At 45.6% G+C, this 63,675-nt stretch overlaps 1 protein-coding gene across 4 annotated transcripts; it reads left to right on the top strand.

The window, feature by feature from the left end:
• The first annotated feature begins 9,439 nt into the window (after nucleotides 1-9,439).
• On the top strand, nucleotides 9,440-41,513 carry BUB1B (BUB1 mitotic checkpoint serine/threonine kinase B). Of its 4 annotated transcripts, none has more exons than XM_040411585.1 (23): nucleotides 9,440-9,697; nucleotides 11,169-11,314; nucleotides 11,609-11,668; nucleotides 12,959-13,103; nucleotides 13,301-13,497; nucleotides 14,935-15,104; nucleotides 15,215-15,414; nucleotides 15,519-15,616; nucleotides 16,696-16,913; nucleotides 22,910-23,022; nucleotides 31,283-31,434; nucleotides 32,384-32,427; nucleotides 34,149-34,221; nucleotides 34,718-34,808; nucleotides 36,045-36,301; nucleotides 36,408-36,544; nucleotides 37,126-37,266; nucleotides 38,280-38,398; nucleotides 38,670-38,831; nucleotides 39,430-39,572; nucleotides 39,878-40,046; nucleotides 40,861-40,967; nucleotides 41,166-41,513. In XM_040411585.1, the coding sequence occupies exons 2-23, from the start codon at nucleotides 11,178-11,180 to the stop codon at nucleotides 41,341-41,343; spliced, it is 3,111 nt and encodes a 1,036-aa protein (XP_040267519.1). In that variant the 5' UTR covers nucleotides 9,440-9,697; nucleotides 11,169-11,177; the 3' UTR covers nucleotides 41,344-41,513. The 4 variants fall into 4 exon arrangements, with proteins under 4 accessions (XP_040267519.1, XP_040267520.1, XP_040267521.1 ...); XM_040411586.1 differs by having other exon boundaries at nucleotides 9,441-9,697; nucleotides 11,166-11,314; nucleotides 22,913-23,022; XM_040411587.1 differs by having other exon boundaries at nucleotides 9,442-9,697; nucleotides 11,166-11,314; nucleotides 40,861-40,959; nucleotides 41,166-41,305.
• The last annotated feature ends 22,162 nt before the right edge of the window (nucleotides 41,514-63,675 follow it).

Below are 63,675 nucleotides of genomic sequence, written 5' to 3'. Positions count from 1 at the left end.
CTGTTCAAAAGGACATCCCTGCATGAAATATTCCCAAAAAATGCATTAGCCAATAGAAGCCTGGTCACATGACCCTTATCAGCCAATAGAAGCTCGCAGGCCCTTACTCTACACATACACACATTTTAATACCAGGTTTTCATAACAACCCAGCCATTTTTCTTCACTGCTGCAGGTCAGCTTTAAAAGGGCAGGGCGCTGTGGTTGACACTGTTAGGCCTATTTCACACGGGCGAGATTTCCGCGCGGATGCGATGCGTGAGGTCAAAATAATAGTGATCGGGTCTCCATCCCGATCGTCTCCTGGCAACCGTGCGTGAAAATCGCACCGCAGCCGCACTTGCTTGCGGATGCTTGCGATTTTCACGCAGCCCCATTCGCTTCTATGGGGCCTTCTATGGCACCCGCACTGAATCCGGACCCATTAATTTCTATAGGGCTGTGCACATGAGCAGAGATTTTCACGCATTACTTTTGCGTTACGTGAAAATCGCAGCATGTTCTATATTGTGCGTTTTTCACGCAACGCAGGCCCCATAGAAGCGAATGGGGCTGCGTGAAAATCGCAAGCATCCGCAAGCAAGTGCGGCTGCGGTGCGATTTTCACGCACGGTTGCCAGGAGACGATCGGGATGGAGACCCGATCACTATTATTTTCCCTTATAACATGGTTATAAGGGAAAATAATAGCTTTCTGAATACAGAATGCATAGTACAATAGGGCTGGAGGGGTTAAAAAAAAACAAAAAACATTTAACTCACCTTAATCCACTTGTTCGTGCAGCCGGCATCTCTTCTGTCTCCTTCTTTGAGGAATAGGACCTTTGATGACGTTACTACGCTCATCACATGGTCCGTCACATGATCCATCACCATGGTAAAAGATCATGTGATGGACCATGTGATGAGTGCAGTGACGTCATCAAAGGTCCTATTCCTCAAAGAAGAAGACAGAAGAGATGCCGGCTACGCGATCAAGTGGATTAAGGTGAGTTAATTTTTTTTATTTTTTTTTAAACTCCTCCAGCCCTATTGTACTATGCATTCTGTATTCAGAAAGCTATTATTTTCCCTTATAACCATGTTATAGGGGAAAATAATACAATCTACACAACCTTGAACTCAAACCTGAACTTCTGTGAAGAAGTTCGGGTCTGGGTACCACATTCAGTTTTTTATCACACGCGTGCAAAACACATTGCACCCGCGCGATAAAAACTGAACAACGGAACGCAATCGCAGTCAAAACTGACTGCTATTGGGTACCTACTCGCACGGGGTTTGCCCCAACGCATCCGGACCTTATCCGGACACGCTCGTGTGAAAAAGGCCTTAAGGGAGCGGAGTCCTGTGGAGGTCTCAGTTCAGGGGCAGGTAAAGGCCATCCTCAAAAGACGGACTTAAAACCCCCACCCCCAGGTCCCTCTAAGCCACGCCCCCTTCCACTCCGCAGCGGACAGGGATTGAACAAATGAAGGTAAAAATCAACTTCTGTCAGCTGCAGGGGTGGGAGGGAGGATGACTTTCTCCCTGCAGCTCACGCTCTGTCTGATGGTGAGCTGTTCAAAAGGACATTCTCGTGTCCGTCCAGGTCTTGCGCCGGAGGGAGGACAGGGAGTCTGAAAGCTGGACTGTCCTGCCTAAAACCGGACCTCTGGCCACCCTAGGGGCAGGCTGCTGTGGAGGTCACAGTTAAGGGGACGGTCCACTATAGAGGTCAGTGTTAAGTAGCAGATTGCTGTAGAGGCCACTGTTAAGGGGGTGTTGTGGAAATCACTGCTAAGGAAATGGGGTACTGTGGAGGTCACTAATAAATGGGCAGCCGCTGTGCAGGTCAATGTTAAAGGGGCGGGTGCTGTGGAGGGCACTGTTAAGGGGTCGGGATGCTGTCCAGGTCACTGTTAAAGGGGCGGTCTGCTGTGGGAGTCACTGATAAGGGGGCGGGATGCTGTGAAGGCTACTATTAAAGGGGTGGGCGCAGTAGAGGTCTCTGTTAAGGGGACATGGAAATGTGGAGGTCACAGTTAAGGGGGCGGTCCGCTATGGAGGTCAGTGTTAAGGGGCGGGGTGGTGTAGAGGTCACTATTAAGGGGGCGGGGTGTTGTGGAGGTCACATTTTAAGGGAACAGAGCTCTGTAGAGATCACTGTTAAGGGGGCGGGTTATTGTGGAAATCACTGTTAACAAGACAGGGTACTGTGGAGGTCACTAATAAATGGGTGGCCGCTGTGGAGGTCACTGTTAAAGGGGAAGGCACTAGGGATGTTACTGTTAAGGGGGCAGGCCGCTGTGGAGGTCACTGTTGAAGGTGCGAGGTACTGTAGATGACACTGTTATTGTGGATACTGTCGATATCTTTTAACGACAAACATTGAATAAAATACAGTGCTGCCTATAATTATTCATACCCCTGTCAAATTTTGACTTAAAGTTACTTTTATTCAACCAGCAAGAAATTTTTTGATGGGAAATGACATAGGTGTCTCCCAAAAGATAATAAGACGATGTACAAGAGGCATTATTGTGAAAAAAAAAAAAACATTTCTCAGCTTTTATTTACGTTTGAGCAAAAAGTGTCCAGTCCAAAATTATTCCTACCCTTCTCAATAATCAATAGAAAAGCCTTTATTGGCTATTACAGCAACGCTTCCTATAATTGCAGACCAGCTTTTTGCATGTCTCCACAGGTAGTTTTGCCCATAAATCTTTAGCAATGAGCTCCAAATCTTTCAGGTTGGAGGGTCTTCTTGCCATCACCCTGATCTTTAGCTCCCTCCACAGATTCTCAATTGGATTCAAGTCTGGACTCTGGCTGGGCCACTCCAAAACATTAATGTTGTTGTCTGCTAACCATTTCTTTACCACTTTTGCTGTGTGTTTTGGGTCATTGTCATGCTGAAATGTCCACTCGTGCCCAAGGCCAAGTTTCTCTGCAGACTGCCTGATGTTCTCGTTGAGAATCCTCATGTTTTGCTCTTTTTTCATGGTGCCGTTTACTGGGATTAGGTTCCCTGGTCCATTGGCTGAAAAACACCCCCAAAGCATTAGGTTCCCACCACCATGTTTGACAGTGCGGATGGTGTTCTTTGGGTTGAAGGCTTCTCCTTTTTTACGCCAACTGGACACTTTTTGCTCAAATGTAAATAAAAGCTGAGATTTATTTTTTTCCCCCCACAATAATGCCTCTTGTACATCGTCTTATTATCTTTTGGGAGACACCGATGTCATTTCCCGTCAAAAAATTACTTGCTGGTTGAATAAAAGTAACTTTAAGTCAAAATTTGCCTGGGGTATGAATGATTATGGGCAGCACTGTAGATAAAATATACCACTGCTAGTCTATAAAACAAAAGTTATGTTCTCTCCTTGGGAATGGAGTCAAGTTATAAATGTTATCTAAAAAATTTCTAATGCCCCATGCAGTGGTTTACTGAACCCCCGTCCCACAATCTGGCTTCAAGGTGCTTGTTGCATAATTTAATAAGCATGAGATGGTGCAAGTCCTACAGACTGGCCAAAATTTACATGGTCACTTTGTATACATAGATTCATCATATTAATAGCATTGAAGTATTGGAAACAATTTTTCCTACATCAATTATGTTTGTCAAGCTTTAGATTTTGTTTCATCTGATAATGCCTTTCGGTTTGGTGACTAATGGTATGACCAATGCATCGCCACCTCTTTGCTGATTTATTCCTTCCATGGTGTTCCGTCTGGCAGGAACGATTGTATGCCCTGTATCTTAGCCACTTATTGGACGTTCAGATTTTTTGTCTATTACTGTTTGACCCTGTGACTTTTATTATATTGGAATAGACTATTGGCCCCTGTGACAGGGAAATAAGTCCTAGCTTGAGAGATCATGTGAAGGAGGTACATGGTGGACATAAAAAATGCTTAATGGTAAATATAGAAATACAAACTTCTTCAGTGTGAAGCTATTTAGATGATAAAAACGAAGCATTGGGGCCACTGGAGTGTCCTCTCCTCAATTTTTCTGATAATGATTTCTCATTTCTAAGTGCTTGTGTTGTACATGCAGGTGGTTTATGTCCATCAACATCTCTCCTATCCCAGTGGTCACAGCTGCCGGAGGACTCACCCTCCCCGCTGCGCTCAGTGCCCCTCATGACCTCCTCCTTCCTCCTGGTCTTGCTTGTTTTATAGGGCCAACACACACTCATATTGATCTGTCCCCACTCAAAGACAGTGTTTTCCGGGGTATCTATGGCACCTTCCTCTGTGGTTAGATGGCTAACCAACAAGGTTCCAAGCTTGCCTAGTTCCTGCGAAAGTATTCAGTCACTGTGCATTTTGACCTCATGTGACCTGACCTCTCCCTGAAAACCGTATTGACCCTTGCCATGACCATTGCTTGATTACTGTACTAATTCTGTTTTGTCCACACTATTGCCTACTTTACCAAGCTCTTGACCTCGGCGAGCCGCTGTCACGGATGGTGTTGCAGAAAACAAGAAGTAACAAATAAAGATCCGACTGACTTGATCCCAAACTAAGGAACAAAAGGGTGAGCCCTATTAAAGCCCTAAAGCTCTCCCTGACTGCTCAGCCCATGCAAAAATCTCAATGATAGAAAGTTGCATGTCCACGTACCTCGACTGAGTGACACCTGAAAACCCTATAATAGTGAGGGGACACGACCACCGGCTCCCTGCACTTAATACGGAGGGAGTCAGGGTCACCTAGAATCAAGCCAACAGGAAAACACAAATAAAGGGATAGACTTATCTGAGAAACCAGCAGTAGCAACTTCTAGCAGTGAGCACAATCCAGGAAGTAGTATAAACCGCAAAGTGAGGCAATATGGGAGGGGATATAAAGGGAGGCAATCACTACTAATAGATGACAGCTGGGAGAGGGAGAAGAGATGTCAAAACAAAAACAAAACAAAAGAACATCATGCAGGAGGTACTGAAGAACGTCTGTCAGAACTTCTCAGAGATCTGGCGGTGACAGCCGCCTGACCACACTTCTGCCTGTCCCCTCGTGTCATTTACTAACATCTCTTGACTCGCATGGGTCATCAGCCTCCAAAAGGTAGTGCTTCAGAGTGCTCTCTTTTTTATGTATTGTATATACGGTATATATTCACTTTGGTACACTAAGTACCAACCATGAACTGAACAGGTAATATGCCAGAGGCTTAATAGATGCTTTGTGGGCCACATGAATTGAGGGTTGGACTGGAAACTCACCTGGAAGCAATCACTTAAAAGAAGAAAATAATATCCAAGTTACCTGATCAATAAGACACTAGAAAGAGTAGCCATGCCAAGAAAAGTCAGAATATTTTTTTGAATTTTATGGCTGCAGGATGGAAGATGCTATGTTGACACCATTTGTGAGGTGGTAGGGCCCGAAAGCAGTGAACTGTCAGGTTGGCTATCCCCAGCGCTCAATGTCAGTGGAACGTCACACACCTCATACATGGAGCACCCACCTGAAAATTCAGTGCTATCAGAAAACTAAACTAACGGTACCCATAGCAGCCAAACTGTAGAGGCAACTAGAGGAAGAAAGACACCACCAGAGTCATAAAAGATGCGTCAGTCTGCTGGACACCTTGGCACAAAAACCAGAGGAACATGACCTGATAAGGTGGATCTTGTTTATTCAGTGCAGTAAAAACAATGCGTTTCAGGGAAAGACAACCCCCTTCATCAGGTTGACAGTTGCTCAATCTTCAGGATAGGCCCTCAATATTTGTAGCTTGGAGAACCCCTTTAAACTACAGTCTATCTACAAGATTATTTGTACTGTTCTGTTTGCAATCAGCAGTGGAAAATACAGCATCAAACATGGCAATCCACCTGGAGAGACAATGAAAAGGCCCCAAAGCCATAGGAGTAAAGATGAGCGACTTAATCCTTCCAGAGCAGTGACTGTTCATGCGGCACCACCCAGAAGTTTAAGTGTAGCGGCACATGCACAGTCACTGCTCTGGTATCGGAAGAAGAACTTCTGCGCTTGCGCTGCTACTTGGAGTAGTGGCGCAGGTGCAAGACTATCAAGGCAGGGCGAGATGTCCGGCCCTGTCAATCAATCGACAGGGGTCGCATCTTCAGTAGCAGGGACAGACCCTCGCAGATGAAGAACTCTTGTTGATGAGACAAATCAATTAACCCATCTCTAAGGGTTTAGAAGGGTTCTGATTGACTCTGCAACCAGCATTTGCTAATTTCGGCGGAGGATGGAGCCAGGAGTTTGTGGCAGTGTCACTTTAAGACTCGACTATAGATATAAAAAACCTTTTTGGCACTTGGCAGTCAACCATGTCAACAGCTTCTCCATGGCAGGATTAGCTGACAGTGCCTGTAATTAGCACTGTCTCCTATGACCAGTTGGCATTAATAAATGAAAGGGACAGAGACATCACTCTCTAGAGTTTCGCCACCTGATGGGCATCCATGCATAGCGAAGAGAAATACACCAGACCGATGATGCAGGGACACAATGCACAATTAAGTAGACAAATGTCCAATTAGGAAAGGTATTAGTGTCACTGTCTGTGGCCCGACAACCAGGTCAGAATCCAAGAATCGGTAAAGATAAAGCTACATACAGGATAAGGGACCTCCGCCACTCCAGCTCTTGTAAAACTACAACTCCCAGCATGCACACTGTCTCAGCTGTTCTCAGAACGTGAATGGAGCACGCTGGGAGTTGTAGCTTCACAAGTAGGTGTCTCTATACTAATGACACCCAATTATACACTTGATCCCACAACATCACCCCTGCTCTACTACCAACCACTAGTGACAGGCGGTTCGTTTTTTTTTAATCACTGCACCAGGCCTGCCGATACAAAAAGGGGTTCCCAGTCTTGGACAGTATCTCATGGACAAAGTCGCTGTGTAGTCCTACCCTAAAAGTTAAAGGGGTTGTCCAATCTAGCTGTTTCCATGGTGAGATGGATTTAAGCACCGGCCATAGGTGGTTGGGCGTATTGAAACTGCCGAGCGGGCCGGTGACCTGCTGTTTCCATGCTTGTGGTGCTACATTACTTGTGCAATGGAAGTAGGAGAGCCCTGGCCAGCTCGGCAGTTTCCATAAGCCTGGCCACCTGAGGTTAGCCCTTAGTCCCGTCTCAACCAGGTGGGACAAGCCCTCCGATAGCAAGAACACCCTTTGCTCCAGAGCCATTCCCTGTGGTGCTGGCCCGGTCCTCCTACCGCTGCTTGTTTATAAACTGTGCCTATCCCGCTGCAGCCAATCACTGTCCTCAGGAGTCTAATGCCGAAGACAGTGATTGGATGTAGCGGTCATGTAAACAAGCCAGCGGTAGGAGGACCAGACCAGCGGCACAGAGAGCACATCTGGAGATAGGATCATTTCTTACAAGGGTGAATCAAAAATTATCCGCACTCTGGCTGTCGAATTTATTTTAATCAACTTCCAGGAAAGGCAAAAAAATTCGCGCAACTAAATCCTTCCTGACCTCCACCGTACATATATGCCAGAAGTCAGGTCTTTAAACATGAAGCTGAGTGGGCGCCATAGCCACTGGGTTTCTGCTGTTTCAAACAGCAGACACCCGAGGCTAAAGTCTGTGATCGGCGATGACTCTGATTAGACATTTAACCACTCAGAGGCTGTAGTCAACTATGAGGAATTTTTCTCTTGGAGCGCTGTGTTCCCGGGGGCCCTGAATGGCTCCCTCGCACTAAGATCAGGGAAGCCGTTCGTTCCCTTGTTCTGAAGGATCCAAGGCTACATAGGATCTTTTTAAATATCCCATAGACTGCAATGTTAATTTATTGTAGTCTATGGGAGAAGCGATTTAACAATCACATGTTCAAGTTCCCTAACGGGACTTAATATGATTGTGGAAGAAAAAAAAGTTTTTAAAAAATCATTTCTGGAGGACTTCTTAATGGCGATGGGATTAGTGATCAATGCGACTAAGTCCGAAACAATGTATTGTAATGCCCACCCACGTACTGTTCGCTTATTGGAGCAGAATGTTGGCTATGTGACGTGCCCGACCTTGATGTCCTACCTGGGCCTGTCCCTGAACCCCCTTCTACAAACTCTTTGGGGCTCTATTAGAGGAGATCTTAAGAACTGGGAAACCCCACTGTTATCCTTCATCGGTAGGATTCATGCAGTCAGAATGATGGCACTGCCACGTATCCTTTACCCGTGTCGTTCCCTGTGGTTGAACTACACAATCTCCACGGGGACATCTCTCGCTTTATCTGGGCGGGGTAAGCACCCCAAAATGAAGCTTCAGGTAATGTTCTTGCACAGGGGTCTTTCAGTCCCTAATCTTATTAAGTATCATAGGGCAGCCAGGATTGCCCATTTTTCTTTTATTTAATGTGTAGTCTGGGGTTCCAAGCTGGGACCATCTGGTGGCCCCTCGGTGCTGGGCATCCCTTTTATGGAATGTGGATCGTATTCCTGCAGATCCCTCTTGACCTTCTACTCCATTCAGCGATGGTGCTCTGTGCGCTTTGCAGTCTCCTTCCTGGGATATCTCAGTTGTTAAGACTAGAATGGATAAAATGGCAACCCATGAGAAGATTGCTACCATTCATGATGATAGGATGGACCACTATATGTGAGCTTAGACCCGCTGGGTCCCACATCTCCTCTCATTTGGCTCTTTGAGGGCAGATTACCTGCCTGTACAACATAAGACTCGGACCACTTGTGCCCCCTGCGCGGGCGGGGGGGGGGGGGGGGGGGGGCTATTTTGCTTATCTAATTAGGTTAATATCTTTAATAAACTTCCTTGAACCTAAAAATATATTTTTAAAAATCATACATTCTAATCCCCCTCTCCCCAGAATAAAAATAAAAAAAGATCATTTGCAACGCCCAAAATGCCCAAACTATTAAAAATACATAACCGAAAAAAAAAAAAAAAATGGCTGAATTGCCATTTTTGTTGCTTAATTTTTTTTTAAAGAATGGCAAAAAAAGAAAATTTTTTGCAAAGTTGTAATTTTTTTTTAAAGTAATAAAACACAACAAAAACTATATAAAAATGGTATCGCCGTAACGATACTGATACCGGGGGTCAGTGCTACATAGGGAACACCGTTTTATGCAATATTAAATGGCGCCATTAGAAATCTCTCACACGTCTATGTGAAGGGAAAAAAATAAACGGCTTCGGGAGTTAAAAATTTTAAAGGCAAAAACAGAAAATCCCTGGGGTCTTGAAGGGGTTAAAATAAAATAAAATTTAAAAAAAACATCAAATTCCTCCACCAGCTCGGCTGACACTTCTGTTTGAGCTTATTCCTACAGGAAGACTGACAGGATAAAGCCTAACGAGGAAAAAAAAATATATATCAAAGTAAGCCACACCCCTGACTAAGAACGGAAAACTACATCTCCCAGACTCCTTTTCTGCTTCCGTTAGGATCACGTGGTGTGCTTCAGCGAATCAACCCAAAGCAGGCGTGAAGAAGAAGAAGACGACGACGACGACGACGACGTCGGCGCGTCACGTGACAGCTCCTCGGAGGGAGCCAATCAGAGGGCAGCTGTCCGAGTTTGAATGTGCCGTGTGCGGCGGAGACTCCCTGAGCTGCGGGAATAAACGGAGCGGCCAGCGAGTGGCTTATTATACAAGGGGCCGGTGCCGCGTTTCAGGCCGGGGTCCTTCCTGAGGCTTCCCTCCTGCAGGGGGCGCTGGAACTTGTAGTTCTACAGAGCTGCGGTATGTATATAAACCTGTTTCCCACTCTGCCTCTGGGATAGGCATGGGCCACAGTCCTGAACGCCTACAGATCCTTACTTCTACAATATAGAGACCAGATATTTAAAATATTATTTTATAACAAAAAAAAAAGTGTATATTTGTACAATAATAGAATTTAACCCCACAATGACCTGCATCACATATAATAATGTCCTATGCCGTGATAACATGATTAGATTCTATGCTGGGATTTAACGATAAATCTAGAAAAATAGTAAGTGTGCGTATGTTGCATCCGTTTTTTTTTTGGCGGGCCCGTTATAACAATGCCTATTCTTTTCCCCCAAAAAAACCCCCACATTTTTGGCGGATCCATTGAAATGAATGGGTCTGCATCCGATCTGCAAAAAAAATGCGAATCGGATGCGGAGCAAAAATACGGTTGTGTCAATAGGGCCTAAGGGTCCATTCACACGACCGCAATTCTGGATCCGCATGATTTCAAGACAACCATGTGCAGTCCGCATCCGATGTTCCGTTCTGCGGCCCTGCAAAAATATAGAGCGTGTCTTAGTCTTGTCCGCAGACAAGAATAGGCATTTTCTATATAGCGCCGGCCATGTGCGGTCCGTAAAACGCTTAGGCTGGGTTCACACCTGAGCGTATTCGATAAGCGCTGTTTTTGAGGCGTATTTTGGGGTGTTTTTGTATTTTGGAAACGCGCGTAGTACGCGCGTCTGTGTGATTAATCCAATGAAAAACGGCCACAATACGCCCCAAAGAAGCTCCTGTACTTCTTGGGGCGTAGGGCGTTTTACAGCGCGTTCGTACGCGCTGTAAAACGCTCAGGTGTGAACCCAGCCTTACAGTCGAGTGTATGAGGCCTGAGGCTGAAAAGTAATTTTTTTTACAGTAGAAATCAATTTATGAAGTTATTACGTGAAGACTCGCGAGGCTTTGTGAAGCAATAACTTCGGCTCATCGGAGCCAATACATTCTAATACGGCGCGCTCGCTCCGTACAGTATTCTAACAAAGTTTTATGCAAATCGACTTCGGATGTTTCATCCGAAGTCGATTCGCTCATCCCTATATATAACCTATTGATAATTAAAATGAAAGAATACCGACCGGGCCGGGACTTACTAAATAATGGTAATGTGGATCCAACGGGGTTTGCTCCTCGCTTCATCAGGGGGTATGAATCATTACAGCCAGTAGACTGAATACATATCGGCAAATGGTGCTTGGACGCCGCAGTGCAGAGGGCTGAACGCGTGACTTTTAACACCCTGTTCGTCGCGGTCAGTAGCGACTGCGGCAGTTAGAGGGATTGGACTGAATTATCGAGTCTTGTGCCTCATAGTAGAGACAAAAGGGGGGTTTGATTGGTGATGACGGGGCCCATTTATAGCTGCCGGGATAGCGGTGTTGTTCTCCTCCTTTCACCACAGTGCATGATCTTTCCCCCTTTGTCTGTTGTGCAGCAGCCGGTCAGGATGGCACAGGCAGGGGACGAGTGGGAGCTCAGTAAGGAAAACGTTCAACCTCTTCGCCAAGGCCGGGCCATGTCCACTCTGCAGGAGGTCCTCTCCCAGCAAGACAGCGCCAACCATCACACCATCCAGCAGAAGCAGTGAGTGATTCAGCAGCCTCCGTATATCCTGGTCATGGACCTGACCCATTACTGTATAGAGTGGGATTCCAACTTCCATGCAGATGGTTTTCCGCAGCGTGTGGATGAGATTTTGGGAAAACCTCACTCGCTTTGCTGCTGCTGTAAATGCTATATATATCAGTGGTGAATAGACTTCCATGTTCTGTATCTATATCGATACCAGAATCGTGATTATTTTAGACAATTGAAGCTCCGATATTTAACCAGTATCGGATTCCTCCTTCCTTCATTTATCGTTCTGTCTTTTTTAAGGGCCTTTGAATTGGAGCTTCGATTCTACACTGGAGATGATCCTCTGGATGTATGGGACCGGTATGTACCCTTCACCTCCCCACCAGTCATGTCCTTACAGGTTTATTCCTGGATTTTATTGCTGACGGCCTATCTTCAGGGATAGACCATCAATATCTGGTCAGTGGGGGTCCGACACCCATAACTGCGCCGGTCAACAGTTCTTGATTAGCTCCTGTGTCATAACTCCGCCATTTGTATAGTGACGGAGCTCGTAAGTGCCGAGCTCCTTCCATTCCATTCCAATTGTCTTCCCTGACCCATCATAAGATGAAACCAGACTCCACATACAATGTCTCAGACTCAGATCCAACCAATCAAGGTCACTTCTCTGGTATAATCGCTGGATTAGTTACTAGTTAGCAGCTCTTCCTGACTGTTCTATGTAAGGACTTGTTTGATCTGTCTTAGTTATCTGCTTATTTTTCTTTAAATCTTCAGTTTATCTTATCTTGGATGACATTTTAGGGCTTTGGAACCGATTACTCAACATACAATGGTTGTCCTGGAACCAATTAATATTGTAACTTGAGTGACCACTTTGTAATCAGGACAAGGAGCAGATTGGGGATCAGGGAGAAAGGAAGGGTGGATTTGGTGACTACAACAACGGTAGGGCGATCCTGAAGGACAATGATGGCTATAGGACAGAGGGTCAATTTTTGCTGCAAAGAATTTAGGGGTTCATTTATTGAGACCGGTCTTGATAAACCTCTATTCCTGGCGGTGGATCCGCTGGAGTTATGAAGAGGCACGGCCTATTCGTACCTTCGGCAGATCCACCACCGCTTCTGACAGCTTTGGTGTCTATGGTAAATAATTATGGGCCTGCTTGGCCCATCCCCTTCCCTGCCCATGCCACTCGCACTTTTTTAGACCTGGCGTGAGCAGGGAAAAGTCGCAGATTGCCTCACAACTAACCGTTGCGCCGGAAATACGCCTAATATAGGAGTATTTCAGCTTCATAAATGACCCCCTTAATGTCTTGCCAGCAAGGCTTTTCTGGATCTCACCTCTGTTCAGCCAGAGGCGCTATGTATTTTCATTTTTTTTTTTCGTTCCCACTTGGTGCAGCTGCAGATCTCTGCTCCTGGAGACAGGCTGTAGACAGAATCAGTCTCCTTCCCCCTCTGGCAGCTGAAAGTATAATCGGTTCCTACCTGGGTGCTGTCTCTTTTGCAGCACTTTTATAATTACAAGCCCTTATAAATATGATATTTGGTGGCACAACCTCTTTAACAGGCGTGTCACAATTGGTGGTTCTTTACTGGCTTTCTGAATGTCAAAAAGTGAACTTTTCCTATCGTGTAGGTATATAAAGTGGGCAGAGCAAGCGTTTCCGCAGGGCGGTAAAGAGAGCAACCTGTCTCCACTGCTTGAGAGGGCGGTCAAGATATTCCACCAGGAGCAGCAGTATTATGGGGATCTGCGCTATCTCAACATTTGCCTCAAATTTGTAAGTTCACTAATTTTACTTTCCGAAGCGTCAGCATTTGGAGGACTTGTCTTGTGGTCAGAACTGTTATGCTGATGTTTGATGCATTTTACCTTTATACGTTTAGAAGTGACGTGATGGGGGTAGTAGTTACTCTATATAAATGTGAAGATATGGCATACGTTTTTTGCCCCTTACATGCTTTCTTGGTGTCCTAGGCACATTTCTGCACAGAGCCGGTAGACCTGTACAGCTATCTGCACAGCCAAGGGATTGGCATTCTACATGCGCCACTCTACATCACGTGGGCGGAAGAGTATGAAGCCAGGGGCAATTACAAGAAAGCAGACTCCATATTCCAAGATGGCATCCAGTGCAGAGCTGAGCCTCTAGAGAAGCTCGAGATTCATCACAAGTAAGAAATTCCAGACCTGAGCGGATTGATCTACCCGTAGGTCATGTTCACACGCAGTAGGAAACCATGCACAGTGCTGCGATATCACCCCCCCCCCCCGCCCATTCTCATATATAGAACTTAATTTGATTCGTCGAATGGTACCTCAGTACCAAACCTGACTTTGGTTTCCAAAATTAGATTTTTTTTTTAAAGACACAGAAATGAATACTGAATTCATTCACCGAAGTCCTGCGCGACTTCCTTTGCCTCCACGAAGGCAATGCATTTTAACCCTTCGGATACCAGAGTTTTTTTTTTTTTTTCGTTTTTGCGGTTTCATTTTTCTTCCCTATCTTCCTTGAGCCATAACTTTTTTTTTATATATTTCCGTTCACATAGCTGTACGAGGGCTTATTTTTTGTGGGTCAAGTTGTACTTTCTAATGCCATCATTAATTATGGCACAAAATGTAGTGGGAAGCAGTAAAAAAAAAATTCCAAATTGGGTGGAATTGTGGGGAAAAAAACACAATTCCTCCACTGTTTTACAGGTTTTGTTTTTTTACATCGCCATATTATGACCCCCGTATTTTTTTTATTTTTTTTTATAGTTCTAGCTACTAAGCTGTGTGGGGGCTCATTTTTTGCGGAATTATCTGTAGTTTTTTATTGATACTATTTTGGAGTGTGTGCGACTTTTTGATTTAGATTTTTTTGGGGTACGAGAAGCAAGGAAAAAATTGGCCATTTCAACCCTTTTTTTAAATATTTTAATAGTACGGGCGTTTTTAGTCGCGGTGATACCCATAATGTTTATATTTTTTGTTATTTAGGTATTGTAGTGATGTGTACAGTATAAGTGCTGGGAGGTGTGCATATCCCACCCAGATACCTCAGCTGGGTGAGATAACTGAAACCCAGAAAGCTGCAGTTGTTTCAGCAAAGTGTAGTTTGCTGAGACCGTTTTGTCTAGATGTTCTGGGCTGGATTTAATGTGGACTGGGGGATAGGTTTGGTAGTGGGATCTGCCAGTCCACACCGTTCCACTACATGTATTGTCTTTTGCCGGAGGTGATCGCAGGTGAGGCCTGCTGCTGTAATCAAGGAGGGATAAAACAACCCTCTGTGTAAGACTTGGAGGGAGAATAGCTGAGGAAGCCTGAGAGGCTCTGTAAAGCCTGAAGTTTGGGGGGGCCCAGCGACGCCTACGGAAAGAGGGTCGCACGGTCATTTGGGAGGACTTCTGGACCATTTTAGATCACTTTAATACCCCAAGTTCCACTCATACGAGCCGTGGCTAACTGACTATCTCCTGGATGGCTGATGTGAAACGGGAATAATACATAGGGGGAAGGAAATGCATGTTCTCTTGATGATCCACTTACCCCAAGTTCAGAAGGTCAGTCCATCTGCATCCTTGTCCTGCAGCATCCATTAATCTACTATATATTTGCAGACAATTCCAAGCACGAGTCTCACGGCAAGTATTGCAGAGAATCAGCGAAGGGGCTGACGAAGAGGATTCTGAAGTTGCCGAACCACAGCGCAGTTCACTGGTCGATTTAAAAACCAAAGGAAAGAATAAAGTGAGGGCTCCGATAAACAGAGTGGGAGATGCAGTTAAATGTAAGTTCTAGAGTTTTTTTTTATATTTTAACGTAGTACTCCGATCACTCCCCATATTATTGTGAACATTAGTAGAAATGTATGTTTTTTGTTTTTTTTTCTTTTTCTAGCTCGCAACCAAGGTTTAAGTGCTCCGAGTGCTCCTCCACAGCAGATTCCAAGCCGCTCTCGTTTTGCTGTATTCAATGAGAATTCAGGAGCTGCTGTGTTGCCGGACATGCCCTCAGTAACTGCTCAACCCTGGCCAGCGTTACCAACAGCACGAGCAAAAGAAAATGAACAAAAAGCCAGACCCTGGAACTCTGGGAAGGTAGGTTGGTTGGCTGTGGATAACCTCTCCATACGCGGTAAATGTCCCTGCAGTGGTTTTCATTTTTAATTCTCCTTTTTTTTGTGAATTTCTTTTCTTTTCAGCCATCCCGAAGCAGTCATCAGACCCCCAGCAGCGAGCCCTCTCCGAGCTTCCCCAGCTTCACTCCGTACGTGGATGAAATGGCCGAGCAACAGACAGTGTAAGAATCCTTCAACCAACGTTACGACTTGGAGACTTTTTTGCCTTTCGTTGAAATTATGATAATATCAAGACTATTATGGTGCAATGGCTGCTGCAGTTCAGCAAGAACTTTCGTAAGCGGGTCAACTGAGGCTGCCCAAAGTTAGTGCAAACGCACAGATGTTAGGTTGAGAATCCAAGTGAAGCAGGGCACTAAACGTGCTTGAAAACCAATTATTTTTCTGAATATGTTGGGATTTATGTGCCCTTCATTGTAGACACCCATGCGACTCTGGCCGTCAACTACAAACTGCTTTTCTTCTTCGGAAGTGGTTGTCTAAGTTGAGTCTGAAGTAGTGATCGAGTGACCTTTTATCTCTTGAAGGAGTTTACGTTATCTCCTATTCATAGGATTGGGGATAACTAACTGATCATGGGGGCCCGACTGCTAGGACCCCCAATCAATCCGAGAACTAGGGTCCCATGTCCCTGTACTGATGGCGCTCTACCGTTCAGTTTATTCTGTATGGGACAGCCTGAAATAGCCCAGCGCTGCACCCGGCTATCTCCAGCAGTCCCGTAGACAATTAGTGGAGCAGCATGACGCATGCCTGACCCACCGCCCCATCAGGATGGGAGACACGAGACCCCTCTTCTCTAGATTGCTGGGGGTTTCAGCAGTGTGATCCCTCACCGATCAGCTAGTGCTTCCTTATCCTGTGCGTAGGAGATAATTTTCAAACTTTCCACACCTGTAACCCAAATTTTTATCAAGTTATGGTTTTATTGTAAATGTTATTTTTTTATTTTTTCCCTGCAATTCTATAGAGAAACTGAGCACAGCGGTATAAAATAACTACTTGGCATTCACTGACTGAGGAGGGGTCAGCTGGGCAAAGCTGTGGGTGACTTCACATTTGTTCTGCAGAAGTTGCTGCATTAGAGATGTAGAAAATGCCCCCAAACATATCCAGAGTGGGACAGCTTTGGGCTAGTAGGGGGCATCAGTAACTGTGTCTCGCCCCCTCTCTATTTACCGGGGTTGTGTTAAACTATTCATAATACTAAATGTATTCCTATTACTTTTTTCTTCTTTAGAACCCCTTGCAAAATTAATCCTTCAGTCAGCAGCGTCTTGAGCTCTCGTAAGCCTGGTAAGGAAGAGGATCCCCTACAGCGGCTGCAGAGCAATTCAGAAGGCAAAGAGGAGATGGTCATGTACTGCAAAAACAAAGTCTATGCTGGTATGGAGGAGTTCTCTTTAGAGGAGATCCGGGCAGAAATGTACATGGTAAAGATCCGGAAGAAGAGAGAAGGTTTGTCCTCTTACAGTGCTGGGTTATGGAAATAAGGGGATGCGTTGTGTCGTATGATGCTCCTCCCTGTGATCATAATGGGAATTTGAAACGGTGCTGACTAGAATGTGAGGTAGTCATTAAAAGGGTATTCTGGTAATTATAAGCTGTCCCCTTTCCACTAGGTATCATAGGTGTCACGGAACCCACCGTGACCTGGGCTCCTGGAGGGAGCTGATGGCCAGTCTCCTTCCTAGCGACTACGGACCTAGGAATTTGGAGACCCCCCCTCCTTGTTTGGTTGAACCAGGTGTCCGGGGCCCAGGGATGGATGTTGCGGTGGAGCCTGGCCCTACAGCCATCCAATTTCCCAATTTAACACAGGCTCTGGAAACCCAAGGCCAATAACCATGGACTATCTCGGCAAATGGAACTGAAGAGGGTGATTGTAACCTCATGGACACCCCCAAGTGGACCCGTAGAGGCTCTCACCGGATCTGCCGTCCTTTAACTTGGGGGAGCTATGTGACGACATGGTCATCAGTTTGAGTTAAATGTGTACTGGTGTTGGAGATGTGTAATTATGTTGTGTAACTTGTTTCAAAAGACTGTCAGCCCCCCCCCCCCCCCCCTTCCTTCGTTAGTTATCTCCCATTGTACTCTGTAAGAGCTCAGGACAGTGACATTTCTCGTGCATGGCATTGGGGGACACAGCACCATGGGTATATGTCCAACTACCACTAGGAGGCGACACTAGACATAAAAAGTGTTGGCTCCTCCCCGTTGGGCTATACCCTCTCCACAGGCACTAGGCTAATCAGTCTTGTTCTAGTGTCCATAGGAGGCAGACCTGACCTGCTTTTTTTGTGCAGGTCATCCTGCTACTTTTTTATTATTATTTTTTTTCTTCAATCATATGGTCTTCTTGTACTTTCTCAAGGCACTGTCCACAACAGGCCTTCCTGGTTCAGCATGTGCATGGTAACCATATCTGGCAGGGGTGGGCCAGCCCAACCTCCACCTTGTCGGTCTACTGCTACTTCTGGTGTACCCAGTATATGGCTGATCTGGTGGGTGGTCCACATACAACCACGCTCCCTACACCATGGCCAGGTGGTTGTTGGCTTTTGTGCTAGGGTTGCTCTTGCCATCTCTATAAGGTATTACGGTATGCTGCACTCCGCGTTACCCCATATTATAAAGGATTACCCGCGTTGTTTTCTGTTACAGGGCGGACCACTCCTGGTGGAGTACAGTGATCTCCACTGGATCTTTTTCCTTGTTGGGGTACGTAGCTTGGTGAGCACCGGCCGCTGCAGCAGTTTTCGGCCATCACTGGATGTCCTCCACCATACGGAATCATTCTGGGTTCAGTTGTACTATATGACAGAGGGCAGTTCCCTTGGACCTTGCTATTGTCTGCGCCTGTCTGGTACTCTCTCCCCCTGGGAGTCTTCTGTGTGTTGGTCGCAGCTGGTTCCTACATTTCGTGTAGTCACTCCCAGTTTCTTCATAGCGACTTCGCCATTCCTTATGTGTCTGTTGATTTAGTGGTACATCCCAAGCCGCTGTACTTTCCCTCCCCGGGACAATGTATGCAGATTGCTAGCCACTATTCTTAGAATGGCTAGTTGTCCATGACCAATTCCTTCCCATATGGTGGTTCTTATAATTTTTTCTTAGATATTCTGGCTTTTGTTGTCCTCTGGTGGTTCAGTTCCTGGTTCCTTGTGAGCCCATACCGGGTACTCCTTTCTGGAGTCCCTGTCCCCGTTCATGTGACCACGCAGATTCTGTATGATAATCGTTGTTTGGGGGGGGACCTGGGTTGATTGTTCCCCTTGTGGGTTTCAATAGCCTTGTGGACCTCTCGGGATTTGGGTCTATCTTCCCATCCTCCCACGTCAAGTACCTGGTGTTGAGTGGTTTAGTGCTACGGTTTGCATTTCCACCTTATGGTTTCCTTTGGGAGGGTCTTCCTCCTGTTTGTAGAACCTTCCTCCTTAGATTGTTGGGAGTACTCCCCTTCTCCTCCCATGTCTCTCAGTCCAGTGTGTCCCTACTGAGATTTCCTGGGCCTGCATCTCCTTGATACTTCATTTGGGTTTTGGGATGCAGGTCTTATCTTTTTTCCTGGCCTTTACTTACTACCCCCTCCCTTTCCAAGGGTTGGCGGTTTCCCTTAGTTTCCCTTAGCGCCTTTGGGGTTTTCACCTTTCAATAGGGCGCTTAACTTCATCACCTGCTTTGTGGTGAGGGGAGACCTGCTCCCTTCATATGTGAGCCTTTTTATGGCTTCCCTCACTCCAGTGTGTCCCTGCTGAGATTTCCTGGGACTGCATCTGGTCCCCTTTTTTCCCTGATACTTTGTTTGGCCAAAGTTTCTCCGGTCTTGCGCTTCTCAGCGATCTTTTGTTTTCAGGGGCTCGTTCCTCGTCTCCTGATTTTGTGATGCCGGTCTTATCTTTTCTCTTTTCCTGGCATTTACTTACGACCCCCTCCCTTTCCAAGGTTTGGCGGTTTCCCTTAGCGTCTTTGGGGTTTTCTCCTTTCAATAGGGCGCTTATCTTCACCTTTTTTGCGCTGAGGGGGGACCTGCTCCCTTCTCATGTGAGCCTTGCCTTGGCTTCCCTCACTCGTTTGGTCTTCAGTGATTCCATGTTTCCTTGTTCCCCAGGCCTGTCAGGGGTTGGCCGCAGGGTGTTTGTGCTTTTGCCTGAGTCAATTAAAATGTTGGGTAGCTCCAATACGCAATGCTGTCCTACTTTCTCTCCAGCCTTTGGATGAGCTTGGTGTTTCCCTTTTGCCTTCTTCTTGCATTTGGGACCTTCTCCCAGGCTTTTGTCCTGGGGTGCTGGCAGTCTTCGCTGTTGCTTCCCTGGGGTTTCTCCCTTGTTATGAGGCTTCTTGCCTATTCCGTGCATTTCTCCTGTTGGGTCACATGGTTCTCCTGCACCTGTATGCCCAACCGGTGACATGGCTGTCCTTTTCCCACCCTCGGGGACTGCTTTGGGCTGTCCCATGGTGCTGTGTCCCCCAATGCCATGCACGAGAAAATTTGATTTTTTGTACTCGCCGTAAAATCCTTTTCTTGTAGTAGGCATTGGGGGACACAGATCCCACCCTATGTTTTTTACTTCCGCTTCTCCGGGCTGGTCTCTTGATCTTCCTGGTACGGGAGTTATTGGTTCCTTGCTTTTCTTCTCTCCTGCTTTTGGTACAAACTGATTAGCCTAGTGCCTGTGGAGAGGGTATAGCCCAACGGGGAGGAGCCAACATTTTTTATGTCTAGTGTCTCCTCCTAGTGGTAGTTGGACATATACCCATGGTGCTGTGTCCCCGAATGCCTACTGCGAGAAAAGGATTTTACAGTGAGTACAAAAAATCTAATTTTTGGCCAGGCTCCTGCTAGGACTGTCTGGAGCTATTTTAGCAGGTGGGGCAGACTGTCTGGGGAGTGGAAGGGGGAGGTGATGGGATTACAGTCTCATCTGTTTGCTTTCTGTATATAAGTCTGTGCAGTTGTTCAATAAAGCAGAATTTGTTTAACCTACACTGAGTCCCGTCCAGTGACTGGGGAAACTGGGAGCTACGGATCAGCTGTTTGCAATACATAGTAACCTAGTACATAAGGCCGAAAAAAGACATTTGTCCATCCAGTTCGGCCTGTCATCCTGCAAGTTGATCCAGAGGAAGGCAAAAAACAACCTGTGAGGTAGAAGCCAATTTTCATCACTTTAGGGGAATAAAAAATTCCTTTCCGACTCCAATCAGGGAATCAGAATAACTCCCTGGATCAACGACCCCTTTCTAGTAGCTATAGCCTGTAATATTATTACACAGAGTGGACATACTCTTCCTGAGTACTGGGGGTCCGTCACATTGGTGGCAAGCGGTGGGATGCTCTTCCTTGCCTGAGGGGACATTCAAACCACCACCAGGATTTATTTCTCAGCCGGCTGAGGAGAACTGACTCAAGTAGCCATGACCCTGGCAGTGGAGTACTCCGAATTGTTGGGGATCATCTGTCCAAAGGGAGAAAAGGGTCTGTCTATGGAAGACTACTTCACCCTCAGGCAGATGGCGCGAACAGCTCTATGGAATATTGCCAAGGCACACCGGGGCCGGTTTCATCCATTTTCAGAACAAAGGGTCCAGGATCAGATGGCCCTGCGAATGGGTATCCTGGGAGAGCAGCCTCAGGAGCATTGGGTGGCTGATTTGCACAAATTGGTTCAGCAAGAGGTAAAGCTGGATGAATGGTATTGTGCCCTGCCGGGATACAACTTTGATGACCCTGGACTGTTGTGGGACACCCTGGTGGATATGTTTAAGGTTGGGGATGAGGGGATCTCTGCACTGGAGGACCTTTTTGCTTACCGGGAAGACTGGCTTGGTTTGGAGAGAGTTTCAGAGCTGAGAGCTGATTTGGAGTACGTGGTAAAACAAGAATGGCTACTGGGAAAGGCATACAAGGAGCTGCTAGGACACGTCCAGCAGAGTGTCTCAGACCCTGTGGAATCCACATACCCAGAGACTGGATTTAATTGACTTTTCTGTAGAGGTTGTAAAGCTCACGGAGTCCCCAGATGAGGCGCTGACAACAGGGCAGAGTGCCACAAGCCTCTGCCCAGCAACTGTTACAGCCCTGGGGTTTCAGGAAGAGGAGCCAGACTACCTCCCTCCCCAGCGGCAGGTGGAGACCCTGGGAGAAGAGGTAGCCGACCTCTCTCCCCAGCGGCAGATGGAGACGGCAATACCCAGTGACCCCATCCCAGTGGAAAAGCTGGCATCTGGGCAGAGAGCAGTTGGCCTCTGCCCACCAAGTACCCACAGCTCCAAGCTAGAGAGCAACAATGCAGCAAGGACTAGCAGACGCCCACTCAACAGCTGGGGACATACAGAACAGAGCCAGGCCCCAGAGTTCAACAGGACCATTGTTTGTTTATGGGTGGGCTACTTGACTAACTTAGGCACCGACCGACAGGAGGTCAGGTACCTGGTTAGTCTACCTTTTGGGGAGGGGGGGAAGAAATGTCACGATGGCCAGCCTCCTTCCTAGCGACTAGGAATTTTAGACCCCCCCCCCCCCCCCCCTTTGGTTGAACCGGGTGTCTGGGGCCCAGGGATGGATGTTGTGGTGGAGCTTGGCCCTGCAGCCATCCAATTTCCCAATTCAACACAGGCTCTGGAAAACCAGGGTCATGGCAAACGGAACTGAAGAGGATGACTGTACCTCATAGACATCCCCCAAGTTGACCCGTAGAGGGTCTCACCGGGTTTGCCATCCTTTAACTCAAACTGATGACCATGTCGTCACATAGCTCCCCCAAGTTAAATGTGTACTGGTGTTGGATATGTGTAATTATGTTATGTTTAACTTGTTTCAAAAGAATGTCCGCACCCCCCCCCTTCGTTCTCTCCCATCATACTCTGTAAGAGCTCAGGACAATGACATTTTGGGCAGGCTCCTGCTAGGGCTGTCTGGAGCTATTTTAGCAGGTGGACCCCTGTAGTGTGGGGGCAGACAGACTGTCGGGGGAGGGGAAAGGGGATGTTATGGGATTTCAGTCTCATCTGTTTGCTTTCTGTATATAAGTCTGTGCAGTTGTTCAATAAAGCAGAATTTGTTTCACCTACACTGAGTCCCGACCAGTGACTGGGGAAACTGGGAGCTACAGATCAGCGGTTTGCAATATCTCCTGAGGAAGGAAGAATACAGAGGCGGACATACTCTTCCTGAGTACTGGGGGTCTGTCACAATTGGGGTTCCAACTGCTGTGGTTCTCGTTCCTCCTTCCATAGCCAGAACAGGGATTCTGTGTCCCCATGCTCTTCCCCAGCTGCAGGATCAGGGCTAGGATCAGATGAATGGATGGGAAGTCGAGCATGAGCACTGACACTCCATTCCATCTTTTGTGGGACTCTTGGAGATGCTTAAGAGCTGTACTGTGACTGTTTTGTCTCGCCATGCACAAGGCAGCTCGAAAACTAAATCTGTGTTCTCTCTTTTTCAGAAGATCTCCAGGCCAGTGCTCTCCGCAGACAAGAGCTGGAGAGGCAGATTGAAGAAATGGAGAAACGACTAAAGGGAAACTCTGTCACAAATCAAGAAACGGCAGCTGACCAGGTAACGACACTCGTCTTGTGTTCTAAGTTTGTTTTACATTAAAGGGAACCTGTCATCAACTTTATGCTGCCCATACTAACTGCAGAATAAAGCAGAGACAGGCGAGTTGATTTCAGAGGTCTGTCATTTATTAGTTAAAAGTAAGTGGTTGCCGAGAACCAACATCACAATCATTGTAGACTGGGCCTGGAAAATAGTCACGGCCACCTGAGAAGAGTCATGGTCATTCATAAATCCCTGCTCTCCCTGACCACCTGCTGATTGACACTCTAATACCTAGTTTTCCATTACGCCCCATGACGGCACCTGTGAGAGATCCTCCCCCTTCCGGACAGAAAGCGGGAACTTCCCAGATCTTTAAAAGGATCCTCCTCTCTCTCCACTCCTCAGTTTCTTCCTGTTTCCTGTCCATAGGACAGGTGTATGGATCTTTCCCAGATCAAATTTTCTGCAGGACCTCTAGGGTTGAATTATATACCTAGTGGAGGGTACCTGACGGCGTAAGACTCCACTAGGAGCCGCTGTGAAGCCCGGGTTGTCTCCTTTCGGTGCCATGGGGGGGATTCCTGTTGGCTTCCTCATGTCCCTTCTGCCTGCAGCTGGGCGATGTTCCAGGGGGGAGGGGAATCTGTCCTCTCCCTGCACGTCGGAGCGGCGTGTACTAGCAGGACCTGTTTCCGGTGTGCGGTGAGTTGGCGCGCAGGATGTGACGCGTGCGTTCCACGCTGGTGCAGGGAAGGGGAGGAGCCAGAAACTAGGCAGGTGGTGCTGGCCGGCCATCATGGAAGGGAGCAGCAGCAGTGTGGCAGGTTGCTGTACGGTGACCACTGCCCTTCCAGAGTCCCCCTGTAATTCCACTGATGATGCAGGAAGAGGGGGATGGACCGCAGCACTCCGAATCTGGCATGGTACTCCTGCGGGGTAAGAGGGGTTGTACCCCACTATCTCCTGGTTAGGAGATTGTTTCTTGTTGTTGACTGTGGGCTATGTGTTAATGCTGGTTAAGGAGCCCCAAGGAAGGTCACCCACAAGACAAAAGGCAGAGAGCGTGGCATTTGCAAAAAGAAGCTAAGCCCATCTTAGCCCAAAGACTGTTGTCAAGCATGTTTGGAAGAGTGGTAGTGGAAGAATCTCCATCTCTCTTCCAGAACATTCAAAACCTGGTCAAAATGGAAGTCCATTATTCGGTAGAACAGCTTATAAATCACTTCCTAGCTCCTCTAGACAGAGGAAAGTTCAGGTTGTAGTATCATACTGAGTCCGATTGGGAGGAAGAAAGCTTAATAGAAAATTCTGATTCTACCTCTGAGGACCTTGCCGGAAGGCCATTATTTCAAGTAGAGGATACAGACCTTTTTATTAAGAGCAGTAAGGTCTACTATGGAAATGGAAGACTAAAAATAATCCAGGTCGAAAGAGGATTTAATGTTTAACCCCTTCAGGACCGGGCTCATTTTCACCTTAAGCACCAGGCCATTTTTTGGAAATCTGACCAGTGTCCCTTTTTAAGTGCTAAAACCTTTAAAACGCTTTGACTTATCCAGGCCGTTCTGAGATTGTTTTTTCGTCACATATTGTACTTCATGACACTGGTAAAATGAAGTCCAAAAAATTATTTTTTTTGCACAAAAAAATACCTAATTTACCAAAAATTTGGAAAAATTAGCAAATTTCAAAGTTTCAGTTTCTCTACTTCTGTAATACATAGTAATACCCCAAAAAATTGTGATGACTTTACATTCCCCATATGTCTACTTCATGCTTGAATTATTTTGGGAATGATATTTTATTTTTTGGGGATGTTATAAGGCTTAGAAGTTTAGAAGCAAATCTTGAAATTTTTCCGAAATTTACAAAAACTCAATTTTTAGGGACCAGTTCAGGTCTGAAGTCACTTTGCGAGGCTTACATAATAGAAACCACCCAAAAATGACCCCATCTAAGAAACCTACACCCCTCAAGGTATTCAAAACTGATTTTGCATACATTGTTAACCCTTTAGGTGTTGCACAAGAGTTATTGGCAAATGGAGATGAAATTTGAGAATTTCATTTTTTTGCCTAATTTTCAATTTTAACCCATTTTTTTTCCACTAACAAAGCAAGGGTTAACAGCCAAACAAGACTGTATCTTTATTGCCCTGACTCTGCCGTTTACAGAAACACCCAATATGTGGCCGTAAACTACTGTATGGCCACACAGCGGGGCGTAGAGTGAAAGGTGCGCCGTTTGGTTTCTGGAGGGCTAATTTTGCTGGACTCTTTTTTTTTTTTTTACACCATGTCCCATTTGAAGCCCCCTGATGCACCCCTAGAGTAGAAACTCCATAAAAGTGACGCCATCTAAGAAACTACACCCCTCAAGGTATTCAAAACTGATTTTACAAACGTTGTTAACCCTTTAGGTGTTCCACAAGAATAAATGGAAAATAGAGATTAAATTTAAAAATTTCACTTTTTCGGCAGATTTTCCATTTTAATATTTTTTTTCCAGTAACAAAGCAAGGGTTAACAGCCAAACAAAACTCTTTATTTATGGCCCTGATTCTGTAGTTTACAGAAACACCCCATATGTGGTCGTAAACTGCTGTACGGGCACACGGCAGGGCGCAGAAGGAAAGGAACACCATATGGTTTCTGGAAGGCAGATTTTGCTGGATTGTTTTTAGACACCATGTCCCATTTGAAGCCCCCCTGATGCACCCCTAGGTTAGAAACTCCAAAAAAGTGGCCCCATTTTGGAAACTACGGGATAAGGTGGCAGTTTTGTTGGTACTATTTTAGGGTACATATGATTTTTGGTTGCTCTATATTACACTTTTTTGTGAGGCAAAGTAACAAAAAATAGAAATTCAGAAATTTCATCTCCATTTGCCATGAACTCTTGTGGAACACTTAAAGGGTTAACAAAGTTTGTAAAATCAGTTTTGAATACCTTGAGGGGTGTAGTTTCCAAAATGGGGTCATTTTTTGGAGTTAATACTCTAGGGGTGCATCGGGGGGGCTTCAAATGGGACATGGTGTCTAAAAACAATCCAGCAAAATCTGCCTTCCAGAAACCATATGGTGTTCCTTTCCTTCTGCGCCCTGCCGTGTGGCCATACAGCAGTTTACGACCACATATGGGGCGTTTCTATAAACTAAAGAATCAGGGCAATAAATATTGAGTTTTGTTTGGCTGTTAACCCTTGCTTTGTTATGGGAAAAAATGAATTAAAATGGAAAATTTGCCAAAAAATAGCTGTTTTGGCACTGTTTTTATTTTTTATTTACAAAGTTCATCTGACAGGTTAGATCATGTGCTATTTTTATAGAGCAGGTTCTTACGGAAGTGACGATACCTAATATGTATACTTTTTTATTTATTTAGGTTTTACACAATAATATCATTTTTGACACAAAAAAAAACATGTTTTAGTGTCTCCATAGTCTGAGAGCCATAGTTTTTTCAGTTTTTTGGCGATTGTCTCAGGTTGGGTATCATTTTTGCGGGATGAGATGACGGTTAGATTGGTACTATTTTGGGGTGCACATGACTTTTTGATCGCTTGCTATTACACTTTTTGTGATGTAAGGTAACAAAAAAATAGCTTTTTTGACACCGTTTTTATTTAATTTTTTTTACAGTGTTCACCTGAGGGGTTAGGTCATGTGGTATTTTTATAGATCAGGTTCTTACGGACATGGCAATACCTAATATGTCTACCTTTTTTATAATTTATCAGGGTTTTACACAATAATATTTTTGAAACAAAAAAAAAAATCATGTTTTAGTATCTCCATAGTCTGAGACCCATAGTTTTTTTTATTTTTTGGGCCATTGTCTCATGTAAGGGCTCATTTTTTGCGGGATGAGGTGACGGTTTGATTGGTACTTTTTTGGCGTACATGCGACTTTTTTGATCACTTTTATTCCCTTTTTTGGGAAGTAAGGTGGGCAAAATTTCAATTTCCTCATAGTTTTTATTTTTTTATTTTTATGGCGTTCACCGTGCGGGGAAAGTAACATGACCGTTTTATAGATCAGGTCGTAACGGACGCGGCGATACCTAATATGTGTAGTGTATTATTTTATTTTTTTTAATTTTTATTCAGTGATAAATGTGTTTTTTTGAAACTTTACTTTTTTCACTTTTTTTCACTTTTTTTTTGACCCAGACCCACTTGGTTCTTGAAGATGTAGTGGGTCTGATGTCTGTATAATACAGAACAATATATATTGTTCTGTACTGTATTTTACACTTGTCTGAACAGATCTATGCCTTTTAGCATAGATCTGTTCAGCACCATGGACAGCAGGATGCCTGAGAGGCGTCCTGTTGCCATGGGAACCTTCCCCGTCTGCTCAGTACTGGTCAGAACTGCGCAGACGGGGAAGGGTAAGTACAGGGCTGAGGGGGGCTCTCTGGGGGCTCTCTCCCTCTCCCATCGGGGGGCTGCAAAGGCACAGCAGCCCCCCGATGGGAGAGGGAGGGAGCTCCCTGCGCTGTTAACCTTTTCCATACACCGGTCCGTACGGACCGCTGTATGGAAAGGGTTAAACGGCTGACATCGCATCGCAGATGTCAGCCGTTTATACCAGGGTGCCAGCAATGTGCTGGCACCCTGGTATACCCACTGTACACCAACGATCATTGAAGGGGAGGCGGGCGGGGGATCGCGATCCCGCCTGCCGCACCGCCCGCCTCCTGCACCTTACCGCACCTCCCCACCGCCTGCGACACCCCCCCTGCACCACCCGCCCACATATCATCATTCAGGGGTGCAGGGGGGGTGAAACATCTTTATTTTAGACATACTAAAGTTTCTGATCCCCGCGGTCAGGGACCGCGGGGATCAGAAACTGCAGAAAGCGCTACAAACCGCAGGTCTGAATTGACCTGCGGTTTGCAGCGATCGCCGACATGGGGGGGGTCACAGGACCCCCCTCGGCATTGACCCAAGGTGCCTGGCTGTGTGTGACAGCCGGGATCTCAGCGCTGTCACCATGTCTGCAGACATGGTGACAGTTTATGCCATGACGTGTATACTCATCATGGCGCGCTAAGTAGCAGTGCTCCATGACGAGTATACTCGTCATAGGTGGGGAATATTTTCACACTTTCTCCTTCTCTGATCGCTTCCCTGACAGGAATTGGGGCGATCAGAGAAGGAGAAGCACATAGTTCCCCCCTAACCCCCCCTTACCTGCCCCGATGCGCTGTGATTGGTCCCTCTGCAGTAATGGACCAATCACAGCGATCGCGGGCGGGTCAGAGCTCCAATACAGCTCCTGCCGGCTTCTCTGGTTGCCTAGCAACCCCAGCACGCCGGCTTCACTGAAGCTTCAGCGCTTCGCTCCCTGCGCTGACAGTGAAAGCCGATCACGTACATGCACGTGGGGATGCGGTGAGGCACCACATTCACCCACGTACATGTACGTGATGTTGCGTGAAGGGGTTAAAATTCTGAGACCAAGGAAAGCGAGAGTGTTTCACATACAGGACTGTGTTAAGAAATTGGGGAACAAGCCTGATTTAAAAAAAAAATAAAAAATTGTATTTTTGTTTTATTTATTTTTTACCTGATCAGTAAATAGTGGCATGGCAAGATGTACCGCGGGTGGATGCCCCTGTGGCAAGTCGATAAAAAAATCGTCCCTCCCGATTTGAGGATTTGGGTTCTCTTAAAGACCTAATGGATAAAAGAGCTGACACCTATCTTAGAAAAAATTGGGAGGCATCCACTTTTTCCTTTAAACCTAATGATGCTAAGACATTCGTGGCTAGGTCACTTAAGGTTTGGTTGGGGGAGTTAGAATCGCATATAGCTAGTAAATCCCTGAGAGAACAACTGCTGGAAGCAATCCCTACTATGCTGAAGGCAGTTAATTTTATTTCAGACACATCGGCTGACTCGTTAAGACTGTCAGCCAGAGCAGCGGCTTGTCCAATTCTGCCAAAAGATTCCTATTGTTAAAGGCGTGGAAAGGGGACATTGCATCAAAATCCAAATTGGGTGTCCTTCCTTGTCAGGGTATTTTTCTATCTGGTCCCGCACTGGATGATATATGGGTCAAAGTCTCTGACAAGAAAAAAGCGTTTCCAGTACCATCTTTTTCCAAACAAAGAAAGCCGTTTCAATTTAGAGAGAAAAAGGAGGAGGCTAGGGATCAAAGGAAAAGCTTGGGTTGGAGAAGAAATAAATCAAGGTCTGTTGTTTTAAGTCCAAACCTCGGTCTTGAAAACACATCTCCGCATTGACGCCAGGCCTCAGGTGGGGGGTCGCCTCGCTTTATTTTTACAGCAAATAAGTCCTCACCAAGGAGAGTAAACATGACCGCTTTACCACAGCGTTCCCCGAAACAGGCAGCTTTATTAAGGGAAATAAAAGACCGAAGGGGCAAAGCGGTCTTAATCTTGGTGCCGGCAGGAGAAAGTGGGAAGTATTGTATTCAACACTTTTTCTGGTCCCCAAACCAAACGGGTCCTATCGGACAATAACAAATCTGAAAAAACCCGAGCTCGTGCCGTGCTATCCTAAGTTCCGTATGGAATCGGTAGCATCAACAATCCTTCATCTGTTCCCCAATTGCATTATGGCGTCAATAGATATAAAGAGCGCCTATTATCACATACCCATACATCCCTCTTCCCAGAAGTTTCTCAGGGTTGCAGTGCAGACAAAAGATTCAGTCCTTCATCTAGAGTTCAGAGCGCTTCCCTTTGGGGTGTCTCAGGCACCGAGAATCTTCACAAAACTAATGGCGCAAATAAGGAGATGGACATCATAATCATCCTGTACCTGGATGATCTCCTTATAGTGTGACAGTCTCAGAATATCCTGTTCGGTGTCAGTTGGAGATCAGAGAGTTGGTCACATGACACAACTGAGGATCAGAAGGGAGGTTATAACTCACAAATACAGTCAATGATGAGAAGATTACATTCACTACAGACTTATCATTCTAGCAGGTCAGAGAATAAACATTTTAGCGAGTTCTTCTTTAAAGCAAAATCGATCTTCTACCCTGCTGAGATTACCTGGCAAACCCATCTGTCGGAAATGTGAGAAAGCTACACCTCCCGAAACAGATGTAATGGCCCCTCCCCCAACCCTGAGCGCATTGGGTGGGTGCTGTGATTCATGTAGAAGCGGACTTGTTGAAGGAGGATTTTAAAAAGGTTGTAATTGCTGATTTCTTGCCACACCTGTTCAAGGTTTTGTCTGGTATTGCAGCTCAGCCCCTTTCACTTCAATGGAAGATGAGCTGCAATTCCAGACACATCCCATGGACAGGAAGAGGGGGGGATGAAGGAAGCCATGTTTGTCTAACTCTAAGCAGCCCCTTTACGTCTGGGATGCCAAGAAGGATGAGGTTTGAAGGACTTTTTCCATTAATGGTCCTGAGAAGATTTCCTGTCTAGGACTGGAGAAGTGGCAAAATCAATCGAAAGGAAGCCTTGCCTTGCAGTGAAGAGAGCTAGGGTCCTAGCTAGGAAGGAAAGCGGGGACTAAAGTAATGGCTGGCCGGGCATGCAGGTGGTAGAAGTGCTGTAAGTAAGCGCGAACTCAGCCCTACAGTAGGGTAACAGAAAGAAGAGTGCTTCTCTAATCGGTTGCCGGGAAAATGGAGGGCCACCAGTCGCATGGAAGGGATGTTTGCCAGAAGGGCCCCATCTAAAGATTGGCTGGACACTGGCAGTGAGAGCACAGCTGACAAAATCTGTTAGCAGATCTCTCCCCTGTGTGCCGAAAGAGATGACCTCCCCCAAGTGCAGCTGGGTCGCTTCCCTCAGCATGCTGCCTTTTATTGGGGGAACAGTGCTGGAATGAGGGGGCGTGAAGTAAGGTGATGCAATCGCTGGTGTGTAACGGCAGATTTGGTAGTCTGCCTCTTCTGGAGATGGGAATGAGCAGGAAGTTTGGTGGCTCAGTGGTCTTCCAGTGGGGTAACAGGTGGCATCATGTGGACTTCGACCTAGGTTCAAATCCGATCAAGGACAACATCTACGTGAAGTTTGTATGTTCTCCCTGTGTATGTGTGAGTTTCCTCTGGGTACTCCAGGTTCCCCCCACCGATTTGATATAGAATAGGCTGTTAAATCAACGATATGAAGTAGGATTTTTTTGTCATGCAGTAGATGGGGAATTTATGGTTGGAGGCAACAAATGAAGCATTTTAGTGTAGAGTCTTTTATGTTGGACTAGATTTAGCATTATTGATGCCTGCTGCTTACCACACAGCTAGCATTTTGGGAATTGTTATCTTTTCATTGCAGCCTGTTCAGTCTGGAGAGTCCTTCAAAATATATTGTGATCCTGAAAACCAATCTCCTGAACAAGAGGTGGTGTCCATAGCTACGTGTCCTCAAAACGAAGAAGTTCAAGCAGCATCTGTGGAACATCATCTTGCTGCTTCTACATTATCAAGGCAAGTGTAGACACGTGGTTGATTTTTGTCATTATGGAAGGCCAGACATGCTTTTGTGAACGCTTTAACCCAATGTGCTGTATTTTAGGCTTCTATGGGATACTATCAGTGGGGGTCTTAGAGAGGGATACTAGTCTACTGGTATTCCTAAAAGAATGGACTATGACATTTGTTTGCCATTCTTGGCGTCTGCTCGTAGAAAATCTACATCTAAACTAGAGATGAGCAAATTTCTTGCAATTAGTTTTGGGTCTGATTTTTTTTAAAAGCTTGATTCAGGTGTGAATCCATTCTACCTGAATCAAATATGCTCCAGGTTCGCTGAAAGTTGGTATATAACACTCTCTCGTCTCCTAGGACTTGTTTTCTGAAAAGACTCTAGGAGGAGGAAGAGTCTACTACACTATAGTGGGTTTCTGGGCAATATATATGCATTGTCTGGGTTTGGGGGGGGGGGGGGGGGGGGGTGCCTTTTCTCTTTCCGGAGATTGCCTAAGATGTGTAGTACGTGTGCGGAGTATTGTAGGCCTGGCTTACAATACTGTTCATGCATACTCGTCACCCTTCATAAGGACATGTAGTACCCCAGCCAAGGCCTCTCAGGCAGCTAAGCAAATTTTCTTTGCTCTAAGGAAAGAAAGAGCTGGGTTCTTAGTATAAGACGCTCAGATTTCCTTTCCCTTTGGAAAGGAACCTAACTTGCGTGTCTGTCTTCCAGAGAAGCATTATGTGAGTAACTCAGGCACAGCAATAGATTAAAAAATCATTATTAAAAAGCACTGATTGAACAGTTTGAGGCAACCACCAGGGGAGTCTTATTATGAAAAAGCACTAATTAAAATGTTTGAGGCTACCACTAGGGGAACATCTCCATAGACCTTGTCATAGAATCTTTTAATTGTTTGGAATTAATAAATAAAAAATTTGATTTGTTCCCTTTCGTTTAAAGCACAGCGATCCCATTGGTGGCTGAAAACAAACTTGGTTGTCTGGGTGAGTAAAAAGCTCCTTAAGCCTTATAGGAAAAATATAGTTAAAGGTAATAGAACACAAAATAAAGTGTGAAAATAAAAATATGGTGAAACGGTGGTTTATTTGGCTTCCCTGCCCCTGTGATTTATTTATTTTTTTAATAGAGATTTTACTTTCATTCTTATGCTTAATTTATGCGTTCAGAGCAATGGTTTACCACCACCTTTCGCCCTCCCATTAAGTAACAGGGCCAGGCATCCTTCTTGTCGTCCTGCCTGGCCCTGAAATTTCTCGTATGTGCCGGCAAGAGTTTAGTCACCACATGTACGATATCTTTATTGAGCTATCCTCTTTAATGAGATCCAAACTACACACGTGCCGACTGAACTCCCGCCGGAGCATGCACAGCATTGCAGGTGAGCCCTATTAGGCCTCATGCACACAAATGTATTCTCTTTCCGTGTCCATTGTGTGTTTTCTTCTTTTTTTTTTTTTTTTTTTGTTTTTTTGCAGACCGTATATGGAACCATTCATTTCAATGGGTCAGCAAAAAAAACGGAAGTTGCTCCGTTGCATTCCGTTTCTGTATGACCGTATTTTCCCCTCACCCACGACAGCACCACGAGAGAGGCGCCGCCTCCACAGACAAACCTGAAGCATAAAAAGGCAGAGGCTCTCTTCCCACCTCAGGCTTCCCTCCAGGGACAGGAAACCATACTGAATTTCTATAGCTGGCTTCTTCCCCGGCTATCCCTGGTTTACCTGCGGTCTTCTATAGTATATGGTGGCATATTCTTGCACCAAGGACCAGCAGAGGCGCGTTGGCTGATACAGAGAGCTTTGAAGCACTGTGGGATTTGGTGGCGTAGTGGCGCACCTTAGGCAGCAAGGAGCAAGGCCCAGGGGAGGAGCGGTGGCTTCCGGATGCCTAAGTGACTTGACAGGAAGCAGAAGACGTCGGTGGAACTCAAAGGCACCGGAAGTGTGGGCGCGCGGGGATGACGTCATAGGAGGCTCGTAAAGAGCACTCCTATGACCTTCAGTCAGTGGTCAGATCTGAGGTCAGCTCTGCTAGGTGCACTAGGAAGTTGGAGAGTCAGAATGAGCAGAAATCTAGAAGAATTCAGCATCTTAATTTGGTGAGCTCCTCTGACTCAGAGCGAGAACAAGATTTTCATTCTTTTGAGGATCCATGTTGTGACGTATCATCTGACTCTTCTGGAGAAGATGCGCACGGACGTCATCTGTATTTTTTTTGTGGATCAATTTTTGGCGGACCACAAAATGCATACGGTCGTGTGCATGAGGCCTTAACAGGAGAGCAGGACATGATGAGGGAGAAAGGCGGTGAGAAAGGTGAAGAGGTGATCCAAGGGGCTAGGTCCTCCCCTCTCCTCAAACTGCAGAATTTTCACTCAGCCTGCCTGGTTTTATCATGCTGACAGATGCTATTTAAATGATAAGCTAAGACACTGACTGAGATTTATCAAACTTGTGTAAAGTAGAACTGGCTTAGTTGACCATAGCAACCAATCAGATTCCACCTTTCATTTTCCAAAGGAGCTGTGAAAAATGAAAGGTGGAATCTGATTGATTGGTTGCCTTGGATAACTCAACCAGCTCTACTTTACACCAGTGGGATAAATCTGCCCCAGTGTGTTTTATAGATTGGATATTACATACCAGCAGATTTCATCGTAATATCATTATGACAACTAGTTTAGGTACTGCTGTCTCCACAGAATCTTCTCCAGAGCAGTCCTCCAATCTGCCATTCACTATATTTGATGAGACCTGCGAAGCAGAACCTGACATGTAAGTGGACTCTGTCATCTAATACGCTAGTATATAATCTTCTCAACAAGGTCTTCCATCATTTATTTCTTCTGTAGAATTGCAGCTTGACCGTTTTACTAGATGATGATGATGGGGGATTCGCCTATTGCCATGGCTCTGGCCGCTGGGTGTAGGGCAGTGTGGTGTTATATGGCATAGGGACAGGGGTTGTCCTAGTGTCCGCCCAATATGCAAGTGGTCGGCTGACCTCTGATTTATACTTGCACAGGTTGTCAAAGGGTCATGAAACAAAGTATTCAATGTTACGCCCATTTCTATATTATACCTGCCTTTGTCGTACAAAATATGGATTATATAAACTTCCCCATTGCGTAGTGTTTGCACTGATACGTGCTAGGACATATATTAGATCCTCCAATTCCATCCCATGCACTAGAAATAAAAAGGAAATTTTTCTTTCCGAAGAGGTAATTGAATTCCATAAATCCTCACGTGTTGCCTGTATCTTCTCTAGTGACTCTCAGGATAGCATGCCTCCTCCCAAACGTCGCCCACTGGCACCTGTTCCAAGAGCTCTTGCTAAACCAGAGGAAACACCACTTACCGTAAGTATTTTTTTGGCTGTTGACACGTCACTGTATGGCACTATGCAGATTTTACAGAGAATCTGTCCCAGCGTTACACTAATGAAAAGGCTGGGTCTCTTACATGGAGTGGCCTGGTTGTTTCGCAGACAGGGGAACATAAAACTAATAACAGATTCCTTTAATGTAGCAGAGGGGCACTTTAACTTTGAGCAGGTTTTAATGCCATCCCAACATCTGCCCTACATGCATGGCAGATGTTGGATCTTTCACTCAGAAAACACCCTGGGCTAATGTATTCGATCGGCAAGAACGCCGATCGCAGACGTTTAACTCCTCAGACGCTGTGATAAAAAGTGCACTAAGCGCTGAAAACAGCTGTAATGACTCCCCCCATGTGGAGATCAGGGTAGCCATTAATTGGTTGTAAACAGCCTGGAAGTATGCTGAAGGCTCAGAATCCTATCGTAGGTCTTTTCCAATGTAGACTTGCAGGTGACAACATTGAATTTACTATTCAGCAAAGCATTAATCAATCCCATTGAACTATTAAAATATAAATATTTATCGTGTACTGTGAACGCAGTAACAGAAAAATTCACCTCCCCAAAAACATTTAATAAAAAAATTATACTCACTCCCAAGATGGTATCACTGATAACTACTGATTGCAATACCAAAAATTAGCCCTCACACAGCTCCCTAAGTTCTAGGTGTCAGAATAAGGTGATGAAAATATTTTTTTTCCCCCAAAGTTTTTTATTTTTAAGAATGAAGGCCGTGGGTCTGTTTTTACCGCATAGAAAAAGGCTGTAAAAACAAAACTCGTAGAACTACAGCGGTTCCACCCCATTTGGAGCTTCCCCCACTACATTGTATGAAATGTTAAATGCTGCCTTTTAGAAAGCACAACTTGTCCCATAAAAAAAACAAGCCTCCATAAGGTTATGGGAACAGAAAAATAAAGTTCTGGGAAGGCAGTGAGTAAAAAAACGAAAATGGAAAATCTCCATGCCCCTCCTTGGCAGTCTTCTTGAGATGGAGCAGTAGCCCACGTGTGCATCCGCTACTTTGTTCATATGGGCAGACCCAGGACTGACGTTCTCGTGACCGTGGGGGATAGAGAATCCGTTTTAAAATTTGCCACCACCCCTTTAAGAAATAAGATGGTTGTAAATAATATCTATGAAATGGTGTTCAGACTAACTGAATCCTAAAATTTTGATTTGTTTTTTTGGGGATAATTGTTTTGTAAAGAGCACCCTTGAAGATATTGAACCCTTAAGTGAAGAAGCCATTGTGACTGGTTCAGACAGAAATAAAACCTTGTTTGCGGACCCGGAGGACACATGCGACTTTATGAGAGCAGCACAGTTTGCATCCACTCCCTTCCAGAAGGCCAAGGATGAGCTGGAACAAAGTGATCCTTCTGACCTTGAGAGAATACCACTTAGGGAGATGACTCCTGTGTCGGAGGAGTCCTATAGACAAGTGGTGTGCCCCAAGAAGCTGAGGTACAGAATTATCATAGTTGTTCCTTTTTTAAAAATTGGGTTTATTTCTGCATTTCAGGTATAACAGTCTATTGGCAAAGTGTGAATGTGTGTCTATTATTTCCAGTCCCATTTTAGAAGCCAGTCAAGAAAATACCCATTCCTCAGTGTCTTCTGCGTCCTCTGTCTCTATTGGTTCTAGCTTGTTGACCTCCAAGACGCTGATGGTCCATCTTGTATCTGGAGTGTATGAGCAAGCTTTCGGTAAGTCGTTGCTTTAGCAGAATGTATATCATGGCTTCTGTTTGATGAATCAGTTTTCTAATTGATCGGGGTGTATGATAGCAGAGTGATAAGCAAGGACTGGAAGCAAGAACTACTAGTGAAACAAGACTAAGTGTACGATTTCCCTGCAGCGCCACCACAGGAGGAATAAAACATTACACCGAGGTCCTGAACAGGGAACCTGTCATATCAGATTTTGCACCTACCCTGCGCTATGTGCCATGTACAGAATATCCATTTTGGTCGATAACCTCAGCAACTTGAGGGGCACAGGAAAAGCTGGCATATGCAAATGAAGTGTAAGGAGTCCACTTCTGCTTTGAGGAGTCTGTCATATTCATGAGCTTTCTTAGTAACCCAACCTCCTTGAAGTTGATTGACGCTACTGCTTCCAGGATGCGTTCATTAAAATCCCAGGCATGCACAGTTCTAAGGTGTACTTCTGGCTGACTTCAAGCACTGGGGCATATGAAAATGGGTTCTTCTCAAATACTGTGGATGGATTTTATCCAAGAAATGATCATCGACTTCTTATACATATCTTTGTGCCCATATTTCAGAAGAGGCTCCTGTATCGAAAGGAAGCGGAGAACTGCAACAGAATCTGCTGGAGGCCATGCCTGAGCTAATGGTGTCAGAAGGGATCATTCAGGAGGCTGGTCAGGTCCCCACTATAAAGGATCAGGAAGATGTTCTGCTTGGTAAGCCGGAAGACTCAAGTGTGTTAGATTCTGTTCTAATACATCAAAATGTTCTGCTATAGTTTAGAAAAGGGCCTTAAATCTAGAATCTGTCACCCTGTATACTATTCTTGGTTGTCCACATGTGTGTATATACAGCTGGGGAGCCCTATATGCTTTTATCAGTAGTGGAACATCTTTGCCCATTTAACACTTCTCCTGTACATTGGTACTCGCAACCAACTAGGGCTGCAGCTATCGATTTTATTTTAGTAATCAAGTATTCTATCGATTTTAATCCAACAATTAACCGAGTACTCTAAAAGTTTTCCTTTTAAAACTCATCAGCTCCCCTCTGGGCCTTCAGCTCCCCTCTGGGCCTTCAGCTCCCCTCTGGGCCTTCAGCTCCCCTCTGGGCCTTCAGCTCCCCTCTGGGCCTTCAGCTCCCCTCTGGGCCTTCAGCTCCCCTCTGGGCCTTCAGCTCCCCTCTGGGCCTTCAGCTCCCCTCTGGGCCTTCAGCTCCCCTCTGGGCCTTCAGCTCCCCTCTGGGCCTTCAGCTCCCCTCTGGTCATAGTGCGTGTTTACATGCACTATGTCCTGATGATGTCAGGATCCAGTGCAGCACGGTGCGGGCCGGTGGGTGACCATGGAGCGTGAGTAATAGCAAGCGTTTCACTCGCGCTCTGTGATCACATGAGACAAACAGATCCTTGATGCAAAAAATTTGCATCGAAGATTTTTTGTGTTGAGTTACTCGATTTTATTTGAGTAATCGTTGCAGCCGTACAGCAAACTGCTAAAGGAACTGCAACGTAGCTCCATTCATGTGCAGGAGCACTGCAGCCTCTTTATCCTGAGGACTGATGGTGGTCCCAGTGGTCAGACTCCCACCAATCTGGCAGTGATAGCATTTCTCAGCTATATGCCATCACATCCTATGAGGAGAGAAAAACACAATATCTAGAATCTCTCCACAATTATAGACCAAGTGAGTTACGGTATCCAGTGTCGTCTTCTTCTACTGTGTCTTGTAGGCGGTGACTCCTACAGTCTTAAAGGTGAAATTATTCTTGGGGAGAACAGCAGAATTTATATGGGGGCCCAAGCGGATTCTGATATGGAAAATGTGAAAGGAGTGGGAGTCGCCTTAAAGGTGTGTGGTTCGTTCCTTGCATGGCATGACGTTTGTGACTTTTATATGTGTGATCACTACCAAACTCCAAAATGGCAGATTTTAATCTTTCACCCACCTTCCCCTGCAAGGTGCCCTCTAAATTGTCAGAGTGGAATTACAGTACTCTTCTCCCTTGGCTGAGGTGGACCCAATGGGTATCTTCCCCGTCGGCTAAGGGGACCTGAGTAGATATCTTAGAGGTCAAACTCTTACTATTTTTCCCTTTTATTAATTTGTGGTCTTCTGGCAGGTGGATTCCAGACCTCTTCCATGGGATTTCTACATTGTACAGCAGCTGAAGGAGCGACTTGGTGAAGGCTTCATGACTCATTTTGTGGAGCAGAGTGACTGCTACCTCTTTCAGGATGGATGCGTTATGCTTTACAAGGATGTCGGACTCTTCAGCGTCCAAGTGAGTATGTGCCAAGTAAACCTTCACATGGACCCTACAGGGAAATTTCCCAGTGGGCCCAATGCCCAAGGGGGCGGCTCAAGCCCCCCTCCTACAAGTGCATAGCAATCTGACGCATCTGGTAATAGTGGGGCGGCAGTATGGAGCGACTTTCCTGCACGCGTGCTGAGGATTTATGGGACTGAGTGCTGTACTATCTCTGTCAATCCCATAGTGTAATATGTCTGGCTTGGGCCCCATGCACACAACTGTATTTTTCCGCATCTGATCCGTGTTTTTTTTATTTTTATGGATTCAATTTAATGGGGCCGAAATAAAATGCAGGGAGCAAACCTAGTGCTTTCCGCATCCGTATGTCCGTTCTGCCAGCACGCGAAAAATAACATGTCCTAGTCTCGTCCATTTTGCAGACCAGGATAGGAAAGGTCTACAGAAAGGAAAAAAAATGGCGACATGCACACAGCCAGTATTATACAGTCCTGTGCATGAGGCCTTAACAGGGTTGATCCTGCTGACAGGTGCTTTGTAGGCCCTTACAGAATTGGCATAGCTCTCGAGCAGTCGTGTGCAGTCTAATGATCTTTTCTTCCCAATGCAGGATATAATTCAGAACCCTAACGCTGTGATGGAGGAAGTTGCTATCCTGCTTGTCTACAACCTATTGAGCCTCGTAGAGAAACTGCACACAGCAGACATAGTCCATGGAGACCTGCGGCCGGAGACTCTACTGCTGGATGTTGGGTCGGTGTTCCTTCACGTCACACAATACCATTGTATTCACGCTGCACGTGACCTTACTTTTCATTAGGGGACATTTCTGCTCAGGCCCAGCCGCATGTATAAGGCTTATGTTATGTCTGGAGTCCTGGTAGAGAGGTCTTTCCACTGTTCCTTGTGTTCAGCTTGTTGTTTCCAGATTCTGCACATGGAGGCATCTACGCTTCTTCAGACGTCAATCCAAGAATTACCATTTTCCCTTCTTGCATGGTTGACTTGGCGCTTCGTTAATTTCTTTCAATCATACGTCCTGTTTGTTCTCTCTCCAGGATTTTTGACCTCTCCTCCTGCACAGACATGAGCACTTTCTTCAAGTTGATTGACTTTTCTCACAGTATGGACATGCGCCGGTGTCCCACACTGACCGCACAAGCTTTTCCGATAGCACCGACCGAACATGGACAACAGATTTTAAGCCCACAAGCCTCCCCCTACCAGGTAAATGGGAGAGAACCGGATTCACTTTTTATGCTGAAAGGTGTCTATTGGGTTCAGGATGGCTCTGGTTTAGAACAGGTAGGGTTGGGGGGTTTTCCCGTACATAGATATTGATGGCCTGTCATTAATATCAGATCGGTGGGCTTTATCCACTGTGTAGTTTGTGGCATCGGTGTACCGCAGCGTAGATTCTGTTGATGGAAGCTCATCTGCAGTACCCTAGTGCGGCCACTAGACGGTGCTCTGAGCCTTCTGCTTCTGGCTTCATCCACTCTATGGTTTTCTCACCCTGGCTCCAGCAGCTGATCAGTGGTAATGGAAAATAAAGCTGAGCTCTGTTATATATATATTGGTTTATGGGATTCGCTGCACAATTTTTGAGTAGCGGCGCAAATGCAGAGGCTCTGCTTCCAGCGTAGCAACTGTTCATGCGCCACTACCCAGAAGTGTAATGAAAGCAGAGCCTCTGCACCTCCACCTCTGCTCGGAGCAACTGCGCAGGCGAGAGATTTTCAGAGCCAGCCGAGATGTCCGGTCCTGTCCGTCAAGTGATGGAGTGTCCTCAGCTTGAGGGGCATCCTGTTGGGTGCTTCACGAGACGAACCAGTTTGCTCAGCTCTATTTTATTTTTATTTTATTTTTATTATTTTTAACCATGTGCTGCCTGGGGAAAGTGTTTTTCATGCCCTGGGATTCCCCTTTAAGCTGTAATTGGGAGATTATAATCATCATAGGTGAAAACGCTGCGGCATTGATGTCAAATTCTTTGTACATTGTGACTTCTCAGCATATATTGTAATTCTGCTGCCCTCAGGTGGATCTTCTTGGCATTGCAAGTATGGTTCATTTGATGATCTTCAAAAAACCGCTCCAGATTCAGCAAAACGATTCTTCATGGAATATCACAAAAGAGGTCCCAGGGTGAATAAATCAATCAATCAATCAATCAATCATACCCTATTCTATGAGAGTAACCAATATATTATCCGATTATGGCTAGACATAATACAGACTTTTGCTATGGGCCCCATGATTTCTGTGTACACCCCTGGCCCCACAGTACATATCACCGTCAGTAAATATGACTCCTTGGTATCCATGATCTCTACTCTGTTGCAGGTTATGGAATAAAAGTCTATGGAACACATTCTTCTCGAAGATCCTGAACTCGAGCCAAGGGTCCACTGCGGAAGTACTGAAGGAGCTGAAGGACAAGATGGCCGAATTATCAGACGGCCTCTTCGAGGCAGTTATCAGCTATTTTACGGAGTTGGAAACCGCGGCTTACCGTTTGTGATTGTCACCTGACTATTCCTGCATTTTCTGTCCATTTTCTTGTAGGACGGTTCCAGGACACGTTCCCTGACGCCGTGCTTGTCATTTCTATGTTCATATGTTTTGTAGAATATATATTTGTGTGTCCTTCATTTATTGACCTGTACAGTCACTACAGCTATTTCTAGTAAACATTTTTTGCACATCTGTGTTTTTTTTGTTTTTTTTTTGCTTTGCTTAAATTATATCGATTTCTTGTCTCCGTGCTGTGTTATGGTAGGTGCAGCATGGAAGGGAAAATCGATTATTCTAAAGTACATGACAATCTCTATCAAAGCTAGAACCAGCCCTGTACCTCACATGGCTCCAGAGATCTCCTCATTCATTGCTCCAATTGCTCTGCTAGATTTATCTCGGGTGGTGTGTCCTTTCTGCTGCAACTCTTTCCCTATCACAGGGTGTGTCTCTTCTGCTGCAGCAGCTCTCTCCCTATCACAGCTCAGAGGGTGTGTCTCTTCTGCTGCTGCAGCAGCTCTCTCCCTATCACAGCTCAGAGGGTGTGTCTCTTCTGCTGCTGCAGCTCTCTCCCTATCACAGCTCAGAGGGTGTGTCTCTTCTGCTACTGCAGCTCTCTCCCTATCACAGCTCAGAGGGTGTGTCTCTTCTGCTGCAGCAGCTCTCTCCCTATCACAGCTCAGAGGGTGTGTCTCTTCTGCTGCAGCAGCTCTCTCCCTATCACAGCTCAGAGGGTGTGTCTCTTCTGCTGCTGCAGCAGCTCTCTCCCTATCACAGCTCAGAGGGTGTGTCTCTTCTGCTGCTGCAGCAGCTCTCTCCCTATCACAGCTCAGAGGGTGTGTCTCTTCTGCTGCTGCAGCTCTCTCCCTATCACAGCTCAGAGGGTGTGTCTCTTCTGCTACTGCAGCTCTCTCCCTATCACAGCTCAGAGGGTGTGTCTCTTCTGCAGCAGCTCTCTCCCTATCACAGCTCAGAGGGTGTGTCTCTTCTGCTTCGGCTCTCTCCCTATCACAGCTCAGAGGGTGTGTCTCTTCTGCTGCAGCAGCTCTCTCCCTATCACAGCTCAGAGGGTGTGTCTCTTCTGCTGCAGCAGCTCTCCCTATCACAGCTCAGAGGGTGTGTCTCTTCTACTGCAGCTCTCTCCCTATCACAGCTCAGAGGGTGTGTCTCTTCTGCTGCAGCAGCTCTCTCCCTTTCACAGCTCAGAGGGTGTGTCTCTTCTGCTGCTGCAGCTCTCTCCCTATCACAGCTCAGAGGGTGTGTCTCTTCTGCTACTGCAGCTCTCTCCCTATCACAGCTCAGAGGGTGTGTCTCTTCTGCTACTGCAGCTCTCTCCCCATCACAGCTCAGAGGGTGTGTCTCTTCTGCTTCAGCTCTCTCCCTTTCACAGCTCAGAGGGTGTGTCTCTTCTGCAGCAGCTCTCTCCCTATCACAGCTCAGAGGGTGTGTCTCTTCTGCTGCTGCAGCAGCTCTCTCCCTATCACAGCTCAGAGGGTGTGTCTCTTCTGCTGCTGCAGCAGCTCTCTCCCTATCACAGCTCAGAGGGTGTGTCTCTTCTGCTGCTGCAGCTCTCTCCCTATCACAGCTCAGAGGGTGTGTCTCTTCTACTGCAGCTCTCTCCCTATCACAGCTCAGAGGGTGTGTCTCTTCTGCAGCAGCTCTCTCCCTATCACAGCTCAGAGGGTGTGTCTCTTCTGCTGCTGCAGCTCTCTCCCTATCACAGCTCAGAGGGTGTGTCTCTTCTGCTACTGCAGCTCTCTCCCTATCACAGCTCAGAGGGTGTGTCTCTTCTGCAGCAGCTCTCTCCCTATCACAGCTCAGAGGGTGTGTCTCTTCTGCTTCGGCTCTCTCCCTATCACAGCTCAGAGGGTGTGTCTCTTCTGCTGCAGCAGCTCTCTCCCTATCACAGCTCAGAGGGTGTGTCTCTTCTGCTGCAGCAGCTCTCCCTATCACAGCTCAGAGGGTGTGTCTCTTCTACTGCAGCTCTCTCCCTATCACAGCTCAGAGGGTGTGTCTCTTCTGCTGCAGCAGCTCTCTCCCTATCACAGCTCAGAGGGTGTGTCTCTTCTGCTGCAGCAGCTCTCTCCCTATCACAGCTCAGAGGGTGTGTCTCTTCTGCTGCAGCAGCTCTCCCTATCACAGCTCAGAGGGTGTGTCTCTTCTACTGCAGCTCTCTCCCTATCACAGCTCAGAGGGTGTGTCTCTTCTGCTGCAGCAGCTCTCTCCCTATCACAGCTCAGAGGGTGTGTCTCTTCTGCTGCAGCAGCTCTCTCCCTATCACAGCTCAGAGGGTGTGTCTCTTCTGCTGCTGCAGCAGCTCTCTCCCTATCACAGCTCAGAGGGTGTGTCTCTTCTGCGGCAGCAGCAGCTCTCTCCCTATCACAGCTCAGAGGGTGTGTCTCTTCTGTTGCTGCAGCTCTCTCCCTATCACAGCTCAGAGGGTGTGTCTCTTCTGCTACTGCAGCTCTCTCCCTATCACAGCTCAGAGGATGTGTCTCTTCTACTGCAGCTCTCTCCCTATCACAGCTCAGAGGGTGTGTCTCTTCTGCAGCAGCTCTCTCCCTATCACAGCTCAGAGGGTGTGTCTCTTCTGCTGCTGCAGCTCTCTCCCTATCACAGCTCAGAGGGTGTGTCTCTTCTGCTACTGCAGCTCTCTCCCTATCACAGCTCAGAGGGTGTGTCTCTTCTACTGCAGCTCTCTCCCTATCACAGCTCAGAGGGTGTGTCTCTTCTGCAGCAGCTCTCTCCCTATCACAGCTCAGAGGGTGTGTCTCTTCTGCTGCTGCAGCTCTCTCCCTATCACAGCTCAGAGGGTGTGTCTCTTCTGCTACTGCAGCTCTCTCCCTATCACAGCTCAGAGGGTGTGTCTCTTCTGCAGCAGCTCTCTCCCTATCACAGCTCAGAGGGTGTGTCTCTTCTGCTTCGGCTCTCTCCCTATCACAGCTCAGAGGGTGTGTCTCTTCTGCTGCAGCAGCTCTCTCCCTATCACAGCTCAGAGGGTGTGTCTCTTCTGCTGCAGCAGCTCTCCCTATCACAGCTCAGAGGGTGTGTCTCTTCTACTGCAGCTCTCTCCCTATCACAGCTCAGAGGGTGTGTCTCTTCTGCTGCAGCAGCTCTCTCCCTATCACAGCTCAGAGGGTGTGTCTCTTCTGCTGCAGCAGCTCTCTCCCTATCACAGCTCAGAGGGTGTGTCTCTTCTGCTGCAGCAGCTCTCCCTATCACAGCTCAGAGGGTGTGTCTCTTCTACTGCAGCTCTCTCCCTATCACAGCTCAGAGGGTGTGTCTCTTCTGCTTCAGCTCTCTCCCTTTCACAGCTCAGAGGGTGTGTCTCTTCTGCTGCAGCTCTCTCCCTATCACAGCTCAGAGGGTGTGTCTCTTCTGCTTCGGCTCTCTCCCTATCACAGCTCAGAGGGTGTGTCTCTTCTGCTGCAGCAGCTCTCTCCCTATCACAGCTCAGAGGGTGTGTCTCTTCTGCTGCAGCAGCTCTCCCTATCACAGCTCAGAGGGTGTGTCTCTTCTACTGCAGCTCTCTCCCTATCACAGCTCAGAGGGTGTGTCTCTTCTGCTGCAGCAGCTCTCTCCCTATCACAGCTCAGAGGGTGTGTCTCTTCTGCTGCAGCAGCTCTCCCTATCACAGCTCAGAGGGTGTGTCTCTTCTACTGCAGCTCTCTCCCTATCACAGCTCAGAGGGTGTCTCTCTTCTGCTTCGGCTCTCTCCTTGTAGCTGGAGGGTGTTGAAGAATGGAAGTGAGCACATTTGATCACAGCAATTTTGCTGAAATCGACAGAGAAATAAGGAAAAGAGCAACCAGCAAAAGTAATTCATTGCATTGGACTGAAAGGGCCATATGGAATCATCTGGCGGATAGAAAAAAAACTCGGATGTGTGGCTAATAACTATGTATAAATATATCAGGGATCAGATCTCTCCCATCATCTATTTATACCCAGGACTGTGACGAGGGGACATCCTCTGCGTTAAGAGCGGGAATGCCTAACCTGTTGCAAAATAACTCCCAGCATGCCTGGACAGCCTACAGCTATCAGGGCATGTTGGGAGTTGTAGTTTTGCAACAGGTGGAGGGCCGCAGGTTGGGCATCCCTGCTCTAGAACATAGAAGAGGATTCTTTACGGTAAGAGCAGTGAGACTATGGAGCTCTCTGCCTGAGGAGGTGGTGATGGTGAGTACAATAAAGGAATTCAAGAGGGGCCTGGATGTATTTCTGGAGCGTAATAATATTACAGGCTATAGTTATTATATTTCTGGAGAAGGGTCGTTGATCCGGAGTGACTGGTCAATGGGGGGGGCCAGTGATAGTGTGGGGGCCAGGCCTCTGTGACCGGCGTCCTGGTGGTGGCCCCCCTCCCTCCCTATCGTTCTTCAAGGTTTGATCATTTGTTTGCTTCCTTGTAATTTATCCTTATGAAAATCAAGTCACCGCAGGCGGTCGTTTTTGATGGAGCTGAAGGTGGACTTACCCACCGGGAGTGCCGGTGGTTGGTATAACACTTCAGATTGATATTTGTTTATTCAAGGGGTGTTTTTGGAGGTATTTATTTGAATAAAGCTGTGACTGACCTTCTACCAACAAAGTGTGTGTGGTCTGTCCTTTATAGAGGGAGGGAGTCGTTCGGGCTATTAAAGGTTGTCTCCCAGCAGTCAAGATAGCATTTAAGAGGACGTAAAACTGTGTAGACATCTGAAGACCTATAACCTGCATACGACTAAGGGCTCGTGCACACAGCCATTGACTGACCGTGCCAGTACTGCGGCCCGCAAACAGGATATATGCGGGCACCGGCCGTGTGCTCACCGCATCACAGATGCTGGCCCAGTCACTTAAATGGGTCCGCAATCCTGAAAGTCCGGGTTCTATTTTTTTTGTGGTGCGGATGGATCACGGACCCATTCCAGTCTGCGGAATGCACACGGATGTTGCCCGTGCATTGGGGACTGCAAATTGCGGTCCCCAATGCACGGAACGGCCATGTGCATGAGCCCTAACAGTGGTCCCAGCAAAGTTGACGCTAATGTGTGAGGTTAGCTGTAAGAGGGGTTGAATGTTATGGTTTCCCTTTAACTGGGTTTATTTGCCCCCCTCAAATCCGGGACCACCTGTGAAGAGATCTATACTCGCCTATTCTCTGCCACTCTGTTTCAGACCACTTTCCTCTAGTCACTGGTCTTCTGTCAACTTCCTTATGGACAGGGTCACATGTGGCTCTGCAATCAATGACTGGCCTCAGCAGTGATGCTTCTCCAAGCAGCACGAGACCCAGCAGTGTCCTGCCACTTGGAGACATGTCACCACTGAGGCCGGTCATCGACTGCAGTGCACACATGACTTCATCTATGTGGAAGTTGACAGACTGGGAACGGAAGACCAGTAAAGAGAGCCAGGGAGTATGAACTTCTCCACAGGTATTCCAGGATGGAGTGTACATGAAAAGAAAAAAATTCCGGTCAACCAATCACTCTATGCATGTTATCATGTGTCACAGTAGCTGGCAGTTAGGATGATGGTTTCTCAGCTGTCAGCCTACAGGAGGGAATCCCAGTGGTTTTACACCAAGAGGATGAGCACTAATTGTCCCCACGTGGAGCTTGGAAGACCTGCAATTGGCCAATGTCATTTTTGGGCCTGGGCCTAAGGCAGTGTTCCTCAACTCCAGTCCTCAGGGCCCACCTGCCGGTCATGATTTGAGAAGATCCCACATAATGAATACCTGAGGTCAGTCCTGATGCACTGACACCAATTATATCACCTGCCCGTCATGTTTTCAGGATTTCCTTAGTATTCAGCAGGTGATATAATTGGTGTCAATGCATCAGGACTGACCTCAGGTATTCATTATGTGGGATCTTCTCAAATCATGACCGGCAGGTGGGCCCTGAGGACTGGAGTTGAGGGACACATATTAGAGACTTGGCTCCTAATCAGGAAGTGCTCCAATGTCTAGTCTCATTATGTGTGCCCCACCGAGTATACAAAGCACATGAAGCTATACCCTACCACAAGATCTGAGGGTAGCTTCAAGTGTTAGCTGCTCAAAATGTGTAAGTGTGTCCGGTAGGTGTGTATATGAATATGATATTTTCTATGAAATTCGATTATTAGATACTCCTAGTCCGTGTCGGACTGGGGTACTTAGGCCCCACCAGTGTAACTGATTCTGGGGGCCAACCTTAGGGCTTCTGCACACAAACTAATTTTTTTTTCTATGTCTGTACCGTTCCCTTCACTTCAATGGGGCCACAAAAAAAGACTCTGTGTGCATTCCGTGTCTATGTCCGCATGGCCGTTCTGCAAAATGATAGAGCAAGTCCTATTATTGTCGGCATTACAGACAAGGATAGGACTGTTCTATTAGAGGCCGGCTGTTCTGGTCCTATAATGTGGAATGCACACATCCGGTATCCATGTTTTGCAGATCCGCAATTTGCAGACTGCAAAACATCCAACGGACATGTTCATGAGCGATTACAGTGATAACAGAAATATTAAAGATGAAGTATGATGGCGGACATTCACAGCAACATGCACAAACATACATGTGGCAGAATGTACACATATATGGATATCCTGCACTTAAGTCAGTCAGAAACAAGACACATGCAGTGCACACCGATCACTCATTGGACACATGTGGCACATAAGACACTTATACATGGGTCACATGCCACTGATGCATATGTCACATACTGCAGATACATAGGACATATATAGCACACACCAATCACACATAGGAAACACGCAATGCACACGCCAAGACATTTATGCCTAACCCTATTAATTATAGCACACTTAAAGGGGTTAAAGGGGTTGTCTCACTTCAGCAATTTATCATGTAGAGAAAGTTAATACAAGGCACTTACTACAATGTATTGTGATTGTCCATATTGCCTCCTTTCCGTCACATTATACACAGCACGTATCCGTGGTTATTTCCGCCGTGTAATCCAGCGGCGGTGGCCGTGCTTGCACACTATAGGTAAAGGTGTTGGCCTATGCGCACTTCAAGCCTTTCCCTATAGCAGGCATGGCCAACCTGCAGCTCTCCAGCTGTTGTAAAACTACAACTCCCACTATGCCTTGCTGTAGGCAGTCTGGGCATACTGGGAGTTGTAGTTTTGCAACAGCTGGAGAGCCTCAGGTTGGCCATCCCTGCCCTATAGTGTGCAAGCACGGCCACCACTGCTGGATTACACGGCGGTAATAACCACGGATACGTGCTGTGTATAATGTGATGGAAAGGAGGCAATATGGACAATCACAATACATTAGTAAGTGCCTTGTATTAACTGCATGATAAATGCCATTTACTGAGGTGAGACAAGCCCTTTAACCCCTTTAAGCATAAATGTCTGGCATGAAATTTACCAAATCGGATCCTCCTCAGATTGCACATAATCTACAGTATATTTAAAAGGGTTGTCCTACCATAATGACCTATTGTCTATCTACAGGATAGGTGATAAATATCAGATTGCTGGGGTCTGACTGCTGGAACACCCACTGATCATGAAACAAGGGCTCCTGAGACATTAAATTACATTACCGCCAATCTATGTACACAAGGGTCTTAAGACCACGTTCCCTTGGTCATGGGGGTCCCAGCAGTCAGACCCCCATCAATCAGACACTTATCTCCTGTCGTGTCATAGCTGTTGGACCTTTTCACATTCCCTGTCCTTAAAGGTTTTCTTTGGGTGTAAATTCTCTCTCCTGAGCAACAAGAGAAATAATTACTCCTCTGTCTTATCTCCGGGCGCAGGAGACTGGGGGGCCTACAGAGGAATCCCCCGCCTCCCCGGTGGGCCAGTCCGAGCCTGCTCATAGTGGTAAAAGAATAAAACTACCCGTAAAGGCAAGTTCACACATCGTAATATATATGTTGTGGGACTAAGCTATGATAGAAGCTGTATGTGTGATATATAGAATATAGATTTCACCCATTGCTCACACCAGATAGGGCATGGTGGGGATTCAGAGAACCCACCATCTTCATCATAGCCACAGCTAAAGATTTTTTTTATGGCAAGATTTTTATAGAATATACTACTCCAACGACCAGACCAATAAATGAAGGATGACATCTTTTTATATGGATGTCCTCCATTTTCTGGTTCTGATCACAGTGGGTTTTATGATTATTTTCAGAACCTTTCAGACCTTTGGGTTCCTTCTATCAGAACAAATGTGACATTACCATGTAAGACTAAATATTTGTACTGGGAAGAACATTAGGGAAAAGGTTACATCTTCATGTGCTTTGCCAAACAGCGAGAAACACCCAGACAATCAGCAGACACCCGTCTGATAGAGCCAGGACGGAGGTCCGAGTTGGTGTTCTGTTTCTGGAGTTCTGAATTTAGGAGACTTTCACTGTGATCTGTGATCTGGTGAAGATCCCTGGTTGACAGAATGGTAAGCATGCTATACTGTTACCTGGGAATTTGTGCTCTGTAGATGGGATAGATAGGTGGTCGCCTGCTGCGTTCAGGAATTATATAGGATTATCTGGGATTATTTGGCTTTGTTAAGATTATACTATGGTTGTTTCTTTTCTATCTAATTACAAAGGTTAACGAGATGTCATTTAGAGCTGCTAAAAGATTTATTTGACCATTGTTTGGCTTCAGCTTAAATCTCATAATGTGTACCTACCTCTAATGAGATAGCAGACCAGATTTGTTGCTTCAGAAATCAGTGCTGCTCAACTCCAGTTCCTCACCAGGTCAGGTTTGCTTTAATAGGGTTCTCCAGGGCTTTCCACTAAATTGTTGCTTTCAGATAACCTGTGGATTGAAGATCGTTTCACCACTACTTACCATTCTGTCACATCACCGATTCCGCGGTCTGGGCTGTGCTCACGTTACTGCCCCACTGGCTGCAGCTCTTCTGCTGATGTCTCGACCAAATGGTCTCCTGTGTCTTCCTGTTCTGTAGCAAAGTGTACATGCAAACGCTGTCAAGGCCATCAAGATAATGGGTTGCATCGAAAGAACATAGTCCTGCCACTTTACACATCACTGGTCAGACCACACATGGAGCACTGTGTACAGTTCTGGGCTCCAGTGAACAAGGCAGACATAGCAGAGCTGGAGAGGGTTCAGAGGAGGACAACTAAAGTAATAACTGGAATGGGTGGACTACAGTACCCTGAAAGACTATCAAAATTAGGGTTATTCACTTTAGAAAAAAGACAACTGAGGGGAGATCTAATAACTATGTATAAATATATCAGGGGTCAGTACAGAGATCTCTCCCATCATCTATTTATCCCCAGGACTGTGACGAGGGGACATCCTCTGCGTCTGGAGGAAGGAAGGTTTGTACACAAACATAGAAGAGGATTCTTTACGGTAAGAGCAGTGAGACTATGGAACTCTCTGCCTGAGGAGGTGGTGATGGTGAGTACAATAAAGGAATTCAAGAGGGGCCTGGATGTGTTTCTGGAGTGTAATAATATTACAGGCTATGGCTACTAGAGAGGGGTCGTTGATCCAGGGAGTTATTCTGATCGGGAGGGAGCTTTCTTCCCCACTTTCTTCCCCTAAAAATTAGAAAATTGTCTCTACCTGTTGAGTTTTTTTTTTTTTTGCCTTCCCCTGGATCAACTTTGCAAGATGACAGGCCGAACTGGGTGGACGGATGTCTTTTTTCAGCCTCATAACCTAGATGACTATGTTAAGCCTCATTCACACGTCAGTGTTTTGGTCAGTGATTGTGAGCCAAAACCAAAATTGAAGCCTCCACAGACATAAGGTATGAGGGAAAGATCTGCACCTGTTCTGCGTTTAGGGCCGCACCTGGTTTTGGCTCGTAATCACTCATGGAAATCACTGACCGAAACACTGATGCGGAGCAGATCTGGTCTGCAGATAGGTAGTCAAGTGAGGACAGCCCAGATTGTGGAATCGGTGCAGCAAGAGAACGCCAAGTAGTGGTGACACGATCCTCCTTCCACAGGTGGTCTGAAAGCTACAATTTAGTCAAAGCCCTGGAGAAAAGCTTTAAGGCATTTTTTTTGTTTTCTAGTAGTACATCCAATACAATATAAATTACAGGAAGTCCAATTGCATATACCACATGGAATGAACTGCAGTAAACAAACAACTTAATTGTTTTTAAACTACCAAAGGCTACATTTTTTGGGGTGACAAACCTGCATATATTACAATTTCCACTACACTTGGTAGCCCCATTGTGGTTTTTGTTTCTGATTTAAACATGACAGGTGATAAAATATTACTTAGAGATTGACCTTACCTGTGTCCTCCTGATTTACAATGGGTAAACATTTAGGAATAATCAATTTAAAGATCTGAAAATTGTTCACTAGAAGTAGAAGTTGAAAGTATATTTTCAGTTTCTTGTCCTCTTGCCACCTCTTTAAACAGAAACCATTCCTGATTCCCCAATAAACACATCATTTATTAGGTTTTTATTTAGTTTTTAGTCTACCATTAATAATCTCACATTGTTTATTGCTGGCATTTTCATCAGAGTAGACTCTTCTAGCTCTGATCTCTTCACCATATGGACTTGCCTTGAATTGTGTGGGCCAGATGACAACTGCTTGTGTTTAAAATAGTATTCCCAGCAGAAGGTTTATGAAAAATAGATGTGTGTATTTTATTTTTAAATTAATCGCCTTGCGGTTCTAAATCCAGAAACTGTATTACATTGGATGATGAAGAATCCGGGAACATTAAATTTAAGTCATTATTATTGATACAATAATTAAAGTTCAGTATGGCCTCCTTTCTTGCATTCCTTGCCTTAAAAATTGGTCTCTATAAATCTTGACAGATCTCTCTAGCTTGATATAACTTTCCTAAAAGAGCTATAATCTGTTTTTCTACCTGTGCACTGACCTGTGCCTGTTAACCATACTGATTCCTTGCTGCTTGCCCTGACCTTTGTCTGTTCCACGGTTTCACACAAACTCTGCCAGCCCTGACCTCTGCCTGTTTCCTGACTATGTGTATTGCCTAATCCCTCTGTACAGTGCACCAGTGTGGCCCAGCAGCCCAACCATATTGTGGCTATTCTAAGAGGTAGCAGCCTGGTGGCTTTCCTGCAGCGTAGACCAGTCCACAACCACTGTCCGTAGCTCTTTGCGAAGGGTTACAAACAATATAGCCAAAGTGAAAAATTAACAAGAAAAAATGATGCTGTAATAGATAATAGCCGTAAGTAAAAATTTCTTAGGATCCTTGGGATTAAAGGTTGCATATTTTTCTAAATGGTGGGGATATATATATATATATATATATATATACACACACACACATTTAGAGACAAGGATGGATGGGATCTTATCTTTGGGAGAGGTTTTCTTGATCTCTCAGGGTAGGTCCCATCCTAGTACAGCCTTGTGCATGAGCCGTTTCAGAAATTTCTTGTACAGTCCAGTAGATGATGAATGGTTATAAAATGAAATCAATGTGATAACCATGAAGCCTGTGAATTGCACATTGAAGTATGCAGTATACGTGCCCCTATTAGTGTACATGGTGGTCATATTCAGGATCAGTGTACTATGGATCCCAGATTCACTTGTGTGCAGGAGCTGTAAAAACAACAGTGGGAACTGGGATGGGAAACTAACTCTACATAGTGTCCTAGTTCTCCTTTTACCTTCATATTTAATGTTTTACTATGGAAACAACTGCTATAGCAATATAATATGCCGCACAAGTATCCATATATATCTGTATATAAGGCTAATTTCGCACAAATTAATTTTCTGTCCGTTTTGAGAACGGTCAGCATCCAGGCTGAACTCTGACCCATTCATTTCAAAGGGTATGTGTACATAACCATCATTTTTGAACTGACCATATGTTCATTCAGGAAAAAAAAAATCACATCACGTATGTTCATACGTTTTTCATGTAGGACTTGTCCATTCAAGCCAATGGGTCAGTGATAAAAAACAGCACACGTATGGCATCCAGATGGGGTCTGTTTTTTAATGATGGTTGCTGTGTAATTCATCAGGTTTTTCTTCACACTTGTGGATAACGGATGCAATCCTGAAGGAAATTGCAGATAAAACTGATTCAGCTTGCATGCAAAGCCTTCAGGTTTTTCACTGAACAGACCCTGATACATTATGTATCGCTTATACGAAAGAGTCCTAAGGCTCTGCTAACATCTACGTGGTTTCCACTATAAAGGGTGCAGTGCTGGATCCACTGTATGACCAGTGGCACCGGACAGATCCCATTAACTTATAATGTGGTCAGTCGGGTTATGTCGAGGTATGTTCAACGCTATTTTTCACATTTATTAGCGGGGCAGCTTCTGGTTATAACACTATACCCACCTGTGAACCAAGGATATGCGTACGTTCATTACGAAGTACAAAGAGTTAATAGTACGCCTTTCTTCCCCTTGGGCGTTTTGTGCTGCTTGTGATATAACATGTTGATTTGTGGTATTAATATAAATTTTTGCTCCTGTGATGTTTCTCCTTAATGTTGTCTTGGTGACATTTTGTATACAGGAGAACTGGTGGAGACTTTACCATAGTGTTCCCTATTTTTTTTAGGCTAACCATTTGTTCCTCTGGCCATACACGTGGGATCAAAATTCTTTGAAATGGCTAATTTCAGCCATTTTGGCTAACATTTGTTTAGTAAATTGGTATTTTGTCTGTTGTCAACCGAAACAAAATATGTACGTTATGATCAGCCAAATTCTGCTTATAATTTCCCATTGTGCTCAATGACCATGGAGTCAATTAAAAAAAAACATCCCATGGACGACTGATCAGCTTCAATGCTACCAATCATTCTCTCATGTGTATGGCACACTTCATTCTTAGCTAGAATGGATGTAGCGGCATATTGCGGTAATGCCTCTAGGTGTGTAGTTGTGTAGAGAGCAACTTAGCAGTTGTGGCTGAGGCTGTGTATCCCGGGAACAGGGCGGTCTACCAGCGAGGAAAGACAGGGGCCTAACAAGCAATCTGTGAAAGGTTGTTGAAGTTGCAGAGCTGCCCAAGAGACCAGACGAGAAAGGGCAAGTCCTTGTAGGACATCAGAGAAAGAGTTGGTCGGCACTCCTAGTCGCTGAAGGTGGTGCTCAGTGGTTATTGGTATTCAAAGTCAGATATAGTAAACCACGGCACTCAGTTGTATTGAAAAATAGTGAAGATTCTTTATTCCATCCAAAAATGATAAGAAGCCATTGGCCAATGTTTCGGTCTAACCTACACCTTCTTCACGGCCATAATATTGGCAGCCAAGTAGTTGTAAGGAGGATGGCGTGTCACTCCATCCTCCCTACAACTACTTGGCTGCTAATATTACGGCCGTGAACAAGGTTTAGGTTAGACCGAAACATTGGCCAGTGGCTTCTTGTAGGACATCAGAATGAAATGGGTATGAAGTGTGAGGGGAAACCTCACAGAGATGGTCCCTGAGAGGAACGGGACTGATACGAAGTATCTTGACAGGCGTCCCAACTTCTACCTTTGGTCCAACTCAAGTCAGATCCAGTCAGAGCCAGGTGATAGACCTGCTGATTAATAAACAGTGCAGGAGAAATTGTTTTGGCCAGGGAAAATCCAATGTGTATCCGCAGCAGAAGTTTGAGGCTCATTCAGACTGTGGATTCCGCGCCAAAATCCTGGCGGTGGCTATGTGATGTCTGCTTTTTATTGTTTTCAATGGGAGGCAGTTTAAAGCCAAAACTGCGCCATGAAGGGACACGGTCCAGACAGACACTACTCGAAGCCGCAGTAGATACTCTTGGAGTTCGGCTGCGATTTTGCAGTTTTCATGCTGCAGGTGAACCTGAATCTCGGCTAATCCATTGTGGACACCAGTTAAGATTTCTGCTGGGTTCTTGTCCCAACAATGGACATGCTTGTTCTTTTTTTCTGCAATGCAGGAAAAAATAATAATTTTAAATTAATGGATATTCATTAAATGTACCAAAATTCACAGCCCAAAAAATCATGAACATACACTTAATCTGATCATAAATGCACAAAATCTATACAAAGAAAACCATATTTAATAAACACGTGACCCACTGTAGGTGCTTTGCGCAGATACATCCGTGTATGATATAGTCAGCCGCTGATTTTCTATATCTGCCGGTGGTTACTATAGAAACAGCCGAGAAACTGTGTCAAGTGGATTTTTTCTGTAATGTAATGAATAGCGACTCCTCTCCTCCAACATCGTTCCTAGGTCAATAGCCACGTTTAATCTGAATATGCAATATCTGATGAATTTCCAGTGATCAGGAATCAGCGATGCAATTTTTCCTGGAAGCACTTCAGTCCCAGGCATAATGATCGGGCCATTACCCTGGTCACTGTGGAGATTAACTCTTTCACAGTGCAGGCGTTTACTGCCTCGCTGAACAGAAATAGCTGTGAAGAACCCTCAGCAGAGGGGACGAGGGGGTTAAGTGAAGGCTGAAAGCTTCTATTCCTGTCCGAGTTGTGAATTTGCAGGGTCTCATTCATGCCAATGACATCAGCCACCTCCCCATGGCAACCGGAGGCTGTAGTAAAATTCCCAGGCAACGTTTCAGTCAGAAGGTGCCAAGAAAGAACAGGTCGGAGGAAAAGAGTCATTAAAGGAGGGATTCGATTTCTACCGTGAGGGATGCACCTTTGGATGGAGGGACATATTCCATGGTCTTCTGCTATTTTAGGACAACAGTGAGGAACTGTCCCTCATTGGTGGCCGCGTCTGCTTTGTTCCTCTTTGCAGGAAAGGTGTTGACCTTCTCTTCTGCTTGACTGTCTACAGAGAAGTAACTCAGCAGGTGTTCTGGCTCAGGATGAGGAACCAACGGCGGGTTTCGCTCCCGCACTCTGTTTGGAGAACATTTCCTTGTGTTATTATGGGAATGGCGATTCTACACCCGCTATAGTGGATCCAGCACCTCACGGGTCGTCGTCTCCTGGGACACAGGTACCGTGGACCTTAGGCCATCCCATAGGCACCTTCTCATGGTAGCATGATTTCATTCAATTAGTAAAGATCATGGCAGGCTGATACACCTGGAGGGACTGAACATGAACCATGGTCTGATAAGAGGAAGCATGTAGTCATAAATGTCTTCGTTAAGGATAGACAGGGCTTGTTGTAATGAATTTCGAGTGTCTACTCTGCTGCCAGATCACGATATACATTGGACCGCATTCAATCGTTCTGGTGACAACTGGCAGTGAACATGGCATAGGCGCTTCACTCCATACACTAGTTTCTTAGTATGCAGACTGTGTGACATTTTGATTTCATATGAGTGCAGGACCCTCGTGACATACACATCCATAATTTACAAGAACATTAACACAAAACTTGTGAGGAAGTGGTGCATGACACACAGATTCAAATACCACCCCTTGTGTCATGCATCGCACCCTCAGGCCCAGTACTAGGCCAAACACGTTTTTTCGTTTTTACCTACAGAATTATTTTAAGTGAGAATAAAGTTAGAGACAACTAATTGATTTGTGTCCTCACTGATGAAGGCCCCTTTAGGGGCAGAACATGAGATTACAACATCGCTGATACATCTGGAGGAATATCTGTAGAAGCCTTGAAGGTTGTTCCTTATGACTTTTCACCTGCATGGGTACGAATCTTTTAGAGGCAGGCAAAAAATAATAATTTAATAAAAAACCCAGAAATATCCTGTAGTCCAATTTAGTAGCCTGCAAAGCTGGTCACTGGTGGTAAAACTATCATCTTGTTGACCTTTTCAATTAAAAATGTGACAATTTATAGAGAACTTAATGACAATCAATATGGCTGCAGTTCCTCTTATAACCATGACCATTTTTACATTTTGGGCCGAAAATCTCTCCAATGTGCACATTCAACTCTAATGGGGTATTCCAGGATTGGGTCCCTTTTAAAGTAAGATCCCTAGCGTAGAGCATCTGGGGAAAGTATCATAGTCACCTGCTGTCCATTCTGGTGCCCTGGCTCCATTCGGTGATCTTCTGGTCCCTGGCTTGTTCACTTCCAGCTGGGGTACGGACTGGGTCATGTGCTCCTCTGCAGCCAATGGCTGGCCACACCTGTGATGTTTTCTCGAACGGCACATCACTGCTGAGGCCAGTCATTGGCTGCAGAGGTGTACATGACCCAGTCCATACCCCAGCTGGAAGTGAACAAACCAGGGACTAGAAGATCGAATAGAGGCCAGGCTCAGGACCGGAGCATGAGCAGGTGAGTATGTTCTTTCCCCCCATACCCCATGCCATGGGTCTTGGTTTAATAGAACTGTATCTTAAATATGGACACACATGGCGTATACACTGCAGATTTTGTGCAAAAAATCCATATAACTTATAGTACTGGCAAAAAGGGTAAACATTTTTTAAAAATCTCATGCAATCGGCAAAATTGATGCAATGGAATCTGCGCATAACTTGAAATGGGGTGTGAATTTTAAATACGTAGCACACCTATTTCCGCTACAGATTTTCACCGCAGATTTCACTTTTTGTAAAGCAAATCCAAAGCAAAATCCACCTCGAGATGCAGATTTTGACATGTATTCATTCTGGATTTTCCGCAGAAAAATATAACACGTGTAGCCATATCATCACCATGCAGTTATCCTTTGGAAACCTTGATCCCGATAATACCTGACAGAATAAGGCCTTATTCACATGTCCATGTCCTTTTTTATCCGTGGAAAAAAGGTCTATTTTTCATCCACAACGATTGTCCATGTTGTATCCATCTTTGTACGGCCTCTGTCTTTTCTAGAACACAGGTTCTCTGGACCTGACTTTTGGCATAAGCATGATGCCTAGGCTAAAGTTTCCTGCAAATTTTACTTACAAAATCAGAATATGGTAACAGTGAATATGAATTTTTAAAAATCTAATCAACATGTGCAATGTGCCGGTCCCCAGGGGAGAACGCGTGAGGTTCACGGTGGGCCGACGGGTGCAACAGTTCATCGGGTAATCACGGTTAGCAGACGCCTCCCTGGGCCTGCAGTGAAGGGGAGAACAGCACTGGATTCTCCGGGGCACACTCTATTACAGGGGACACCGGCCAGGTGGTGATCGGGGTGCCCTTGATGGCGATTGGTTTTTCTGGGTGCTTGTGCGGCTGGGCCCCTGACTTAGTTAATGTCGCCAGCACCTTGATGGTGCAAAATGATGAGAGTGGTTGTAGTATGAAGATAGAAGAATGAGGTAGGTTTTAAATCCAACTAAGAACTTTACTGTAACCAGGGTCTTGACCGCAATTTACATCCAGTAATAAAACATGCAGGTTGGATGTGGCAAATCCCAGCAACAGGCTGTATATGTGGCTATGTCTCAGGCTATAGTAGGAGGTTGCGTACTCACAGGTATTTAGTCCTGATTCTGGTCCTTGTTCTCAGTGACGGTGGTTTTAGGATCCTTATCTTCTACTTCAGTGTTGCTACAGATGGCCTTTCTGTACTTGTAATAATAAATGGTGAGGCTGCCGGAAGCTATACATCCTTCACCTGTATACAAAGGTGCCTGAAGCCTAGTAAAATGGTTATTGTCCTCCTTCTTTCACTGGGACCCTAGAAGCAAGGTCCCACCTTTTTGCCTATTTCCTTGGCCTTGAGATAGATCCGGGCTACTCTGGGCCGTGGAGCTCCAGAGTGCTGAGAGGAGGGGGTCCTCTCCTTCCCCCTGCTCCTCACTACTCCATCTCACCAACTCTCAACTCTTCTAACTAGGCCTGAACTGAGGTATATATACTGTGGTGCTATCCCCATCTACTGGTGGAATGTGTGTAGTGCACCTGACAGCCTGTTAACAGGGATCTTTCTACAAAAGTGCAATACAACATGGTACAACATACAATATAACAGGATTTGCAGTGCCCACGTGCACTAGAGGGACGCTGCACATGCATAACATTTCCACACAAATTTTTACGTACAGTGCAGGCTATTAAATCCTCAGCATGTTGCAGATATTCACAGCAGATTTCACCTCTTCAATGTATAGAGTGAAGTCCGCAGTAAATCCACCACAAAATCCACATGTAAAACATATAAGGCTACATGCATACGACAGGGAAAAATGGACGTGCGATGGACGTATTTAAACAGCCGTCACATATCCGTTTTAAGAGCAATGGTAGTCTATGGGGTTAATCACTGTCATGAGCATGTAGCCTAAATAATTGAGGAATTGCTGGTGGAAAAGATCGGCCATATCTGAACTTACCTTCACACAGACTTCTTTCATTGTTTTTTTTTATCTCTGAAGTACATGTATAAGGGAAACAAATGGCACCTTTAAGGGATATTCAAATCTGGGACATTGATGGCTTATCACTAGGATACCACCTCTGGGATCTGCTCCTATCTAAAGAAAGAGGCCCCCGAAGTGAAGGAGCAACACACATGCGTGGCCACCTCTCCACTCACCGCTATGAGGGGGGACTTCTCACAAATCTCATTTATAACCTATCCACAGGGTAGGTGATAAAAGTCTGATCACTGAGAATCCCAATTTTGCAACCCTCACCATCACTAGACCTAGATTCCTGAGCCCCTAGTTCCTGCTTACTGAGGTCGCGCAATGAAGAGGAAAGTGGAGCTGGGGACCCACATTCTCGAATTGGTGAGAGTCCCACAGGCCTCATTCAGATGACTGTAATGTGGACATATCTTAGTGCCAAGGTCATTAAACCTGCAATTAGGCTAGGAATTACGAACACTAAATGGACCTAAATTACAGCCATCTGAATGAAGCCTAAAGCTTGATCTATGGTGATCTATGATTGATTTGGTAGAACCGTGGAAAGTCCTGGATTTGTAGCTTTATCATGGATGCCAAAATGAAGCAAAGGGGTTTTACATGCTGCTTCGTCCTCTCAAATGTACCATGCGTGGAGCTATTCCGTTATAGAAAAAATTCTTCTAGTGAGGAATAACTTCATAATAGAGGTGATCAGCATCAGAGGCCTCATTCACACGGCAGTACAGCCCCACAGACGTCTATAGATGGCTTATTACAACTCCGTACAAAATGGAGGCACATTGTGGCCGCATGCATGAGGCCTCATACTGTAGTTATTCTCCACTAGATGTATTGCTGGTAGTCTCCTCCACTGTTGTACCAAAACTCTAATATCATATCATAGCTTGAACCTGTTCTACCCAATATAAACTCACCTAAAGAATTATTAGGAACACCATACTAATACGGTGTTGGACCCCCTTTTGCCTTCAGAACTGCCTTAATTCTACGTGGCATTGATTCCACAAGGTGCTGATAGCATTCTTAAGAAATGTTGGCTCATATTGATAGGATAGCATCTTGCAGTTGATGGAGATTTGAGGGATGCACATCCAGGGCACGAAACTCCCGTTCCACCACATCCCAAAGATGCTCTATTGGGTTGAGATCTGGTAACTGTGGGGGCCATTTTAGTACAGTGAACTCATTGTCATGTTCAAGAAACCAATTTGAAATGATTGGAGCTTTGTGACATGGTGCATTATCCTGCTGGAAGTAGCCATTAGAGGATGGATACATGTTCTCATTCTGTTTACGCCAAATTCGGACTCTACCATTTGAATGTCTCAACAGAAATCGAGACTCATCAGACCAGGCAACATTTTTCCAGTCTTCAACAGTCCAATTTTGGTGAGCTCGTGCAAATTGTAGCCTCTTTTTCCTATTTGTAGTGGAGATGAGTGGTACCCGGTGGGGTCTTCTGCTGTTGTAGCCCATCCGCCTCAAGGTTGTGCGTGTTGTGGCTTCACAAATGCATTGCTGCATACCTCGGTTGTAACGAGTGGTTATTTCAGTCAACGTTGCTCTTCTATCAGCTTGAATCAGTCGGCCCATTCTCCTCTGACCTCTAACATCCACAAGGCATTTTTGCCCACAGGACTGCCGCATACTTGATGTTTTTCCCTTTTCACACCATTCTTTGTAAACCCTAGAAATGGTTGTGTGTGAAAATCCCAGTAACTGAGCAGATTGTGAAATACTCAGACCGGCCCGTCTGGCACCAACAACCATGCCACGCTCAAAATTGCTTAAATCACCTTTCTTTCCCATTCTGACATTCAGTTTGGAGTTCAGGAGATTGTCTTGACCAGGAGCACACCCCTAAATGCATTGAAGCAACTGCCATGTGATTGGTTGACTAGATAATTGCATTAATGAGAAATAGAACAGATGTTTCTAATAATTCTTTAGGTGAGTGTATATCACTAAGCTGTGATAAATGCCACACCTTCAGATGGTTGCATTTCCTTTCCCTTTAAGAAAGTGTAGCGGTTTGTCCTCTGCATGTATAAAGTTACACCATGTCACTCCCTCTTACAGGCAAGCTACAACGTGCAGCCAGCTCCCACAATCAACAGATGAGCCTGTGAGTCTCCAGAGACCTTATCTTCCAGGTAACAGAGTGAGAGGGGTTAATACAACAGAACATGTCTGAGCTTTTTCGCTTTTTGGGCATCTGTATCACACCTGCTTCATGGGGTATCTGTCTAGAGCCAACAAGGCTTGCATTCAAGACCTCGGACTGCTGCCTGTGGGAGCTGTGATTTATCCATATACATCAGTAGATATGATGCATCAGTAGATTTCTTTACAAACCTCATCTGTCGGGTTTAACACATTTTGGAGGAACGGTCATGGAAATATATGGTAGAATTTTTGTATGATCCCTAAACAAGGGATCTAAACATGTTTGCAATGCTCCAAATCTGAGTCTCCTGCCTCCAAACAGCAGAAGACCTCTTGTATTAAGCCAAGACTTGGGTGTTTCCCTTGCAGTCTAAAAATACAAATGAGCCAATAGGATTGTGACGTGTGTTTTAAAAAAGAGTAATGGACAGTTGTGGCCAAAAGTTTTGAGAATGACACAAATATTAGTTTTCACAAAGTTTGCTGCTAAACTGCTTTTAGATCTTTGTTTCAGTTGTTTCTGTGATGTAGTGAAATATAATTACACGCATTTCATACGTTTCAAAGGCTTTTATCGACAATTACATGACATTTATGCAAAGAGTCAGTATTTGCAGTGTTGGCCCTTCTTTTTCAGGACCTCTGCAATTCGACTGGGCATGCTCTCAATCAACTTCTGGGCCAATTCCTGACTGATAGCAACCCATTCTTTCATAATCACTTCTTGGAGTTTGTCAGAATTAGTGGGTTTTTGTTTGTCCACCCGCCTCTTGAGGATTGACCATAAGTTCTCAAAGGGATTAAGATCTGGGGAGTTTCCAGGCCATGGACCCAAAATGTCAACGTTTTGGTCCCCGAGCCACTTAGTTATCACTTTTGCCTTATGGCACGGTGCTCCATCGTGCTGGAAAATGCATTGTTCTTCACCAAACTGTTGTTGGATTGTTGGAAGAAGTTGCTGTTGGAGGGTGTTTTGGTACCATTCTTTATTCATGGCTGTGTTTTTGGGCAAAATTGTGAGTGAGCCCACTTCCTTGGATGAGAAGCAACCCCACACATGAATGGTCTCAGGATGCTTTACTGTTGGCATGACACAGGACTGATGGTAGCGCTCACCTTTTCTTCTCCGGACAAGCTTTTTTCCAGATGCCCCAAACAATCGGAAAGAGGCTTCATCGGAGAATATGACTTTGCTCCAGTCCTCAGCAGTCCATTCACCAAACTTTCTGCAGAAGATCAATCTGTCCCTGATGTTTTTTTTTGGAGAGAAGTGGCTTCTTTGCTGGCCTTCTTGACACCAGGCCATCTTCCAAAAGTCTTCGCCTCACTGTGCGTGCAGATGCGCTCACACCTGCCTGCTGCCATTCCTGAGCAAGCTCTGCACTGGTGGCACTCCGATCCCGCAGCTGAATCCTCTTTAGGAGACAATCCTGGTGCTTGCTGGACTTTCTTGGATGCCCTGAAGCCTTCTTAACAAGAATTGAACCTCTTTCCTTGAAGTTCTTGATGATCCCATAAATTGTTGATTGAGGTGCAATCTTAGTAGCCACAATATCCTTGCCTGTGAAGCCATTTTTATGCAACGCAATGATGGCTGCACACGTTTCTTTGCAGGTCACCATGGTTAACAATGGAAGAACAATGATTTCAAGCATCACCCTCTTTTTAACATGTCAAGTCTGCCATTTTAACCCAATCAGCCTGACATAATGATCTCCAGCCTTGTGCTCGTCAACATTCTCACCTGAGTTAACAAGACGATTACTGAAATGATCTCAGCAGGTCCTTTAATGACATCAATGACATGCAGTGGAAAGTTTTTTTTGGGATTAAGTTAATTTTCATGGCAAAGAAGGACTATGCAATTCATCTGATCACTCTTCATAACATTCTAGAGTATATGCAAATTGCTATTAT

The sequence above is a fragment of the Bufo bufo genome, chromosome 11 (genome assembly GCF_905171765.1).
Source record: "Bufo bufo chromosome 11, aBufBuf1.1, whole genome shotgun sequence".
Taxonomy (NCBI): Eukaryota; Metazoa; Chordata; class Amphibia; order Anura; family Bufonidae; genus Bufo; species Bufo bufo.
This window is presented reverse-complemented; position numbering and strand designations above follow the sequence as displayed.

Coding starts and splice junctions, on each gene's coding strand:
- BUB1B (XM_040411585.1), top strand. CDS start 11,178: ATGGCACAGGCAGGGGACGAGTGGGAGCTCAGTAAGGAAAACGTTCAA. Junction 36,302..36,407: donor GTGTGCCCCAAGAAGCTGAG/GTACAGAATTAT, acceptor TATTATTTCCAG/TCCCATTTTAGAAGCCAGTC. Junction 38,399..38,669: donor GAGTGGGAGTCGCCTTAAAG/GTGTGTGGTTCG, acceptor GTCTTCTGGCAG/GTGGATTCCAGACCTCTTCC.